This window comes from Xenopus laevis, chromosome 4S, assembly GCF_017654675.1.
Source record: "Xenopus laevis strain J_2021 chromosome 4S, Xenopus_laevis_v10.1, whole genome shotgun sequence".
In the NCBI taxonomy this organism is placed as follows: Eukaryota; Metazoa; Chordata; class Amphibia; order Anura; family Pipidae; genus Xenopus; species Xenopus laevis.
The window spans coordinates 56,173,525-56,226,404 of NC_054378.1; the positions used below are offsets into that span (position 1 = coordinate 56,173,525).

The following is a 52,880-nucleotide window of genomic DNA, read 5'->3' on the forward strand; positions in this document are numbered from 1 at the left end:
TGCGAGGGGACATGATTACACTTTACAAGTACATTAGAGGACATTATAGACAAATAGCGGGGGACCTTTTTACCCATAAAGTGGATCACCGTACCAGAGGCCACCCCTTTAGACTAGAAGAAAAGAACTTTCATTTGAAGCAACGTAGGGGGTTCTTCACAGTCAGGACAGTGAGGTTGTGGAATGCACTGCCGGGTGATGTTGTGATGGCTGATTCAGTTAATGCCTTTAAGAATGGCTTGGGTGATTTTTTGGACAGACATAATATCAAAGGCTATTGTGATACTAAACTCTATAGTTAGTATAGATATGGGTGTATATAATTTATATGAAAGTAGGGCGGGGTGTGTGTATGGATGCTGGGTTTTCATTTGGAGGGGTTGAACTTGATGGACTTTGTCAGTAGAACCCCCATTTTACATCCCCTGATTTTAAGTTTCCCCTCATTTTACATTGATTGTTGTTTTGTGGTCCCACTTATTATGCATAACCCATTTCCCCAATTTTACACCATTTTTTTCTGGTCCCCTGAAAAATGTAAAATGGGGGTTCTACTGTATGTAACTACTATAAAAACTATACCCCCCCCCAAAATGTAGGTCTCTATAAAAAGATATTGCATAAAACAGCTCATATCTAAAACCCTGCTTCATGTAAATAAACCATTTTCATAATAATATACTTTTTTAGTAGTATGTGCCATTGGGTAATCCTAAATAGAAAATTTCCATTTTAAAAAACACAAGGGCCGCCCCCTGGGATCATAAGATTCACCGTGCACACAAACAAATCATACATGTCAGGTCATATGAGCCAATTAACAGACAGAGTTGTGTCTTTTGCTTCCACACTTCTTCCTGTTACAGTTGTAGTATTTCTGGTCAGGTGATCTCCGAGGCAGCACAAAGAGCATCATGAAACGGTGGTTCAAGAAAAGAGATGTAAAAGGGTAATATTTACTTAAATATATATACCACTTTAGTAAGATTCTCTAATATGCCACTTAATCTGCTGCTTAAGTATTCATTTTGAGGGGTACAGTTTTCCTTAAAGGGGGGCCCCATGGGACATAATGGTTCAGTGAGTTTGCAAATGAACCTTAGCATGCAGCTCAGATTCAAAAGCAAACAGTTATGACTAGGGATGCACCGAATCCAGGATACAGTTCAGGATTCAGCCTTTTTCAGCAGGATTCGGCCGAATCCTTGTACCTGGCCGAACCAAATCCTAATTTAGGGGTAGGTAGGGAAATCAAGTGGCTTTTCCTCACAAAAAGATTTTTTTCCACTTTTCCCTTTCCTGACCCTAATTTGCATATGCAAATTAGAATTCGTATTCGGCCGAATCTTTCACCAAGGACTCGGCCGAATCCCAAATAGTGGATTCGGCGCATCCCAAGTTATGACTCATGTGCCCCCCTCAAGTCTCTGATTGGTTAATGCCTGGTAACCAGTGGAAACCAAGAGAGCTGCAAAGCAGGAAGTAGTGTTCTGTTCAACAAAGAAATTAACATTTTATCTTTTTTTTTTTTTTAAAAAAAAAAAAAAGTTTATTGATGCAGTCACAATTTTCAGACAGAATCTTGTTTCATGAAACACTTTTTACAAAACAAAACTGATCATTATACAAAACAGTATTTACAAGTTAAAGAAAGAGTGGCAGAATAAGACATGAGCCCCAAAATCTAACCATATGGGATCCATGTCAGATTGGTGTTCATCTGTCCAAACCGAAAATATAATCTGCCAGTGCACTTTTCTGGCAGGTGCAGCAGCCGATAAGGAAGAGGAGCTGCAACTCCATAACCACCGTCAGATAGAGCCATTCAGCCCGACTGTCCAAACAAACAGAACTACTGCAGTTGTCCTTGCCTGTGTATGGTCAGTTACACAGTATCAGGTCATGGGCTGATAAAGGGTTGGCCAGAATATGGCCATGATAAAATCAAATTCACAGTTCTGCGTACACCAGATAGGGTCTTCAACCAATGACCATTCAGAAGAGCTCCAGAAGCACAGACTTCACTTCTACTACTACTGCAATGACATCCAAAACACTCCTTTGATGCTCTTTTATCAACCTCAAATCTTGGGAGTCTTACTCCCACAAAGCCAATGATGTAAATATATAAAAAGCAATGTGTTGCACAAAAACACAAAAGTCAAATTAAGGGGAGAGCAGTGCAATTGAATTGACACAGACAGTGTATTAAAAGGCATAACGCGTACGAATGTCTTCAAGCTTTTTAGAAACCTCGGGTGGTGTCCGGTCCAGTTCCTCTGCAACACTTTTTTGTTTGACTGGTTCCATTGAATTGAACTGCTCACATAGATCACCATCGATCACATTCTGAAAAAAGGGACAAGTGTCCAATTAAAGTGGGCTAAAAGGTGACACTAGCATGAATTTTCTTCTCAAAATGTTAAAAGTACGAGGAAAGGGATAGAGAGACCCTGTGGCTTCTATTTAGGTAGAACAGGGATCATGGAATAGGCTACACACTGTAGCATCAAAACAGATAACCAATATACAGGAGCACAAAGATGATGGATTCTGCACACTTGCACAAACATCTAGCACTACTTGTAACAGGAATTAAATGCATCAACACAAATTCTTATAGCTTTTGATCATCAATACTAAGTGAAGTTTTGTGTAGGGTTTTTACAAAGGTGAAAAGTTTTTACTTTTCTTAACAGGGACATGTCACCACTTCCCCCCCCCCCCCAAAACTCCAAAGAAGAAGAAAAAATCCCATTAAAGGCAACGAATGGTACATATGGTTATTGCAAGTGTTTTGTTGGCTGTGTATTTTGCACAGGACTTAAGATTTTTGGGCAAATTTTAAAAATGATGAATTCTGTGCATCCTCATTTTGTAGTTCCGTGAACACTCAAAATTGCCCCTATTCTCTTGAATGGCATATTTTCTCGACAGGGGACTATGGCTTGGAAAAGCTACATTTAAATGACATCAACAAGTAAGAAAGTATTTCTAATCTTTCAAACTAGACTGTGATTTGTGTTATATTATTATTAGTGTTGTATTATTATTAGTGCTGATATTTATTAAACCCTTTGTATCTGGCCTATCTTTCCCAGAAACACTCCCAAACTCAGCCCCCCCCCCCCACCATCAAATCCAGTGAATCTCAAATAAGAGTCCAATAAATCTGGTAAAGTACAGAAGCTACTGGTCTGGGACATTAACAGGTCTCTGTAGTGCTGCCGACATCTCTCCATGTTGGAGCTTAAAGGAACAGTAACACCAAAAAATGAAAGTGTCCTAAATTAATGGAAATATAATGCAATGTTATGCTGTACTGGTACAACTGGTGCGTTTGCTTCAGAAACACTACTATATTTTATATAAACAAACTGCTGTGTAGCCATTCAGAGCTGAAAAAGGGGAAAAGGCACAGGATATACAGCAGATAACAGATAATCTCTGTAGTATACAATGGTAGTCTTCAGAACTTATCTGTTATATACAGTGTATCCTGTGCTTGAATGGCTACTCCCATGGCCACACAGCAGCTTGTTATATAAGCCATAGTTTTTCTGAAGCAAATACACAAATACAAAAATGCCAGTGAAAGTAAATTATATTGTGAATTTGTAGTGTTACTGTGCCTTTGATGGCAGAAGGCAGGCAATTCTGGCAGAACATTGTGTATACAGTCTACTGAAAATACTCGTTTCCTCAGAGAATCATGAGTTTTTTGCTAACCCAGTATTCAAACATGTTCAAAGCTTATAAGGCTGCCAAATGACAAAGAAACAATGATTGTAATATAAAAGAGCGGTTTAAATAGTAAACAGCAGAGCAAGCTGTTCCAAAAGGTTTTAAAAACATTAAAATGTAATTCATCCCACGCCTACCTTGATAGGGAAATAGTATGAGCGGAAGCTTAAGTGGTCTCTGCCACAGATTGGAGGATGCTCTGCACGCAGGTGCATTTCCACATGCTGGAAGAAATCGTGATCCTGAGAAGGTAAAAAGTGGAGTAATGTCACAACATCCTCTTTGTCCTGTGTAATTGTTTTCCAGTTTATTAAAAGGATGTAATCTTTCCCTTACGTCCAACAGATTAAGGGGGGGGGGGGGGGTTTGGTTCTACAACATTGAATATCCAAATAAACCTCGTACGGTCAATTTTTTTGGTTGATGCCATAGAATGTGTAGTGCGGGACTACTGCCATTGGAACGTGTGCAAGTAAAAGTTACACAGACACATGGAGAAATGATTTATTATCTTACAGGAAGCAGGCAGACAGTACTGTGATGTTAGTTGTTATGCTTAAAGGGGTGCTTCACCTACAGGTTAACTTTTAGTATGTTATAGAATGGCCAATTCTAAGCAACTTTTCAATTGGTCTTCATTATTTTTTATAGTTTCTGAATTATTTTACTTCTTCTCCTGACTCTTTTCAGCTTTCAAATAGGGGTCACTGACCCTACCTGAAAACAAATGCTCTGTAAAGCTACAAATGAATTGTTAGACACTTTTTTTTTTACTTATCTTTCTGTTCTGACCCTCCCCTTTTAATATTTCATATTCTCATTCAAATAAATGTATGGTTGATAGGGTAATTCAGACCGTAGCAACCAGATGGCTGAAATTACAAACTGGACAGCTGCTGAATAAAAAGCTAAATAAGTAAAAAACCAGAAATAATAAAAACCAATTGCAAATTGTCTCAAAATATCGCTCCCTACACCATACTAAAACTTTACTCAAAGGCAAACAACCCCTTTAATAGAGAACAGGAAAGGCTAGCTCGAGAAAACAGAGCTATAAGTAATTATGAATAGTACAAATACTAAAATGAGAATTAGAAAAAAATTTACCATTTTAGCTAAAACTTCAAATGTAAAATATTTTGCCACTACTACCTCCGATGCGGAGGTTTGGATTTAATTTTTTTATGCATTTTAAGTGATGATGTTGTTTTGCTTTTGATTCTGCTAAGTTTTCATCTCTTCTACTCCACTAGCTAAATAATAAACAACATTTTTCTGTAACATGCAAAAAAATATAGTTACCTCATGTGATGTGAATGGTACAAGAATACCAATGCCTCCTGATAAGGTAGTGTAAACCAGGGATTCTGAGCCTCCTGGGATTAGTGTAGTCTTCTGTACCGAAAGAATAGTCTCTCCCACATGGTAATTTACAATTACTTCAGCCTGAAACAAACAGCAACAATAAATGGGAGTCTAAAGAAAACAAGGGGGGGGGGGGAGAAGACCTTTAGAAACGTACCTTCTGAGATGCTCCATTCAGAAGACCTCTGTCCCATAATGCTTTGTTACCAGTAGGATCCTCATCAACATCATCATTGGTATTAGAAGGTAATCGAACCTATGGAGAGTAATTTTAAAAAACCAAACTTTTTTTGAAAAACAAAATAAGCAAATATACTAAACAAGGCATTTTGGGATTATTGAGCAACTCTAAATATGCATAGGAACTGCAGAAATGATAGACATATAGACACATTGTATAACCCTAAATTACAAAAGTAGGAAAAATTAAGTACATTTACAAAAGCAAGTTATTTATTGATATACTTTTAATTAAAAATAGCCAACAATTCTTTGACTAACAGTCATGTTTATTGTTTTGCTATGGTTTATTAAAAGAAAACATAACCTTTAAAAAAAAACACTAAATTACACAAATATACTCTCTAATACAGTGACATTTTTATTTACAGCTGCAATGTTATATTGTATTAATTTGTCCTTGTGGTCTCCTTTATGCTGCGGAGACCACGCTAACAGATAAAAACTGGATATCCCAGCATAGGTCCACAATTAGAAAAGGCAAAACTAAATTATCAGTCTCAAGACATTTTGTGGAAACAGGTCATTCTGCTATGGATTTGATATATATGGTCTTAGAGTGTGTAGGCGAGGAGGTGATGGGGATAATTATGGAGAAAACAAGGTGTGGTGGATACACCAGTGGAACACATTGGCCCCCAAAGGCTTAATAGAGACTATGAATATGTGTTTTTATGATGATGTACATTTTAGTTTCACAGTTTTTTGTTTTTTCTCTTTTATCTAAATTGGGTGTGCAGCAACAGAATAATGTTGAATGGGGATTAGAGATTCATATCTATGGAGAGGCTAACCATTGGGGATGATGTCATGCCTGTGATGTCATTTCCTGTTCTAAAATGAATAAGCTCATGTGTGTTCTCAGACAAGAGCGCAAGGGGAGACCCATCTATCAAAGGCCGAATTCCGAATTCATGTTTTTATTTTACTCTAATAAATTCGAATGGAAGGTTATTTAAGACAAAATTGGAACGTCTAAAACTTGAACACATTTTACAGACTCAAATCTTGAATCAAATTGATTAGAATTGATTAGAATACATGGAGGACAGTTGCCATTAAAAATGACTCAATGTAATGATTGACATGTTAAAAGGTCCTCTAAGATTCTCAGTTCTGAAAAATAAAATACACATTTAGTGATACAGCATTATGTAAGGGGGGTGGGAAACAAAAACAGCAGGTCATTAATATGTAAGAACATCTGTAATAATGAAACTTACTATGCAGATATTTCCAAACTTGTCTGCTCCAGCCACTGTTTCATAGTCCAGGAGGCAGGAGGTTGTCACCCAGCGTGGGTACGTGTCATCAGCAAATATAATCAGTTGGTTTTCATTGCGCTTGTAACGCACCCATACAAAACTCTCCTGCACATCAGACAGTATGATACGCTGCCCAAGAGTTTGTATGCCCACAATAAAGTTGGGTATGTGCTAAAAAAAATAAATAAAATAAATTACTTTATATAGGATGATAAAAAAAAGAAGAGTATTTCCCTTAAATAGTTACAACAGATGCTTAACTATCTCTATTATTGTGTGGATCAGCATGGCCTCATTCAGTACCAAGGCTCTCATAAAAGATTCTAACTAAAGGACACTGAATAGTTAGCCAAAGTGAAGTACAAAGATAACAACTGGTATCATGTGCACACGATAAGGTGCAGAGGTACACATTTTTTCCCAGTTTCACATTGGCAGAATATTAATACAGATACAAAGATAATCTTTTCCTGAAAATATATTGAGAATATTCTGAATATTTTTGTTGTAACTAAAATATGACAAGTATAAAACTTAAATTCCTCAGAATAAGCAACAAATAATTGTAAAAATGGCTTGTTTTTTTTTCCCAGAGAGCTATTTATACTACAAAGCATTCTCATTTTATACATTCAAAGCATTCAGAGTGGAAAGGAAGAGCGTCTTGTTCAATTTAGAGTAGCAGTATTAAAGGAAAACTATACCCCCAAAATGAATACTTAAGCAACAGATAGTTTATATCAAATTGAATGACATATTAAAGAATCTTACCAAACTGGAATATATATTTACATAAATATTGCCCTTTTACATCTCTTGCCTTTAACCACCATTTCGTGACTCTATCTGTGCTGCCTCAGAGATCACCTGACCAGAAATACTACAACACTAACTGTAACAGGAAGAAGTGAGGAAGCAAAAGGCAGAACTCTGTCTGTTAATTGGCTCATGTGACCTTACATGTGGTTTGTATGTGTACACAGTGAATCTTACGATCTCAGGGGGCGACCCTTATTTTTTAAAATGGCAATTTTCTATTTATGATTACCCAATGGCACATACTACTAAAAAAGTATGTTGTTATGATAATAGTTCATTTACATGAAGCAGGGTTTTACACATGAGCTATTTTACTCAGTATCTTTTATTAGAGACCTACATTGTTTGGGGGGTATAGTTTTCCTTTAAACAAAGCAAAATGCTAGTAATCAGCTGCAACCATACATCATAAGTTTCTAAGGTCAGTTGCTACCCCTTAAAACCGAACAAACCTTATTTTCACATTTTCTCAGAAGCTTCTTTTTTCCAAGGTCATATATCCTCAATAACTTTCCAACTCCAATCAAAACTCGCCCTTGAAATGGTGCAATGGCAGCAGGGACCTCCTCAACAGGTGTCTGTTCATAGAGAAGATTAGACACCATGAAAAAAAAACAAAAAATACACAACAGTAAAAAAGACTTTATACAACCATGCATTTGTTAATGTTGGTATGATAAACCTAAAAGGTTAAATAACAAAATTATACAAAGGCAAACTGCAATCAATATTGTCAAAAACATTCTTATCTTTAGATTTAAGATGACCTTCAGCTTTAAAGTTGAAAATACTCAATTTCAAAGGCAAAGTATTGTGTATTATATGAATACATAGCAAAACAGACATTGTCCATAGGTATATTTGGTACTGTAACTGCACATTAATACAGGATAAAATAAAACCTTTCAGACTTCAATAATACAGTGCTTGGGAGCCATGTGTGAACTTACTTAGCAAAAGCCTTGTGTGACTTACCTTGTGTACAAATTCCAATTTTTCCCCATTGTTCACCAGTTTATAAGTATACACTAATCCAGCAGCAACAGACCGGGGATTCAGAATAAGGTCTTTAGCCACCCCCACCAAGACATACCAGTCATCTCCAGTATTAGTGAAGCGACAAACTGCCACACTGCACAGGGGAAAAAAGCAGACAGAATGTGAAATAACAAACCAGCCTATAAATATGCCCACAAAATGATTTCTACTACTTATTACAAATAGCACCATCGCACGGAGTGATAAAGTGGTCAGTTTGTGGCATTCTAATAGTGCGGATTACAGAATAGACACATTGCAACAGGTGGTAGTAGGTCAGTCATATTTGTCCAAAGGCTCACACTAGTCACACTCCAATGCTACACTATAGACACACCCTGCAGCATTCAATATACTAGTCTGCTCACCAGTCACAGAGGTTCTGAATAAGCAGCCTGCCTCTTAGCTTTTACATTTGAAGTAGAATTTAGCAGAAGGATGCCTATGCTTATCCCAACAGAATAGAGAACAGCTACAGAACATAGGGAAAGCCCAAAGCAAGATGAGAGGACAGGATTGCAGGATGTTCAACCCCCTCAAAATAAGCTATAAAAATAAAACACAAGGATCAGAAGTGCAGTTCTAACTTCTACGTGCCTATTGACTTAACTGGAGGGACTTTATCATGGCCAGGACTGGCAATCTGTGGGTTCTGGCAAATGCCAGATGGGCTGCCATAAGATGCCATAGAAAGTCACTATTTAGTTGGCTGGTGGGGAGCTGATTGGGCCTATTTTGACTCCCAGTTCAGACCTGGACACAAGGTTTACAAACCCCTCTAATGCTAGGGCAAATGTCAAGATCTCTGTTGGAACCCAAGTATTTCTTCAATGCAAACAGTGAATATGCAATGGAATTGCATTTATACAGGATACGTTAAAAAAACATCACACTACTTGCACACCTGAAAGCAGCCTCATTTTGTTCCAGTTGCACCAAATCAAGAGTATTTCCTTGGATAGGGTTCATGACACGAATGACTGATGCCCACTGGCCATTGCCTGCCTTTGGTGCACCAAAGATAGACTCTGGCAGATTCTCATTCAAGAATGCAGCTGCCATCTCTGCTGCCAGTTCTCTTTCATCCTCCCCTGCTGCCTCTACCATTTCCTACCAAAAGAATGAACAGAATAAAAGCATTAGAATAAGTACTAGTAATAGTCATCATCACAATTTCACATAATGATATACAATATTGCTGTTCTTAAATAGCAACATGCAGAAAAGGGGTGTGATAATGGACTGTGATAAATGGACTGTCTGAGTAAAGTTTAACATAAGCAAATAAATTAACAAGCAGAGTTTATTTTGGGCAGTCCAGTGTTCTCTCTTTTTATAATTTTTTCATTAGTACAAAATATCACATCGTCCGGACATGGAATGGATATGTAAAATGCACTATAGATTTGTCATAACTTAAACAGGCAAAAAGTGTGTTTAGTATAAGCCCTATACATTGAACTCTTTGCTAAACAAGGGGATATACTGCCCCTTAAGTGATTATCTTAAAGGAACAGTTGAGTGGAAAAATAAAAAAGATACAGATTTTTATTTTGCCAGTGCAAAATAAAAAAAAATTTTCTAATATAGTTAGCCAAAAATGTAATCTATAAAGGCTGGAGTGAGTGGATGTCTAACATAACAGAACACAACTTCCTGCTTTACAGCTCTCTAAATCCGAAGTCACTTGAAGGGGGACCACATGGGACATAACTGTTTAGTGAGTTTGCAATTGATCATTAGCATTCAGCTCAGATTCAAAAGCAAACAGTTATGACCCATGTGCCCCCCCCCTCAAGTCACCGATTGGTTACTGCCTGGTAACCAATCGGTGGAAATCAAGAGAGCTGCAAAGTTGGAAGTATTGTTCTGTCTATTATGTTAAGACACCCAGTCACTCTAGCTTTTATACATTACATTTTTGGCTAACTAACTATATTAGAAACATTTTTTTATTTTGCACAGCCTATTTATTTACTCAGTTTTTATTTTTATATTGAACAATTCCTTTAAAAGGGACCCGTCACCCAAAAAAATATTCAAAATCCTATTTTATCACATTAGTCAACCAAAATGAACTTTAATTACACTATATAAATTATTTTAATCTTGTTTCCTTTCACCTGGGAATTCATAATTATAGCAAGCAGGAGCCATTTTGGGGACACTTATTAAGGCAAGCCTTGCATCATCTCAGCATCTTGTTTATGCACCAGAATGAGGGACCTGATGTCCATCTCCTTGCACTGGCTACACAATTAAATGGTTAAGAGAACGGGGGAATGGAAGATCAGCGAGATCTAGGGAAGTGCTGAATGGAAAATGAAAGTAATTGTCTACCCAGCCTCTATGCCTAAGGCATAGAGGAGGAGCAGACAATATTTGATTGACAGCTGAAATGTTTAAATGAGCTTACAACAGCTATGAATGCTTTAATTAAAAACAGAAATTGGATTTCATGTGTAATTTGTAAAGGACTTTTATTATACAGATTTTTGTGTCTGGATGACAGGTCCACTTTAAAGGGCACCCAGATCTAAAGAATGAATTGATATTTGCTAATCTCAGGCTTTTGGCTGAACTGAGTTGGGAACCCAAGGATTGACAATGCAGGAAATGCTTAAAAATGCAGTGAGGGTCACTTAAACGTTCTTTGTAGAAATTCTGTATTAAAACATGTACAGTATTTGGCCAACTAGATCCAAGTAAAAGTAGACTCCACTCATTACTAGAAGGCAAAAGAATACAAGCATTCTATAAACAATTAAGGTATCAGTACATCTAGTAACATACCTCAGCCATCTGTTGTTTACGTTGGGCTTTTGTAGCCTCTGTATAAGCATTATGATCAGTTTCAATAATGATAAGATTGTTACTTTCTGGGTGAATGACAAACTTGCGTGGAGTATACTGAAGTGGGAAAGCCACCTGGTTAAACACTGCTCCCAATTTCTCCAGTGCCAAGATCCTTAAAAAAAAACACAAGCCCATGAAATAAAGGACATTTTCCAGTATGCTTCATATTTTTGGAAGATGTTGGACAGATGGCATGTTTAGGCAATTGCTGTCGTTTGGGCCTCAAGTGCTTGAACCTACCTCAGTGTGTTTGTAGAAATAGCAACAATTCCCTCAGGACACTGTTCAGATGCAAAGCCAGAGGCATACTCCAGGGTCTCGTATGAAAGTGGGGTGAGGTGGAAGCGTGACTGATAAGAATAGCTCAACCAGGAGCGACTTGACATGGCCAGGACCTGTAAGCAGCACACCAAAACTGTAAGGCTTGTCAAAGGATACAGCAAACAAGCTGTTTATAATATAATTCGTGGAGAAAAGTTTAAAAAAAACAAAATAAAAATAAACTTACCGCCTCCTGCCCCTGCATTCTAACTCTAAAGAGTTTAACAGGTCGAGACCCAAGATATCGAGTCCGGGTATCAGAAAGGTCACCAGTAACTGGGTCCAATACTGTTCTAAGCAACACACCATTCTATATGACAAGTGGGGAAGAAAAAAAAAAAAATAAGACCGCTTCAGGGCTACTATGTCATACAAAGATTTTGTGTGTTATAAAACCAGAATACATAGAATTTTATATGCACTTTATATATCCTTCACCATAAAAGCTGTGAAGCATTCAGCTAGAACAAAGAATAAAACAAAGATTAAAAAAATAGTAATTGATTGGCATTCAAGAGCAGTTCTACACCTTTGCCACCAAGGAGCAACTAATCGTTTGTGCAACAAACAGTTTGGAACCAGTCCATTTCTTTAAATGGCAATGCATTGACTTGATGGCACACAAGCACTAAATATACTGACTTTTTTAAATTAAAAAACAGCTAGAAATACAAATCTATTGAAGTAGTCTGTGCTAAAAAAATTCTAAAATAAAATACCTACCTGAAGCCCTATGTTAAGGTAAAGGAAACCAATAGAGCCACGTTCTCCCAGTTCGTCCTGTCTCTCTGCACCTCCCATCTCTACAATACATAGTGCCTCTGGCTGTGCGGGCAATGCCTGCATACTGAGTGGCTGCAGACAGTCCTGAAAAATAATTAAAATGGATTTTGTTATGCTATCCCTGTAGTCCACAAAACATAACTACAAGACCAGATATGATGAATCCTGCTTAGCACAGAAAACAAACTTATGACTGGCACCTACCGAAGGGTCAAGGCTAATAATGCGAACTGTGTTATCAACAAGCCCCACAGCCAAAAATCGGGAGCGCTGTTCTCCAGCAGGTACATTAGCCAGGCTCATGCATACCACATCAGCCGACATTTCTTTTCTTTCAGTGTACTCATTTAACTGACCAGACTAAATGAGAAGTAAAACACAGAACACCGCAGGTTAGAAGTGTGTATTAAAAACATCAATCTTAGCACAAATGTTTAGAGATGTTTAATAGGCAGGGTCCCAAATGGTTCCCTGTTAAAGCTCCACTTACAGGATCCATCTCAAAGTACACCAGCTCTCCTCCAGTCAGAGCAATCACTACCTGACGCTGATTTACAGCACATTTCACAATGATTTTTTTGCCTGGTGTTTTCCATTCGTTTACTCTCTTATCTGCACGTATATGTCGGATGCCATCAGGATACACCTGGAAAAAATGTTTTTAATACTTTAATACAGTTGACCAGTGCTCACCCTAATCAAAACAAACTCTGCTGCCTTTGATTTGGATGCAATATGCATTTTAAAGACATAATGTACCTGAACCAAAGCATCATCACCCAGTAGGGAACATGAGAGAGTTGGAGTAGTCCCAAGAAAACCAGAATCAGTCACTTCTTCTACAGTTTCACCAATGGAGAGTACCAAAGTGGCATTCACGAAAGATACAATGATATACGCATCATATTCATCTGTAATAAGAAAGCACGACAGAAACCATTGAATATCTAAATTCAGAGCTCCAGTAAATTAGAAACCTACTACAATCTGCGCAAGTCACAAAACTACATACAACCACTCCATAAACCACTTATCACATATCTTTTAGAACATCAGTCACCGCTTAGGATGCTTTAACAAGTCATATTGCTAAGTAAAAATAAATATCTAAAACCTAATTACAATACATTTGCTCACACAGGGAAAAAAAATACACATAGAAATGCACCAGAGGTCAAACACTATATAAACAAATCAGGAATGCAAAACTATTAAAGTTGCATTTCTTTTCCTAACAAATCAGTTTAGGTATATCCTTAGAAAGAACAGACATGTTGTCTAACCAACATGCAATAGGAAAAGCATAAAAGTTTATGAACTACATCTTTTTATTCCCTGATAGAATATAAAAATGCAAACATAGCTTAAACAGGACATTGTACTTCTCTATAGATTTATGCATTCGATAGTGTGCATAGGACTTGCAAATGAGGACTTCATGAATGAAATTCAATGCATTAGACACCTTATGCCCTTAGGCTATGGACACACAGGCTGTTTTAAGCGGCTGTCGTCAGCCTGCGTATTTGGGCTCATCTCAGCCTGTGTGTGACCGAACACAGGCTGATCGGATTCAAGTCAATGGAGCAGGGGCACTGAGCAGATCTTCTCTCCGCCTGCAAAATTACTCGGGCTGAAAGCAGCCTCTGAAAAACAGCCTGTGTGTCCATAGCCTTATATTTCACTGCGTAAGGCTAAGGGCAGACGGGCAGATTCAGGGAGATTTAGTCGCCTGGCGACTAATAGTCTCTTCTGTGTGGCGACAATCTCCCCGAACTGCCTTTTTCCTGCCTTCCGCCCGCTTGAATGAGAAAATGCCAGCGCAATGCACTCTCGGTGCTTCGATTTACGAAAACGACCGAAGTTTCCTTGTGAGGAAATCGAAGCACTGCAAGTGCATTGCGCTGGCGTTTCTCATTCAAGCAGGCAGGAAGAAGGCAATTCGGGGAGATTGTCGCCACACAGAAGAGGCGATTAGTCGACAGGTGACAAAATCTCCCCGAATCTGCCCCTACCCTTAAGGAACTAAACTATATTGGATTATATAGTCATGCAATGTTGCCTTTAGTATTTGGGGTAGAAATGTTGCTGCTGTACCTATGTGATTACTGCATGATGCAGGTTTACAAAAGGCAGACTTTCAAGTGCCCACTTTGTGTGATCTAATACAGGAAGCTACTAAATGTACCCAGGATTGTTTGTGCCTTTAGGATTAGTTCACACGAGGAGATTTGGGGAGATTTTGTCGCGTGGCAACTAATCGCCTCTTCTTCTGGGTGACAATCTCCCCGAACTGCCTCCTCGCTAAAGCACACGCGGCATATCGTTTTCCCGAAGCCGCCTGAAGTTTCCTTGCGAGAAAATCTCCCAGAATCTCCTTGTGTGAACTAACCCTAAGGCACAGAATGAGTCTCTGCTGATCTAATCTTGAATGAAAGATAAGAAGTGAATAGAAACAGTATTCCTACTCTCAAATCATCCAAACAGACAGAAGATATGCTTTCCTAGAAAACGCCAAGAACATTTTTTCCTCTTTCTGTAGTGTCTTTAGCACACAGCAGTGCAATATTACTAGCTTTAATATTAACCTCCATTTAGTATCATTCCCAGTGTGAACAGGATGAATGACAAAAGGCTCTTCTATTTCAGTCGCTTAAAGTGAATTTTGAGCTCATAGGAGGAGTCCCATTTAAAACAGCAGACAAAAAAATGCAAATGAGGAAATAACCCCTGACCACCTAACAGGTCTGATAAATGTATTTACAATAACTGATGTTAAAGCCGAATGTTGTCTGAAATAGCTCTCCATAACTTGTTTTAGAACACCTGAACAAAAATGTAACTCCTGAAAGACACTTAATATATAGACTAGGTAAGACAGGGGATACTTTAGATTTCTGCAACTGACAGAATAGACGTACCATAATTTAATTTATGAGATGAATAATCAATGACAAAATTATGATATTTCATTTTTAAGAAAAAAAAAAAAAGGTTGTAGAAATACGATATTAGAAGTCGCATCGTTCCATCAACATGCTGGGGTGATAACCAGACACCATGAGTTATTTACAGTTTAGCCAACTAGCCATCTATCATTACCAGATTGTAATTACCACATCCTTTGCAGGTTATTTAAAAAATACATAAATAAATACTCTTGGCAACCACAGTACTAAAAATGAATCCAGCGGTTTATGTACCTATTGATATCAGGCATTCCTTATAGCTGTTTAGAATATACCTTATAGATATTTAGAAAGTTAGAAGAGCCAAATAGCTCTACATTCACATACACTGCTATATAAAATAGTTCCTAAGAAGCTAGTTGGCAATCTGTTTATTCCCCCCAGGAAGGGAAAGCTCTGCAAGCCTGTTCCAAAGCTGTAAACTAACTGATACATTGCAACGGAAGGACGTAGCTTCTGAGTGTGGACAGAACATCCCAAAGTGCAGGCACCATCAGAGAACGGTTCAAATACACACCTGCCTGTGTGGAGGTGGGTTAAATCAGCACCTCCTCCACCACCAGCCACCTGTGGAAGAAAAAGAGAGGCTTGGTATTGGGAGTATATTTCACCAAGTACCAGCCAGAGTTAGTATGAGTTGTCAAAAAGATGACAATGGATGAAATGAGATGTTTGGGGGACTTGCACTAACTTTAGTCAATATCGCCATGACATTCCCCCTAACATTTTTCACCCTCAATACAATACATTTGTTGTTTCCAGAGCACTTTTGAAAAGGAGACTTTGGCCTTCAATACTAAATAATGCAACGTGATCGAGACCCTAGATTGTAAACTGCACTGTGCCAGGGACTGAACAACAGTCTCTATAAAGCCCTGTATAAAACATTCTGGATTCTTTTTTTTTAAAACCAGAGGGCTACATGATATCATAGAGAAGGCTTCAGTCAGCATGGGAGACATGGACAGCTTATGCATGTCTAAAAACACAAACTTGGCAGAATAGATAAATCTGTTTTTTGTTTTTAATGCTTGTTGTCTGCTTTTGGATTACAGAGGAGTCAAATGCAATGCATGTGTAGGATAATTCGCTCTACTACCTGTATTTATTTGGCAAACTTTTAAGGGAAGGCTGTGTGGATAAAAGTGCTTGATCACAACATATTTGTCTGCTGACCCTTGACTATAAAAATATAACAATATAAATAACTATTTGTTACATGCGTAAATTTTGCCCTAGTTGCACCTCTGCTGGGCACTGAAATTACCAAAACTCAGATTTACTGTTGTCGGGACCTGCAGATCCCATAAGAAATGGGAACTTCGGTGCATTTGCCCTAATATTTATATACAAGTAACTTGTTGCAAAGAATAAAGCAAGTTAAAATACATTTTTGAGGGGACACATACTTTGAATTTTCACTTATACAATCTAAGATTCTTAAACTGAAGTCAGTACACTGATACCTTTTAGATTCAGTTAATAAAAAAAAAAAAAAAAAAGTCAAAAATCATCTCCAACACTGCCCAATTCCCTCTCCTGGTTATGCCAGGGAGTAAGAGATAAAACTCTGCAATAGCAGCCCAAGTCCACTAGAATCCTGAATCCAAAAATGATTAAAACTCTTAGTTTGCTGCGGCTCTCTTACTGTCATATAATGACAAGCCCCCTTCAATTTTAGAACAAATTGTGCTTTAATCACAGCAGGTGCCCCATCTCCTTATGTGCCAGGAAGAATTCCAGCTGTGAAACAATACTATAAAAATAGTATGCTTATAGTGTAGTGTGCATGCGGTTATATTGAGCAGATATGTACAAATAAGAGACCTTGGAATTAGATCTAAAAGATGAAAATGGGGCCATTCAGATGTAGATAGTTTGATGAAAACTGCTGCTCCATTAACCACCATTTTGATCTTATCAGCAGAGAGAAAGGCCTTGGGTTGCTATGGCAGAGTATGATCACTTCCTGTGGAAGAATGAAAGAAAATGCCCAGCCTAGAAAGAGCATCTCTCTGCAGCTTTCATATAACGAAGAGAAAAAACGTGATTGAAAGTATTTTTATCTAGGGTAATATAAATTTAAAACAAGGGACAAAAAAAAAAAAAAAAAAATACAAGGAGATGAGGACAACAGGATATGTCCCCTTTAAACTAAATATACGAACAAATCAAATATACGAATCTCTGGGATAATGTTATTTTACTATGCCAAAAATGTTTGTTTAACCATTTATTTAACAATTTTTCTATGGGCTTAATACCTTCGATGTGCCTCCTAACAGTCCATACAGCATTTGGATTACCAGGCAGCTCTGAGACAGCCATTTCAGACACCTAGTGCAGGAAAAAAATAGTTGGTAGTAGTTAAAATCTTAAAATTAAGTTTTGTAAAATGGCCATATCACTTATTTCACTGAATATATGTATAAATCATTCACCTCAAGTCCATGCCTTAAAACCCGGAGCGTTGATCGTGGCCCTCGACCAGAAGCAACATATAGCTGGGGTGTGTCTTCATTGGCCAAGTCCGCAATCTATAGAAAAAACATCCAGTTAGAAAATAAACAGAAAGCATGTTATACAGAATGCTAGAGACTGCTTATGAATCAGTGTCTGTCCCAGTGGAGTTTTCAATCCAAGATCTCTTATATGCACACACTAGGGTCAACTTAATCTGGACACAATTCTACTTGCAAAACAAGTGAAAACTTATTGCAGATGCCTTGGTTAAAATCAAATTCAGAGTCTACAGCGATGCCCAGCAGCAGTGCTAACCAACAAAACACCTAGTATCTCAAGGGCTGCCCTTCACCTAACTGATGTACACTAATTTCACGGTTCAATGGGATGGCAGAATAAAATTGTTGAGTTGTCGTGACTGCCTGCACAAGTAAATATATCATGACATGAGGGAGGTTTTACGAATCCTCCATTCCACCTCACTTAAAAGCCGGTAAGGAGAAACACTGGGAGATGAAGGCTCTCTTTTGTACAGGCTACGTTCCAACACAATAAAGGGCTAGTTCAATTTCCAATTAACTTTTAATAAGAGTCTTTTGTTTTTTTTGTTTTTTTTTATATACTTTGATTTGTTCAGCAGCTTTTCAGTTTGGAATTTCAGCAGTTTTCTGGTTGCTTTTCGGGTTCAATTTAGCCTAGCAGTCAGGCAAGGGTTTTAATGAGGCTGAATAATAAATAGGAGAGGGCCTGAACAGAATGTTTAAACATTAATGTTAAAGCACACAAAGCTAACAAAAGCAGAGAACATGCATTTGTTTATTCCGGCTATTTTTCAGTCAGATGATTAGACTACCTGACAGCACATAATAGGGGAGAGGCTGTCTTGTTCATCTACAAGCACAAGGTTCTTCAAAGGGCGTGGCTGAAAGAAAAAAGTGTCTCCTTCCTCAAGGGGCATAGCAGAGGAGAACTCCGGCTCATCATCATCATCACCCAAGTGAGCAATTTGATAAAGGTAACTGGATAGATAGGATGACAAAAAATAACATTGTCAGTGTGTTTCTCTGTCAGTGTGTTTCTCTGTCAAAGGGCATTAAACATCTTTAGACGAAGGAAAAAAAAAAAAAAAATCCACAAAAGAATATTAAGCTGGACATACATATAAGAAAAAAAAATTGGGGGCCAGGCCAAATGGATCTTTGACCAATTATGTAGTTTTGTGAACTGGGCGGATTCAACTACAAAGCAGTTTGTGTTGAAGTCAGTTGCAGTGGACATATGAACTTAATTAGAAAAACCCAGTAAGACTAAAACAGCCTGTTAAGTTCGATTAACTTTGTTTCGAGGCAAGCCAATGGGCTAGTGATTTACAAGAGATATTCAGCTATATATGCTGGAAGTAGGGCAAGAACTTTACACTGAAGAATTGTACATTCGACTCGACACATGCCTTTGAGCAAATGTGTGCGCCAACTACCATTCTTACTGCATAGAACAGGTGCAAAGCCTGATTTCAGTTAGGAACACAACTGTATTAGACTTAAAAAAAAAAACTTTGGTATTTTATATGTTTATTACATCACTGAGTCTTCACTGCCTTGCTATTAAAGACATCTGAAGCTGTCCAACAGAAGAGAAGCACATATGGGAAGCGGAGGTTCACCCTTTAGCACCGGCAAAAGCAAAGAAAGTACAAAAGAATTTCAAATCCAAGCAGTTTATCAGATGTTTTAACCTCTCCATGTTTTACATCAGAGAAGAGACATGAAAACTCATCATGTTGGGTTGCAAGGATAAGAAATGATTTTATCTTTAGGTTGTCAAACAGCACATCATCTAATATGGGTTTATAACCAAGTTCACCTACTTATTCCAGCTGAAAAGAATATCAGACAGGCCTAGCTTTATTTATATTAAAACCACTTTTTTGTAAGGGCTTAAAAAAAAAAAATCAATGGAATGTCACTTGAAATATGGAGAATTGTATGGCATGGCCAAAAGTCCAGATTTTAATAACCTGTCACGCAGGGGTGTAACTACAGAGGAAGCAGATCCTGGGGATACAGGGGGCCCAAGAGGTATAGGGGCCCCATGAGGCCCTTATTCACATACAATTTAAATAAATATTGGTAAAACAGATCAACCTCTAGACATTTTGGGTGCCTAAAAAATAATTTGCTGTGGCGCCCAGTAATATCTAGTTGAACCACTGCTGTCACATATCGCATTTCACATAATAGTTTGGGAACTTTCCTAGTCATTTGCAAGAAAATTAGAGACAGGACACTTACTGGTTTCCAAATTCTGAGGCCACAAAGAGAAAGCCTGTTTTAAGCACACACATAGCTGCTGCCACTGGAACAGTGTCAAAGTATTTGAGGCGTATTTCTGTAACCTAAGAGCGCACAAAGAAATACAAATTTGTTACTAGCTGTAAGCTATGGTGTGGAAAAAAAACAAACATTTTTTTTTACTACCGATAAGACATCAAATATTCTTAATACCAACTGCATTATAACATTTTGTTTTTAATAGATTCTGTGTTCTGTTACTAGGTAGGGAATGCTATTAAGCCTTATAGCGGAGAAAACACTCACAAAATGTCACTGCTGCAAAGGATAAAGAACAAAATAGAAGCCTCAGTTATTCTCACTCCCTTTTAAAATTACAAGAAGCAAGGTGCCAAAAGTTAGGCACCCCCCAAGTGACTACTTTTACTTACCTGACACACCACTCCTATCCTATTAGCAGAAACCCGCACTGGCCCAGGGTTCTTCCAGCTACCACCATGGAGAGATCCTCTTCATGCTTCTTTGGGTCTTTTCGCAGTTGCGCATGTGCAGTAGAGCGGAAAGCCAGAATTTAATGAAAAAGCAGACTATTTCACTCTACTGCACATGCGTCTGCCCTGGGAAATTTGAAAATCAAGCAGGAAGAGGATCTCTCCATTGTGCTCGCTAGAAAAACCCCGGCGCTGTTTTCTACTGATTGGAGCACCGGTCCAGGGTTTCAGGTAAGTATAAAAAGTCACTTGGGGGTGCCTAACTTTTGGCACCCCAGTTGTAAAATGCTATTCCTTTAAGAGTAAGAAGGTTTTCAAAAGCAAAATTGGCTAAGACTGAACGATATACATCGTTCAGTCTTAGCCAATTTTGCTGTTGGAAAACTTCTTCAAAGCATAGTTCACAGCAATAAGTGCAAAAATGTATAAAACAACACATAGAACGTTTTAGTTGTGATAAACCAAAAAGGTAAATAAGCATTAAACTGAAAAGCTCAGAAACACTACTACCTCTTTGAGGAACTGTAGACAGGTCAGGTTATTAAAAAAGTTCAATCACACAGTCAGTGAAACAAGGGCAAGGTTCCACCACAGCAACAAAAGAGAACGAGAATGTTCCAGTAAATATGCCTAAAATGTCCAGTCTTTATTGAATCACAATATACCGATTACTTATGCACTAAAAACCATATGGCATATCTATTCTTTAGACACTAAGCACATAATTAATAGAATCTAGGGTGAGAGACATCTATAAACCGTTCGTAAACATGAATAAATCAATGTGCAGATGACATTCCAACCAATTACTACTCAACATAAATCCAAGTAGACCCAGGGTCATTATTATTTAAAGTGCAAATAATGAATTCAAACCAAGTTAATTCATTCATAAGAACACCATTTATTATATTTATGTGCAAACAGTGCTTAAATCACTCAGTTTAAAATATCTAAAATGATACAGAGCACAATTCATTAGGGGAACCACATTAGAATAAGCATGATAGCAAATACATAGTAAATGACACAATTTAGAGGCCAGTTCATAAATAGCATGACAGAGAGTACACATCATTAAGCCCTCTAGAGGCAATTGTATCAATAGTCTGTATCCATTTAGCTTCTTGTAATAAAATGTTTGCTCTGTTACCACCCCTAGACAGAGGTGGGATATAATCAATCAGGACTGCATGTAATGTTGGCAAAGGATGCCTGCAAGTGAGAAAATATCTGGCCAGGGGAATATCAGATTTTCGTTTCGGTAATGCACAGAGGAGAGGACCTTTGTGATGTCTTGATAAAGGTCCTCTGTGCAGGACCGAAACATTGACTAATATACATCGATATATCTCTTATCTCTCTATCATTCCTTAAGGCTACTAAAACATTTAAACAATACAAAAATAACAAAGAACCAACACTGATTTATGCTAGCTTTGCTTCTGATAAACAGTAAAACATATGGTTTTATTATTACAGAGAAAGAAAAAAGAAAAAAAAAAGAAATCTGACTTTACTGAAATTTGAGCTTCAAGGGGTTGTTCACCTTCCAAACACTTTTTTCAATTCAGTGGTTTTTAGATTGTCCCCAGAAATAAAGACTTTTTTCAATTACTTTCCATTATTTATTTTTTTACTGTTTTTCCAAAATCTAAGTTTAAAGTTGAATGTTTGTGTCTCTGGTGTTTCAGTCTGGCAGCTCAGTAATTCAGGCGCAGATTCTAAACGGTTACAATTTTGTAACATTTAGTTGATACATTTCTCAGCAGCATCTCTGACAACTATTTATCAACTATTAGCAACTATTGTATCAATTCTAACAGCTATCTGCAATGAAACCCAGAGATTCTACTCAGCAGGGACAAAGATAAATGTATCAACTAAATGTATCCATTTTCAACAGTTTACAGGGTCGGCTCCTTCTGAAGGTAAAAAGTTACACTTTACACTTCAATATTAGAAAAACGGTCACACATAGAAAATAGAAAGTCATTGGAAAAAGTCTATTTCTGGTGATCTATCTGAAACCAACTAGTTGTTTGAAGGTGAACCACCCTTTAATGGCTTTCGAGATAATACGTAGATCCCATACCTGTATACTTAAGGCAATTAAGCAAGTAAATTTTAAAAACTACTTACCATGTCCTCATCAGTTTCTAAGGTAATCTTGAAAATATCTCCTTGCTCAGTTTGAGCCAAGAAAAAAAACATGGATTTGGTTTTGTGTGTAGCGGAGCAGACAAATATCATGCCACGCTCTGGATCATCAAGGTCATTCTGTTTAGTGGACAAAAAAAAAGAAACATTGGGCTTTTTAAAGTTCAAAATCATGCTCAAAACATAGATCTATACTCATAAGCAATGTCTGTCAATTACTGGAATTACAAAACATGGCAAAAAATGTGCACCTGTAGGTATTTGTTTATATTTTGAAAAAATAATAAATAATGCAATTAGAAGTACTCTCATGAATACAATATGTATCTGCACTGGCTCAGTTTAAGAGCCAGGCACATGGGGCAATTTTGGCTGCTAAAAACACCGGCATGATCAATATAAATCATGCAACAAAAAAATGTGCACCTGTAGGTATCTGTTTATATTTTGAAAAAATAATAAATAATGCAATTAGAAGTACTCTCATGAATACAATATGTATCTTGCTAAAACCACCGGCATGATCAATATAAATCATGCAACATTACAAAGCAAGTCTGTTTTATGAAAGGTTCAGTGTGTGAATTGTGTGTGCTGAAAAGAAAGGATCAAACTCACCCGTCTTCTAGGAATAGGACAACGAATATCTGGCTGATCACCAAAATTTTTGTATGTGATGTAGTTTTCTGAACAAATAAGCACTCCACTTGGCCCGTCTGATCCTCCAGGAACTAGTTAAGGAAGAGAAGTTATATTTACAACATTGATTTTAACTGCACTTTAAACAGAATGGTTTTCAAGTCCAAGCAGCTGATCAGATGTATTTTATCCTCTTCACATTTTACTTCAGAGAAGAGACATGAAAACTCATCACTTTATTGCAAGGATAGACAACTCTTGTATGTAAAGTACGCAAAAGTATTGTATGCTTGAAATCATATGAAGCGGTATTATACCAAGGTCAATTAAAAAAAAAAAAAAAACACTAAGGTTGTTCCCCTAAAGACCCCTTTCCACCGCATCAGCATTAACCACATTTGAAATTGTATACTAAAACAGAGGATTTTTATGGCAGTTTATGGCATTAAATTACACTTGCAGTAAGACTTCTGAAAACTTAGAAAAAGGGGCATGATGATAAAAAAGTTTTGCAAAACAGCCAGACTTTGGGAAACAATTTGGGAAGGCCTACATGATATACTAAATACAATGGGTAAAACAGTGGTTCAGGTACAGAGACCACCTACCAAAATAAGCTCACAAAATAGGAAAAACATCTTGGGAATGCGACTTTATCAGAGTTCCAGTCACTATTCTGCAGTTTGTTCATTGCATCTGCAGACACTTAAGTGTTGTTCCAATGTTTTTCCTAGAAATACATTACTTTCCTATGCTATCAGGCTCAGTGTTGTGGAGTGGGATAGAATTTAAATAGAATTCTAAAAAAAAAAAAAAAAAAAAAAAAAAAAAAGTGTACACCAGCAGCTAATCATTTGCTGATCTTGAGTCTCCATTCTGTACCTTAACCACAGTTGCCCATCCATGGATATGTAAGCCAAAGTAGAACACTGCTAGCATGACCTTTTTTTGGTTTGTCTGAAACTGATCTGAATGGCTGTCAGAAATCGCCAACTGTCGAGGCACAAGTCTTATAAACTGTTTTAACAGAGGCCTTCTTTCAAAAGTGAATCAAATATAACATGTTCACCTCTGCAACAAGAAAACATGCTTAGTTTTTTTTTTTTTAAGTAATATTTTCTTAAAAACCAAATACACATTTCCCAAATATTAACCTGTAATTAAGAAGTTTCCATGCTCTTCCAAGGGCTCACTGTACTTTCGCACAACATGGTTCAGTCCCAGATCTAACTCGTAAAATGTCAATGTTTGCTGCGTGTTGGCTGCGGCTTCTCCAGTTGGATCATTATCAGCTTCCTAAGTACCATTTCCAAAAAAAAAAAAAAAAAAAATTATATATATATATATATATATATATATATATATATATAATTTAGCAAGCTGCAAAAACATTTCACTAGCAACAAATATTCTCTCATAAGAAGCAATAATTGGATTTATGGAATACCATAAATGCGCCATACAGCCAAGCGTCAGAGTTATTTATTTTCTCCACGGTCTCTGTCAGAGAAGAGACATGAAAACTCATCATTCTGTGCTGCTTAACAACTGAGAAAAACATTTGTGTACAGCAATGCACACAGTCTAGGACACATCAAATTTGGCCATATTATCTTTGACGAGGATAAGAAGGGTATAGGATTGTCATCCAGGAAAGTGAAGCCAAGTTTGAGTGGAGAACAGAGAATGAGATTCTCATAGAATCTGGCAAATGTGGAAAGGAAAACTCTGCTTCATAGACACGCACATTAACACTTCTATTTGTTAAAAAGAACTTGACTTCATACAGCGTGCTCAGGCACTATGTCTTTTTAACCTTTTTCAAGAGAGTGCCAATGCAGGTGCCTAACTTTGGAAAGCTTCAGGTCTGGTAAGTATTCCTACTATGCAAGATGCCTTATGAAGGTCACACAATCTGTACCTTAATGTATTCCAGTTAAGAACCCTACAGAATTGAACTTATCTGTTTCTGCAGTGCATCGCTGTATTTGGAAAGGCTAAAAAACGTGCCCCACACTAAGATTCCCTCAACCACTAGGCACCTTTTGCCCATCAGAACACACCACACAATCTCCAGCAAAACCATTTGCACTAAATAAGAACAATTGACAGACTAGGATCTGTACATCAGCCATCCAGCTATTTATAAGTATTAAAGGGGTTGTTCACCTTCAAATACTTTTTTTTTTTTTAAGTAGAGAACCACTATTTGCCATACAGCATACACTGTACGAATTCAAAAGTTCTTTAGGGATGGAAAAAAATGTCTAGCAACCTTTATTTGCCCACCAGATTTTGGAATGGGAAATTTTTCTATGCCAAAATTAGTATCGTCATCATCAATGATACTGTCTCTATTACAAAGATATATATCTATGTATAACAATAAACAGACAACTAAAATAATTTTTAATTGTCTTATTGAAGAATAACAAAAAGTCTTAACTTAAGTAGCATCAAGCACCAATGAAAGTTAAAGCCTTACCTCATAATCCATCTCCAGGCAGGCAAACATAGGGTTTTCAAAGCCAACATCGACGCCTACAACATGATACACTAGAGTGTTGGCCTTGTGTGCTTCCAGAGGAGAAGAAATGGTAAGTCGAGCTGCTGCATCTCTGTTTAGAATATAGACTAATTTCTGTTTCTCAATAGCACCTGCGAAAAGTTAAAAATCTGATTTCAGCATGTTACAGATCAATAACACATGGGCATAGGGATGGCTGCATAGTACATTGTGTAGTTCTGGGGAGATCAATTTCCTAGGCAGCAGGCTGCACTGTATAAAAGTAGCACTAGGATAAAGCAGACAGACTATGTACAGTTTACTGTTTCAGTACATTAAACATACAGAGCTTGGAGTTTGCCACAAAAAAAAAAAAAATAAAATCACCCACTTTCTATTTATTCCTATAGGATTTTTAAAAGTTTATTTATCAATGAAGCTCACCATTTGATCAATAGACTTTTAAAAATCCCATCGGAATTAATAGAAAGTGGATGAGTTTTTTGGAAGTAAGCTCCAATCTCACATTTACATAAATCTGGCCATTTTTTTTTTTTTTTTTTTTTTGCGTTGTGAAAGAATATATAATTCTTAACAGCTTTCCAGTGAATACTAACTTACTAAGTACTACTTTAGATAAAGTATTTTGAAATCTGGTACAATAGTACATACTAAGTTTTCACACGAAAGCTTAGAATTTAAACAAAAAAAAAAAAAGAAAAAGGGAATCGGTCTACCCGGTTTAACAATACAGACAAGAGTACACACACTGGGATATTGTTGCATGATCATTGTAGGTGTTAGCAGTCAGAAAGAGCCAAAAAGGGAATTGTACATGAATGGCATTAGCAGATCCAGTACATTAGCAGACAGCACATAAATATGCAATAAAATTCAGAACACAGGTTAAACACAAAGCCATGTGTCAGTTATTCATTTTCTCCACCGTTTCTGTCAGAGAAGAGACATGAAAGCATTCTGTGCTGCATATACAGCTCAATTATTACAATTATTGTATGAATTCAAAACATACAGTTAGATACACAAATAAACGTACTTATCATTACAGCTCTGCCTTTGGGATCCACTGCAATGAACTGGCCAGGTACAATCCTCCGACAACCACTCTTTCCAAAGGTTTCCTGGTGGATCTTTTCGAACATGTTCTTAGAAGGATGGTACTCCAGGATGATAATGCGCCCAGAATCACTCCCTACAACAATATAATCCTTTGTGCCACCAGTCAAGCGGAATGCCATAAGGGAGCGTATAATACCAAACACCTCCACGGTCAGAAGTGTATGCACTTTACCAGTATTAGCATCAGGTCGAAGCAACTCCAAAATTTTCCCACGTGAAACTACAATTTCCTGCATTTTAGTTCCTATTTGGCAAAATAAGAAAAAAAATAAAATTAAAAAATTAAAAAAGTTATTTTCTAATCAACAGCATAATGATGACTATAGTATCTTTCAAAAGAAAAAAACATCCCTAGCTTTAGCATTAGCTCATTTAGTTGGACTTATGTAAAAAAAAAATATTAAAAAAGATGCATATTCACTGTCTGAACTGCCAAAGAGAAATGTAAATATAATACTCCTTTAATTGAGAGAAAATCATGATTATATATGTATGTTTTGGAGTTTTTTGTTTACTGCAACCACTTAACTAATGGGCCACAAATGTGACGTCCACAACAGAGGAGTTTTTTTTTTTTTATACAAGCTTATATGAAACAATGAACAAATGTCTCATGTTAACTTACCTGAAAAGTTGCCATAAATGGCAAAGCTTATGCCTGTGGCCCTCTGTAGGGTAATATTGTAAAGAAACATGATGAAAAGAGGCGTCGAGATCCACACAGTAGAATATCAACCACAAAACTGTAAAAAAATAAAAATAAACAAAATTTGACATTTTGAATTTGTTGTAACACTTCATGTTGTACATTCAGGATGTCATCTATACAAACCATCTCCAAACTGCACTACAGATACACATTACTGTAATCCTAGATTTAGATTTTAATTCTCAGGGGTGCATGGACTGGTCTCAATTTGGACTTTATTCCTATTGCAATTTCAGTTATTTTCACCTATTAAGCTCTCTGAAGCATGTCCTCGATGTTTGTTCTTGAAAGATTTGTTTCTCCAAAACATTTTTAAATAAATATGCAGATATCTTATTTTAGCCCTGATGAAACAGGATATTTAACTGCAAAAGCATCCTGGATCAATAGAGTAGGTATTATTCAGTCCCCAATTTCTTCGCTTTATTGCTGTAAGATTCAGTAGGTGTCTGTGTTACACCCCATGTGCATAATTCAAGGAAAATATTGAATCAATACAGCTCCAGACAGTAATTTTAAACTGCAATGTGTTTTATTCAGCAGTGTAGGCACACTACATGTTTCGGGCAGAGCCCTTTATCAAGTGTTGATAATTACTTGATAAAGGGCTCTGCCCGAAACATGTAGTGTGCCTACACTGCTGAATAAAACACATTGCAGTTTAAAATTACTGTCTGGAGCTGTATTGATTCAATATTTTCCTTGAATTAAAGCATCCTGGATGGCTGCTAGCAGTCTGAATAACTTTTGCCATTGATGAACTTTTATTAATAATAACAATAAGAAGAATAAAAATAACTTTTGCGTTTTCATGCAATTATTTTTTTCCTCCAACTAAACATATTGGATCCCTATTACATTATAGCACAGTGATGCCCAAACATTACCAATGAGAAATTGGTAACTTCAGAGTCTTCCACTTTAGAGTGAAACTTTAAAAATGTCACTGTGATGCACTAAACGCAGGAAAATCTTGCACAAATGAAAACCACAAATTTTCCAATCCACATTATTTTAAACCTGAATAATGAGAACTACCCCAGAATGGTTTACGGACACTGCTATTAGACACCTAAGCCCACAGCTGTTCATCGCTACCCACCCCCTTCATTTGTGCACATCTGCAAATTTTTATCAGGTCTGGTGGGGATTGACACGAAGATTTTTGAAAAATATTGTATATCCTGTGCTTCCAAACCAATGCGACGTGGCTAGGTGGCATGCCGTCCCCTAAAATCCTGCCTCCCTAGGTCCGGGCCGTTGCAGCCTTTCCACAAGTCCGAGCCTGACACTGCCGTGATCTTCTGGTCAACCATGATCTACATTTGGGAAACCTGTTTTAGAATGTTGCTTTGTGAAAAGCCATATGGCAGTTTGTTTTTTTTCCAGCGAAATTATGGGTTATGATATGATTCTCTTAAAGGGGTTGTTCACCTTTAAATTAACTGTTTGTATGATGTAGAGAATGATATTCTGAGACAATTTGCAATTGGTTTTCATTTTTTATTTGTGGTTTTGAGTTATTTAGCTTTTTATTAAGCAGCTCTCCAGTTTGTAATTTCAGCAGTATTGTTGCTAGGGCCCAAAATACCCTAGGAACCATGCATTGATTTTAATAAGAGACACGTATATGAATAATGAATAAGATCATGTAATAAAAAGTAGCAATAAAAATACGTTTGTAGCCTTACATAGAAATTTTTTTTGGATGGGGTCAGTGACCCCCATTTGAAAGCTGGAAAGAGTCAGAAGAAAAAGGCAAATAAATCATAAACTATAAAAAAAAAAAGAAAGAAGAAAATGAAGGCCAATTGAAAAGGTGCTTAGAATTAGCCACTCTTTTACATACTAAACGTTAACTTAAAGGTGAACCACCTCTGAGTTAACTTTTAGCATGCTGTATAAAATTGTATGGTTCTTAAGATCTTTTCAACTGGAATTTGAATTTTTCTTTATTCACCTTCTTCTGTCTCTATACAGCTTTAAGGTGGGGTGACTGACCCAATCAGGCAAAAAATTAAAAAAAAAAAAATACATTGCTCTGAAAGGTGAAAATTGTTGTTATTTTTTAACACCAACTTTTTATCCTTCTATTGAGGCCCTCTCCTATTAATTTCTAATTTCTTATTTTAACCAATGGCTGGTTCGTAGGGTAAATTGGAACCTAGCATCTAAATTGCTGCTGACATGCCAAATTGGAGAGCTGCTGAACAAAAAAACCTAAGTCATTCAAAAGTCACATAAAATAAAACACGACCAAACATCTCAGTCTGCCTCATACAAGCAGGTGATTTAAGAGGGTTGTTCACATTCAAACAGGTTTTCCAGTTCAGTTGGTTTCAGATAGTAAAGACTTTTAATTTACTTTCTATTTGCAACCATTTCCTAATATTGAAGTTTAAAGGTAATTTTTCACCTGCTAATGTCTTTCAGGAACAGCTGGGGGTTGCAGACTGTAAACTGTTCTTATCTGATACATTAAATTGATACATTTATTATCTTTGTCCCTGCTGAGCAGAATCCAAGTTTCACCAAAGACAGCGGTTAGAATTGATACAATAGTTGCCAATATTCCACAGAGGTGGATGAGAAATGTATCAATTATATGTAGAAGTTGTAATACTAGCTACAATTACATGTAACAGTTCAAAATCTGCATGTTTCCACAGAGGTGGATGAGAAATGTATCAATTATATGTAGAAGTTGTAATACTAGCTACAATTACATGTAACAGTTCAAAATCTGCATGTGGATCGCTGAGCTGCTAGACTGAAACAAGTACATGAAGAATAAACTTGGAAAAATTGAAAAATGGAAAGTAATTGAAAAAAAAAATCTATTTGTGGTGAACAATCCGAAAACTGAAAAAAAAATAGTTTGGAAAGTGAACAACCCCCTTTTAATATACCTTAAAAGACCCTAAAATTGGACTTCAGTAGTATCCAAAAGAGCAAAGAGACATTCCCAAAAAACAAAATCTGTCTTAAAGGAAAACTACACCCAAAATGAATACTTGAGCAAAAGATAAGTTTACATCATTAAGTGGCATAGTAAAGAATCTTACCAAACTGGAATATATATTTAAGTAAATATTGCTCTTTTACATCTCTTGCCTTGAACCACCATTTTGTGATGGTCTGTGTGCTGCCTCAGAGATCACCTGACCAGAAATATTACAACTGTAACAGGAAGAAGTGTGGAATGTCTCTCTACCTAACTACACTCTTCTTGGACCAGGTCCTACTCCTTTCCTTGAACCCCTCTCCTTTCTGTCTCACTTTATATTCCAGGGTCTTTCATTTTCTCCTTTTTTATCGTCCTCCTCACCACATGTATTATTCTTTCCTCCTTTTCCCATGCCTCCTCCCTATGAATCCCCACATAACATTTTTATTCATTTCCCTTTTTTTAGCACAGAAAATAGAAGTTAGAGCGAAAAGCCAGTTATTCTCACAGCCTATGTCCTTTACTATAATATTAGTGAATTAAACAAGGATAGTGCACGTGGTCTTATTTGAAATTGGGCAGATTCGAACAACCCCCCCCCCCTCCAGATAGTGGATATCCAGATGTTTCAACCCGACCCCCTTAGATGCCTAGTGAGTAATGTAAAGTGCCCAGTGCTCTGCAGATTTAGTATTAAATCATAGAAGACTCAATGGAAACATGTGCATAGGCTGCCAACAAACCAGCGAGACAGGAGACTGTGAGCACCACACAATGTAATAGTCACATACACGTCCTGCATTCATTTGAAGGTTCCATGGTTGAAACCTCTAGCCAGGCCCACCAACTTACCTCTCCTTCGTGAGCAGATTTCCCGGAAATAAAGCGATACAGTATCCGCACGGTATTCGTGGCTCTTACAGATCGCACAACACAAGGATGGCAGCAGATTTGGCTGGATAGTAAGCCCCAATCATTCGACCGCCATTTCGCGCCGTCCTGTACGACAAATCGACCGTACTCGGGGCCCTACAGAATTCTCACAAAATGCCGTCCAGAGAATTGCCTACTCTGCTAACAATACACGCAAAATGTATCAAAACAAAGCTGCTGGTTTGGGCTCACGTATATGGATATCCAACGCAAGCAACAGATCAAAAATGTTTTACAAGACTAATTTGCAGCAGGCAATATATAGGACAGCCACTGGCGTCTTTTGGAAGCCGCGTTTGGAAAGGGCGGAAATGTTAACTGAGGGGGAAAAAAAATCCCGACCGACTAGACCGGAAGTGACGCGTATTGTCAACATGGCCAGCTCACAAGGTTCCCAGGGTGATAGGGGTTCCGTATTGAGCATGGAAAATTTTCGACCATTGACCGACCTGCAAGATCTGCAGGAGGCGTATAAGAGACTGTGTACTGAAGAGTTGAGGCCAAAAGAAATTAGGGTGTTGTGTGCTAGTATTACTGGTGATGATCATGATCTCAAGAACTATCAAAAAATCGTCATTTATTTTCTGACGTTATATGACGAGATTGTTGCAACTGCAGTGTTGTGATGGCATTGGCAACAGCAGTGCAAGGCCAGACACACCGGCCGGCTACAGTGCGCAATCGAGGACGCGCGTGCGCAACTGTGCGCAATCGAGGACGCACGCGTACGTGGTCTTGCGCAAAACTTTGACTTCTTTTGTACCCAATTTTCACTGAGATGACACTTGTTGGACTAGGGGAAGGCTGAATAGTTCCTGGCCTGGGCAACAATGGTTTATATATCTATAGAAACTACAGTCTGGTAATTTCCCTATGGGACCAGACTGTAAATTATATCCTTATAAACAGCTTGTTCTAACGTCAGAATGCGGCATTTATAACGGGTCCCTGGCCTTATAACGGGTCCCTGGCCGCCAAATTTGACGCCGCGCGTCTGAATTGGATGCCGCCGCATTCAAATTGAAAGCCGGTGCGCCCAAATTGGACACCGGGGACCAGAATTGGACGACGATCCCCCCACTCCCCTCCTGACATTTCACACAAAATGTAGATTATAATGCATAATGTACCCCCTACTGAAATTTATAAAGATATTAGAAGTCACCTCTGAGTTATGAGGCCTTCGGCCTCGTGCATTTATATGGTCACATAACTCCTCTGTGACATAATATCTTTATAAATGACAGTAGGGGGTACATTATATATATATATATACTTGCTACAATGAAGTACCAGGTGAGATATTGTATAAGACTTTTACTCTGCACCTGTAGCAGGTCATCTTAATCATACCAGATGTGTTCAGTAATACAATCTACCTACACGTCTTCATCAGTCACACACCCACAGAAAAGCCTAAAAGATTTTATATGAAAAAAACGAATTATGAGAGTCTTATTTATTGTGGCCCGGATCATTCATTACTATTTATACATAAAAGTGACAGTTGCTGTGTTTCTTGACTGTACTTTAGTAACCATGACATATTCCATAGAAATTGAACATACGTTTTCACTTTGGAAGGCTTCTAATACACGGTAGTGTTGACAAGTATAGTGTAGAGAATATTTTTTAGATTCACCTCAACTGAGGCAAGAATTGTAAACGCTCATGTGTAATCATTGCAAATGTATAGGGTTTATCTGGCAAAGGTCTTTTTAACGCTTAAACCAGAAGTGGAAGAAAATATTCAAAATTATAGCAGAAATGGAAGAGTGAAATGCAGTAGAAGCTGAAAGAACATAAAAAGTAGCCAAACAAATTAAATAAGGTTAAAATGGAAGCTGCAAAAGAAAGTACAAGAGAGAAAATATTAGTATATGACAGAATGATAAAATCAAAACATTGAGCAGAAATATCATGTCAGGCAAATATGAGGAATACAAATGTTATTATTAAAGGAGAATGAAAGCTACCGAATCAGCTTATTGCCAATAGATTAGCCACAATAGTGCAAATAGAGTAAACGGCTCTAGAAGCTCTCTCTGTTTGGTAAGGATAGCAGCTGCCATATTAGCTTGGGGATACATCACTTCCTGCCCGAGTCTCTCTCTGCTCACTTTTAGCTCTGGATCTCAAGACACTGTCAACAAACAGCTTGACTAAATCACCCTCATATTTAATTATTTTCATTCAGATATTTATTATGTTAAGGTTACATAAAACATTGTTGTTTGTTAAATATTAATTTTCTCATAAATCATTGATATCAACGGTATAATTCAATATTCAAGTAATATTTTCCATGGAACAGCTAACAAAGCTTTTATGGATGTATAGCAAAATGGGAAATCATGACTAAAAGTAGACTCCAGATTCTTCTTAAGTGGGTTCAAGAATATAAATACCTTGGACTCCACATACAGGTAAATCTATAATACAATAAGTACAAGATAACCTTGATCCCATAATCTTAAAACTTGAATCTGATTTACTAACTTGGGCAAATCTCCCCATATCGTTGTGGGGGAGAATAAACCTAATTAAAATGATCTGCTTACCAAAATTTCTATACTACCTATATAATGCCCCAATCCACATCCCCAAATCAGTTTTCAAAAAAATCAACCACTTGATACTTCCCTTTATATGGAACCGCAAAGCACCGACAATTGCCTGGGAGAAAATGACAGTGGAAGGATGGTGGACTCTCCTTATCCGACTTCCAGCTGTACCACGTGGGTGGCCCTAGTGTATTACCTACATTGGTGGTACCACCCGGACCCACATAACCCCAATATGGCGCTACATATTATATGTAGCGAATATAATAGGGTCACTGGAAGGACTAAAAAACCTACCCCATTGAAAACTTTTGGATGTGGGCAGTCTGCCATCCACCATCTCCCCACCCTATAGAGCCTGGACCCAAGCGTTGAAACTATTTAAGGGCCTATTCGCCTTAACACCCTATTACCACTATGGGGCAACTCCAACCTACCCCACTTCCGAAACCTGGAGGACTTCCTCTATTGGCAGAGAATTAAATACCTGGGGGATTTATTGCAAAACCATACCTTCCCCTTGCATGCCGGACTTCAAGCCAAATGTACCTCTCAGAACCTCCCACCATTTAGATATTTTCAAATTCTAAAGAAACCTTCTAGCCAGTGTCCCCCCTCCATTCCATACAGCTCATGCATGATGGAAAACAAACTAGGGATGCACCGAATCCACTATTTTGGATTCTGCCGAACCCCCGAATCCTTCGTGAAAGATTCGGCCGAACCGAATCTGACTCCTAATTTGCATATGCAAATTAGGGGGGATTAGTGGTGCGAAGGGAAAAACATCTTAGACGTCCTTGTTTTGCGACAAAAAGTCACGTGATTTCCCTCCCCGCCCCTAATTTGCATTTTCAAATTAGGATTCGGTTCGGCCGGGAAGAAGGATTTGGCCTTAATCCTGCTGAAAAAGACCGAATCCTGGATTCGGTGCATCCCTAAAACAAACATTCCAGTGCTAACCCAGGATGACTGGGATGAGGCCATAGAAGCTATGTACAAAAGTCTAATAGCAATGAGGGATAAACTGATACCATTCAAAGTATTCCTCCAGCTCTACACAACCCCACTTAAACTAAAGGCAATGGGTAAGAAGGACAATGACACCTGCCACAAATGTGGGACCCCAGAAGCCAACTTTCTACACATGATATGGATTTGCCCAGTAATAAACACCTACTGCTTGCAAGTAGTGGCTTCCTTAGCAAACACCCTGGAATTCCCACAAATACTCTCTCCCACAGTATGTCTCCTGGGAGCACCTAGTGCCCAGTGCCTGTGCAAGATTGAGGTTTAGGGCACTGCTAATCTACAAATCCAGTCCTCGGGTGGTTGTTTTGCTGGTTTGCTGACAAATGTATTTTACACCTCATAGGCAACATAATCGATGCCAACTTACACCACTTGCAAGAAGCAGAAAAACATCTAAAAGTTGTAGGGAGTGAAAAGTTTGATGCAGAAACAAAATCTGGGGATCTTCCTCAGGTTGAGAGGTTCTTTAAGATCTTCTCTCTGCTGGGACTTCATGAGGAAATAATCAGCAAATTTTTGGCAAAAAGAGGGCAGAGGGTTATGAACATGAGCATGGAAGCAGTGGTGTAACTATAGAGGTTGCAGACCCTGCAACCCTGTCATTTTTTGATATGCAAATTAGGCAACTTCGGGCGACTATGGAAAATGCATTGCGGCGTGTGCGTTAGCGCAGGCAACTTTGCATTATAGCCTAGGGGAAAACACGCTGAGGCAGTTCGGGGAGATAGTCGCTCAGAAGACCAGGCCATTAGTCGCCAGGTGACAAAATCTCCCCGAATCTCCTTGTGTGAACTAACCCTAAAGGGGAACTCCACAAAAACATAACTTAAGCTTTTTGAAAAGCACACACAATTTCAAGCAACTTTGCAATATACATCAGTTAAAAAATATGCAGACTTTTCATGATTTGTAATGGTTTGGAACAGTTCCCTAAGCCTAGCCCCCTGCTCTCCTGCTGATCTGTCTGACTACTTTGCTGAGCTGGCTGACTACTGTTACTTTGTATCAACAGCCATCTGTCCTTTGTTTGCATCCTCCAAACCCCACAATTCCCTGCATACGTGTACGGAAAGCATTTTAGGACATCCTCAGGGGAAAACGCTCTCCGGCATGCAATCTCCTAAGGTAGTGGAATGCAGCATTGCCTGCTTTTTCTCTCTGAAAGGCTGCAGTCGCACCTCTCTCCTGGGTCCTCGGTCCTCCTTACTCAGCCTTCAGCCGTCAACTCTTCCTCCTCAGCCCTCCCTCTCAGGCATCAGCCTTCAACCCTCACTACAAACACTTTCCATCCCCAGCCCTTCCCTTCTCAGCCATCAGCCTTGCTTAGGAGCTGAGGTCTGATGTGGAAGAGCTGAGGAGGGAGGGCTGAGGACGGAGAGCGTTTGTACTGAGGGTTGAGGAGGGAGGACTGAGGAGGGAGGGCTGAGGAATGAGCCACGAGGGGGGAGATTGCAACAGAATATGTAGGCAGCACGGATGTGTGACTGCAGCCTCTTTGGATCAGTGAGTAAAATAAGAGGCAAGTCTGCATACTTCTTCGTTAGGAGAGCGCACGCAGGAGCTTGTGTTCTCCTGATTTTGTCCTAAAATGTGTTCCATACACGTGATTTCAATAAGGAACAGAACATCGCAATGCATTGTGGGTTATGTAGTTCCTGCATGCTGTAAGCTGTGGAGAAGTTGTTACAATTTGTAACATCAGTGTTTTAGTCCCTCCTTCCCTGCCAGGATTTCAAATGATGCAGAAAGAAAAGAACTGTTAAACAGCTGGATTTCAGCATAGAAAATGGCATTTATTCATACTTTTTGAGGAAATGTTAATGGTGATAAGTTTATTAGGGGTTTCTGTGTTATGTGGGCCTATTTATCAAATTTTGGTTTGGAAGTCGGAGTTCCCCTTTAAAGGAGAACTAAAGCTTAACTAGAGAAGTAGTGCAGAAATGTTGTATATGTTTTGGGCTTCTATACAATCCCAAAGTAACCATATCCCTTAAGCAGTAAAGGTTGGTGCCTCTAAAGATGCCCCAGTAGCTCCCCATCTTATTTCTGCTGATTCACTGCACATGCTCTGTGCTGCTGTCACTTACTGAGCTTAGGGACTATAATGGCTACATCTGTATCAGGCACATTTCACTTGCAGCATCATGCCCCCCTTAAATTGTCAGTACTGTCTCAAGACATTCATGGTAACGTTTTACTATACCCTCGAGTTCAGAACTACAAGGTAACATTCAAGGAGCAGTTTCTTACAAGCTTGTCTTTGTGTGCTGTGAGCATGAATAATCTATATACACCCTGTGATTCCCTTGTTCGGTATTCTGACTCTTGGTGAGTTCAGAATCCGCTGAGCTTGTATCAAATACAGTAAATGTTATCTTTTTATCTCAAGTGGTCTCTGGTAAGTGAATTTCCTCTACAGTTCCGACATTTGCATATATATATATACTAAAATGTCACAATATGAGGCTGATTAGTGAATAATTCAGATTATGAAACATGTCAGCTTAGTTACAAACCTCATTTTCTGCTTGATGATTTGCGATCGCCAAAGCTTCACAATGGCTGCGCAAAGCTCAAAGTAACTTCAGAGAAATGTCTTTATGATTGTGAATTTTGCTTCCCACTTGATCTAGTATTTAGTATTTCCAATCTAGTGATGAAGTATTTACTGCAGGCTACATGTTAAGAGGTGAAATAAATCCAGAACTATAGTAAGGGGTTAGACTCCTTGGAGTTCTGGGTGAAAATTGGCTAGGAAAAGTTGTGCTCAATCTTGAATTTTAAACCTCCAAACTTTTTCAGGTCTAACAAGTACACTGTACCACCTAAGTAAGGAAATCTGGGATGTGTGACCTAAAAGGTTATTAAGTTCGGTCATCATAAATAATATTGGCAGTTGGGTTAAAGTTTTAAGTAAACACAAATAATAAGTAACATTTCGCTATTTTGAATTGTTTGACTGATTGAGGTCAAGTTACTAATGCCCGTGATCTGGTTGTTTATTTCATAGGTGGCTGAGAAAGCTGAAGAAAACCTCCAACTTGCATTGGGAACAGAGGGTAGTGAACGACGAGCAGCACTTATTTTTGCAGATACTTTGACTCTCCTGTTTGAAGGTATCCTATTTTTATTACACGTTCATATCTGTATGTTGTGTATACACCTATTTATGTGCAGTGTTGCAGAATATGTTGGAGCTTTATAAATTATATGATAGTACAAATATTGAAAAGCGCAACATACAGCGGTGTTAAACATGATAATGGAGTTTGTACTGGAATGTTTTTCCTATTTCATTAAAAAAGTAGCTGTCGTTTTTGTCTGTTTCTTTAAATGGCACAGAACAGAGCAAAGATGACTCTTAAAGGGGTGGTTCACCTTTAAGTTAACTTTTAGTATGTTATAGAATGACTAATTCTAAGCAACTTTTCAATTGGTCTTCATTATTTATTTTGTGTAATTTTTTTTTTCAATTCAGTTTTGCTTTTATTGAAAAATATATGCAAAAAGTATACACATAAAATCATAAACAACAATAAGAATAGGTAAAAGAATAAAAAATAAGATAAATAATAAGGTACAAGGTTACTGCGGAATCCCCAAAATTTGCCGGCTAGAACCAGAGATATTCAAATTACAATATTCATTACTTTTAAGCTTAGCTACATAACTGGTCCCCATCATTCTGCATTCTAAGAGGCACAGATGGGCTACATGGTGTGGGTGGACATGGAGATTTGGTAGACATTCCAAGATTCCCAAATTTTGCTAATTTTTGTTTTTTTTACAGGATCCACTTCCGACATTAACTCCATGTTTCGTCTCATATTCAACTGGGCATGAAGTTGTTGCTGCGTAGGAGTTGAAGGTTGTTTCCATGATCTGGCTATTAAAGTTATTGCCGTGTTGAAGATTTGAAATAGCATCCGTTTTTTTTCCTTTGTGATTCTCATTGGGTATATTTGTAATAAAGCTATTTGTGGAAGCTGTGGAACGTCCTGTTGAATTATGTCCTTGACATCTTCAAAAACCGTATTCCAAAATGGAACCACTTTTGCACATTGCCACCACATGTGGAGAACAGTACCCTGATGCCCACACCCCCTCCAGCAAGTAGTGGGATAGGTCCCCGAAAATTTAGCAATTCTAGTCGGTGTTAAGTACCATCTCGTTATTATTTTCGTGTGAGCTTCAATGTGGTTTGTGCAATGCGTCGCTCCTTTTGGGCTATTTATACTCTCATTCCATTGTGCTGGAGTAAATTGTGCTTGCAGGTCTTCCTCCCATTTCTCCATGTAAGACAATTTGCGTGTTTCATCTCTCTGGGTTAACATTTTATAGCAATCAGATAGAATCGCTTTACCTCCCCAATATTTCCCGCAGAGATTCTCCATTGGGGTATGACTACGGATTGACTTGTAGTCTCGGTTGCACGATTTAAGAAAATGGGTTATTTGGTGATAGGCATAGAGTTGGTTCTGTTGCAGTCCAAATTTATCCCTTAAGTCCTCAAAGCTCTGCAGCGTTTTTCCAAAAAATAAGTCTCCCAACTTATAAAGACCTACTTGTGACCAATTAGTCAGGGAGATATGTGGAATAAAATACTTGAATGCATATATTGGAAGCAATGGTGAGGGGAAAGAACCAAAGTTATATCTTGAAGATGTTAAGTCCCATATTTTCAAAGAGAGTAAGGTTGTTGGTAAAAATTCGTCGAGTGACGGTCTGTTTTTTTTAGGTAGCCAAAAATAATGGGCAAGAGACTTGTCACCTCCCCTATCTGTCTCCATGTCCACCCATTTTTTGTAATATTTCCCCGCATGCAGTCTAACAACAGATTCTAGTATCGTAGCCATGTAATATAGTTTAACATTGGGTATACCTAACCCTCCTGAGGATTTGGAATATTGTGAAATTGCAAATGATAATCTCGGAGGCTTGTATTGCCAGACAAATCTATTTATCTCTTTCTGTAAGGTTGCTAGAAAATGTGAGGGGAGAGCAATTTGTAGCATTCTGAATACATATAATATCCGTGGAAGCAGATTCATTTTAATTGATGTTATGCGCCCATACCAAGAGATTGTCTCCTTCCGCCATCTATTACATTCTGACTCCACCAGTCTAATAAGTGGCACATAGTTTAATTTATAGATCAATTCCGGGTTTTTGGGTAGTTTTATGCCCAAGTAAACTAAATGAGAGTCTCTCCATTCAAAAGAATGATGTTGCATAACCCCTGCTAAAGCCTGTTTTGAGATGTTGATGGGAAGGGCTTGTGTTTTTTTAGTATTTATTTTGTACCACGAAATGGATTGAAATTTCTTTAATTCCTTTAAGACATTGGGTAGGGAGATTATAGGCTCTGTAATAGATAACAAAATGTCGTCTGCAAATAATCCTATCTTTTCTTGTCCCGTGGATGTGGTTATTCCCTTGATATCTTGATTCTCTCTAATAGTCTGGGCTAGTGGTTCCACCATTAAGACGAAAATTAGGGGAGATAGAGGACATCCCTGTCTGGTCCCATTTGAAAGCTTGAAGGCGCTCGACAGGGCGCCCGCTGTACAAACTTTAGCAGTCGGGTTAGAGTAAAGTGGTTGTATAGCTTTGAGGAATGACTCTCCCAGCTGAAACTTAGTTAACGTAGCTTTCATATAATCCCAGTTTACCCTGTCGAACGCCTTCTCAGCATCCAAGGACAACAGCAAGGCGGGCATGTTCGACTTCTTGAGTATGTATAATATGTTTTGAAATCTCCTGGTAGCATCTGCGCCTTGGCGGTTTAACACAAATCCCACCTGATCGTTATTAATCAGGGAAGGTAGGATTAGGTTCAATCTTTGGGCTAGAAGTTTTGAGTATATTTTAAGATCAGTGTTGAGCAGTGTTATAGGTCTGTAATTTTGACATTGTTCTTGGGGCTTTCCCGGCTTGGGGATTGTAACCACATGGGCTTGTAAAAATTCCGGGTGTATCTAACCCGTATCCATTATGTTTTGAAAGAGCTTAAGTAGGAATGGAGAAAGAAGTGTGGCATACGTTTTAAAATATTGGTTAGAGTACCCGTCCGGGCCCGGGGCTTTTCCTATTTTTAGGTCTTTAATTATTAGTAGAATCTCTTCTTGGGTGATTGTCGGCTAAGTGCCTCAAGTTGTTGTGCTGAAGGGGTTGGGAGATTTAATTTGTTCAAATATTCTGTGATATGCTCTAATTGGGGCTTTTGGTTACCTAAACTAGAACCTAAATTATACAATGATTCGTAATATTGCGCGAACTTATTTGCTATCTGCTTGGGGTCCGTTATTTTTGTCTGGGCGTCCATTAAATACTGGATTCTGTTTTGTGCTTGTTTCTGTCTCAATAAACTTGCTAATAATCTATCTGCCTTGTTCCCTTTAGTATAATAAATGAGATTCAAGCGTTGTAGTCTATATGCTGTTTTGGCTGCCAGTATTGCATTCAATTTATCCCGTTGTTCCTTGATTTGTTTGACAATATTCCCGCTATATTTTTGAATACGTTTTTTTTCCAATTCTGCCAATCGGGTCTCTAATTGTGATTGCTCTACTTCCCTTTGTTTTCTTATTTGTTTGGCTTGAGCTATTAATTCTCCTCTAATTACTGCTTTATGTGCCAACCAGGTATTTTGCCAATTGGTATCTTCCGGTTTGTTTTCCCTGAAATATTGGGTAATTTTTTGTTCTATGTACTGTTTACATTCCTCCTTTTGCAGTAAGATACTATTAAGTCTCCAGGGAAGCTTCTCTAAGTTGTTCCCCCGTGGTATTGTCATGCCAATAGGTGCATGATCCGACCATGTTCGGATACCTATCCATGGGTTGGAAATTTGTGACGTGGTCTGAGCATCCGATAAAAACATATCAATTCTTGTATGAGTATGGAATCTCGGGGGAAAATACGTATATTCCTTTTCAGAAGGGTATTTCGCTCTCCACACATCTATCAAGGCAAAGTTATGTATCAGAGCTCTTAGTTTTTTGGCCTGAGCCAATTGATTTTTGCTGGGTGCCCCTTTAATCCCTCTATAAATATCTATATGTGGTTGCAGGGTCATATTGAAGTCCCCAGCAACTATACACTTCCCTTGTCTGTCACTGAGTAGCCTATTAAGCGTTTGTGTCAAGAATTTATATTGATGCTCATTTGGGGCATAAATGTTTACCAAGGTATATTTTACATTATCTAACATGCAAATTAACATTAAGTAACGACCAGCGGGGTCAGCAACGGACTGCAATACTTGGCATGACACTTTAGCCGAGATCAATATGGATACCCCTTTCGTCTTATTCTGAGAATAAGAATGAAATGAGTGGGGGTAATATCTATTAGAGAATCTAGGCGGGTTTTTAACAGTGAAATGTGTTTCTTGATAAAATAGTACATCAGCCTTTGCTCAATGCGCATCCCTGAGAGCCTGATTCCTCTTATGAGGGGAGTTTAACCCCCTAGCATTCAATGAATAAAAACGTGTCATGTCTCCTTTGCAGTGCACTGCTTATCCCTTCATAATAATGTACAGTGCTACAACAATCAATGAAAAAACTCCCAACCCTGATACAGCTGTACCCTGACCCATCGAAGATTATACCCGAGGCAGTAGCTACAGCAGAAACCTTGTACCTAGAAAAACATGGACATAAGACCAAAACAGAAAATATTAATACTTGTATAACAAACATTTGCAAACTCGGCAACTTTGAGTGTTGCATGTGGTAGCAAACAGCTAATACCACCAGATTGTATCTCACCAAAACTTGAGTCAGTGGGGGCTCCGGAGATTAAGTTTCACTCTCTCTGAGCAGGGGAGTTTAAGAACAAAAACATCTCAATCTCGTAATTTATGGATCCTTAGGGGGAATATCAGGATTTACTTCTGACACTATAACCAACCGACCAACCCTATGCCTTGAGCCATTCCTTCCTAATCCGTCTCGGAGATGGTGGGGATTTTTGTGGAGATGATGCCGCTTTATCATTCTCTGGAGTGATGATATTCCATCTGATAAGGGCTTTTTTCGCTTCTGCTGGCGAGGATAGCGTAATGGGTACTCCATTCCTCTGTAGAAGAAGCTTGACTGGATAACCCCATCTGTACGGAATATTATGCTGGCGCAGCAGTGCAGTTGTTTCCATGAATGCTTTCCTTTTTAGGAGAGTGGCGGGCGATAAATCTGCGTACACCTCTAGGCCTTTGTATTCCTCTGGCCATCCCTCCTTTTTCCTGGCAAGCGACAAAAGACTTTCTTTGGTTTTGTAAAAGACAAACCGCATTAACACATCTCTCGGTGCTGCTTCTGGGGCTGCTTTTGGTTTGGGCACCCTATGGATACGATCTATCGCCCTTTCCAGTTGGTGAGAGTCGGGCATTATCAAGCCTGTAAGCTGCATCATATACTGTTCCAACTCCTGCGGGCCTATCGCTTCGGGTATGCCCCTAAGCCGTAGGTTATTGCGGCGAGATCGGTCTTCTAGATCTGTTACCTTTTCCCGAAGCTTGTCTGCTTCCGCTTGCAATTTGCCATGCGAGTCTGCCAGCTCGTTATGGGCATCTGCGAAATCACTCACTTGCTCCTCCAGATGAGCGGTTCTCTCTCCGACATCTTGTATGTCTTTGCGCATCTCTTTCGCCATTTGTTTGATGTCTTTCTGCAGGGCTCCTTTCACCTCCTGCAACATCTCGCGGATCTGAGCTGCCGTGGCCGGGGAGCCCTCTGCCTGTGGGTCCGGCATTGGAGCTTGCTGTTCTTTATGTGCGCCACGTGGCGTTTCCAAGATGGCGCCTGAGGCCCTTGTAGCGCGTCGCGGAGCCGGAGTGAAATAAGTAGAGACCGATTTCTGATCCTTTTTCAGGTTTCTCTTTTGTCCCATAATAGTCCAAAAGCGGTCCGCTAACTTTTTAGGTTGGTCGGAGCTGTGTAAATGTGTCCCTTAAGGAAGCTGGCTCCCCTGTATCACGGAGCTTAATTCTTAAGCGTCCATCTTGTTTGCTTGGTTAGCTCCGCCCCATTTTGTGTAATTTTTAAATGATTCTCCTGACTCTTTGCGGCTTTCAAATGGGAGTCACTAACCCTCATCTAAAAACAAATGCTCTGTAAGGCTGCACATTTATTGTTTCTGTATCCAAAAAGCAGAATTGTAATTGATTTCCTTTCTGTACAGGTGACTGAAATCCTAGAGTATTGGGGAGCTAATTCTGGGCCTCTGACCTGGCGCCTCACACCTGCAGAAGTCCGTCAGTTTCTTGCATTACGCATAGATTTCCGCATTGAGGATATTAAGCACCTTAGACTGTAGCTGGACTGATGAAGAAGCACTGAAACTTAACTTACACAGTAAAACTGAATGACTTTCTTTAGGCACTTTAGCCTTGTGTCTTGCGTGTGATGGACACAGGTACACACAGTCCAGTTGTCAAATTAATCAGCGGACAATAGGTTTCTGAAAGAATTCACTGTTATCATATGTGAATTATAATTTGCTATATTAATGTTTGCATTGTCAAACAGAATTCTAGCACAGTTTGAATGCCCAATAAAACTGGGCCATGCTGGGCCATGTTTTTAGTGAGGATCAGGTGAGTTTTGTTTACTGTAAGATATAATCATTTCATAGAACCCTTGAAGTTACAGTTATCCGCATATGATGAGGATGTGTTTACCCTCTAAAAGGTTACAGCACCTTGGGCTTATATGTTTTATTTGGTCCAAACTTGACAGCAGGCAGCAAACCTATAGACTGTATACAAAAAATGATACAGTTAAAATGATTTCCTAATACACAGCTAACATTTTTGTACTGTTATGCTGCAGTGCATTTTTTGGCAGAAATATTCTGCTGTGATAAAATGTGAGGGGGGAACTTTGCACTGCCAATATTCCTGTATGCGTATAAAATACTCACTGACCAGAAGACAAGGGCAAGTTCTAATTTTGCTGCTTCAAGGCTGTAACAGAGTATGGCACTGGTACTATAAATCAGATGTTTCTGATACAAGCTGTTCTAGCTTGGGATGTAGGAAATAAAAGACTGTAACCAGGTAGGAACAAAAATAATTTTACATTGGGGGGCGTGTGTGTGTGTGTGTGTGTGTGTGCACTCGCAGGTCTTAGAAACGATAAGTGTCTATTTATTAGTGGACAATCGCTCACGTTTCGGCTGATACAACAGCCTTTCTCAAAGTGAAAAAATGGTTCAAACAAACTGAATAAATACCAAGTGTGGCGGGAAAACAAAAGTAGCAACCGAAAGCAGGGGGAAGTGACGTGAGAGAAACATTATCAGTGACAACATAACAGTACATAATGTGAAAACATTTTGTTGCATAAACAATACTGAAAAAAAAAATTATAAATAAACAATAATAGTGAAATAGTAATCATTAAGAATAATTAAAACACATGAAATAGGGTATGTTAAGTATAGCCGCAGTTGCCACGGTCTGGGCCCTCTACGTGAAGTAGTATATCATTCTCAACGATCTAACTATTCTCCCTTGGGTCAAAACAATGTATCGAAACAAATGAGTAACAATTAAAGGACCAGTAACATCAAAAAAAAAAATTCGTTAGTATACAACGAAAAAATAACACCAAGACAAATTAAAGTTTAAAACAGCAAAGCCTTTATTAAGAAATAACTTACATAAACTCCACTTCCTGTCCTCTTCAGAAACGGCGAAAAGGCGACCATCCATTCTGCGGCGCTTGACTTCTCCTCCCTGGCTATTCACTGACAGCGTGTCCTCTGCAGCCATCTCATTCTCCAGCTTTTCTTCATCCTCGCAGGAGCAGCAGTAGGAATGCAATGTTGGCGGGCTCCCCATTGGATTCACGAGGGGTGCAGGAAAGTAGAGGAGGGCAGTGCGTCCATTCCTGCCTTGAAGAACCGGTGCCGATACCTCCTCCTCCTGCGCTGTGGACATCTGTGAGCTGGCGGCCGGTTACTGTTCAGCGCTCTGGACATCTGCGAGCTGCCAGCCGGTTACTGTTCAGTGCTGTGGGCCAGGAACATCCCTTTCTTCCCGGATCTGCACATAACCGACCAGGTGGCTCTGTTGCGACGAACCCGGAGTTAGCTCCGCTCAGTGCTCCATGCCCCTTCATGTGGCCCCTCTCCTGGCTGCTTCTGAACTCCATGCTAATATACCACGCTGAATACACACCCTGAGGCAGCAGAAGCGCAGGAGGAGGAATAGGTATCGGCACTGGTTCTTCAAGGCAGGAATGGACGCACTGCCCTCCTCTACTTTCCAGCACCCCTCGTGAATCCAATGGGGAGCCCGCCGAAATTGCATTCCTACTGCTGCTCCTGCGAGGATGAAGAAAAGCTGGAGAATGAGATGGCTGCAGAGGACATGCTGTCAGTGAATAGCAGGGGAGGAGAAGTCAAGCGCAGCAGAATGGATGGTCGCCTTTTCGCCGTTTCTGAAGAGGACAGGAAGTGGAGTTTATGTAAGTTATTTCTTAATAAAGGCTTTGCTATTTTAAACTTTAATTTGTCTTGGTGTTATTTTTTCGTTGTATACTAACGAATTTTTGAAAAAAAATTTATGTTACTGGTCCTTTAAGGAGAAGGAACTAAGAGGCGCTGTGTCACACAATGTATCTATGCGATAGTGGATGCGTCTCATTAAGGCTGTAAAGTAGGAGTCAGGAGCGGAAATAGAAGGAAGGACCGTGGAGAAAAGGAAAACAAATGAGAGCGAAAAATAGAGAAAAGAACTGAAGGTTTCAGAGGGACTGTAGATGCAGCTGAGAGTGCACCTATAAGGATAGAAGATGTAGCGGAAAGATGAAAATAAAAATTAAAATAAAGAATAAAAAAAAAAAGATAAATGGTGGAGAAATCAATGTCTATGTTTCTACACGATCGCAATCGCTCGAAAGCAGATGTATGTGCGCTAAGATGGTAAGCCACTGCGAACAATAAGTCATATACTCAAATGTGGTAGAAAGAGTAGAATATAGGGAGGCATTAGATTTTTACAAAATCATCGGGTCAGTGTCTCCTCCTGTAGAGTTGTCCCACTTTTCCTCGCCTCAGGTACAGTATCATCAGATGCTGTCTATCTTGGAGTTCTCAGTCGCTACGAACGGAGGGCATTCCGTGGTTTGTAGCCTCAGTAGTCGATGTCACTGGCGATCGGTCAGAGCAGAAAATGCAGCTCCGGTTAGCACTAAAGCTCGTGTCACAGGTAACGAACTTGGCGGTACTGGGGACGTTCCATATCCACGCTCAACTCCCAACCTTGTTGACACTGCCTGCAGAGGTTCAATGAGAGTGTTAAAGGAAAACTATACCCCCAAAATGAACACTTAAGCAACAGATAGTTCATATCATATTAAGTGGCATATTAAAGAATCTTGCCAAACTGGAATATATATTTAAGTAAATATTGCCCTTTTACATCTCTTGCCTTGAGCCACCATTTCGTGATGGACTCTGTGCTGTCTCAGAGATCACCTGACCAGAAATACTTCAACTCTAACTGTAACAGGAAGAAGTGTGGAAGCAAAAGACACAACTCTGTCTGTTAATTGGCTCATGTGACCTAACAAGTATGGTTTGTTGGTATGTTTGTGAGTACAGTGAATCCTACGATCCCAGGGGGCGGTCCTTATTTTTTAAAATGGCAATTTTCTATTTATGATTACCCAATGGCACATACTACTAGAAAAGTATATTATTATGAAAATGGTTTATTTACATGAAGCAGGATTTTACATATGAGCTGTTTTATGCAATATAATATAAATATTATCACCAGCTAAGAGGGACCGCGATGGGAAGTACAGGTGCCCCGTCATATGCAAATCTTTACCTAGGGTGGTGGGAACGTAATTTCGTCTTTAGCGACATACTGCTGGAATATACACAGGCAATTACACTTTGGTTGCGGTACATCGATGATGTCATACTAATCTGGTCCGGTACCAAGAATGACTTCTTTGCATTTGTTAATAAACTTAACGTCAATGACATCAATCTCAAGGTCACAGCAGAAATTCAAAAAGATAGCATTAACTTCCTTGACATCCGCATTTACAGAAGTGAAAATCACAACTTACACACTACAGTCTATCGTAAAGAGACGGCCACTAATAGCCTATTACAGGCAAATAGTCAACATCCTGTGAGTACCATCAGAGGGATCCCTACAGGACAATATCTCCGGATAAGGAGGATATGCAGCACCATGGATGACTTCAAAATTGAAGCAAAGAAGCTGTATGATAGGTTTAGAGCCAGAGGCTATAGTCACAATTGTTTAAAAAGGGCCTACCATAAAGCATTAACATCCAACAGGACAACTCTCCTGTTGCCCAAAAATCAACAGAAACGGCACAAACAAAAATCTAACAACTCAATGAGGATCATTGGTGACTATAGCACCGAACACAATCAGATCTCCAATATTCTTAACAAACATTGGCACATTCTGGAACAGGATAAGGTCCTTAAGGAAGTAATAGGTGAACGTCCTGTAGTCACATTCAGGAGAAGTAAAAATCTTAGGGACCGCCTCATGCATAGTCATTTTACTACTACCACCAAACCCACGTGGCTCTCTGAGTTGACCAAGGGGTGCTACAAATGTGGCAACTGTCTAGCCTGTCCATTTATTGAAAAAACTACCAGTATTAGAGGTCGCTCTGACATAGAAGAATTCAAATTAAGGCACTTCATGAATTGCAAGACCCCTGGAGTAGTATATATTATGAGGTGTATTTGCAACAAACTTTACGTGGGCAAAACTCGACGACAATTTAGGAGACGTATTTTAGAACATGTGGGGGACGTTAGAAACAAACGTAACACGTCTGTAGCCATTCACGTCAATGAACTTCATGGTGGAAATGTCAACACTATGAAGTTTTTTGCTGTTGAACATTTTCAACCCACTACGAGAGTGGGTGATATTGACACCAAATTATTACAATGTGAAGCCAAGTGGATCTACTGGCTCAACAGTCAGTCCCCTGCGGGTCTCAATGAGGGTTTCACCTTTAAACCCTTTCTTTAAGTATTTCAAGTAATATTTGCCTGGTAGCTTTCCCCTTTTTCCCGCAATTGAGTGACAGTTTTCTAATTTTTTGATTTTTGTTGTTATTTTACCTTTAATTAACTTTGCACCTTGGTACCCTTTGTTGGTTTTATAGGGGGTTAAATATATACCTCCTATCAAAAAACGCCCACATATTTGTCAGGCGCGCAGGCGCCATATGATTGTGCGAAAATACGCCAGAATATCTGTTAGGCACGCAGGCGCAATACAATTATGCGAAAATACGCCAGCGAAAAGACGCACTAACGTCGCTACGACCTTCTTTGATGATGTCATGCGCAATACCCGGAAATCGCGCCCAGCATAATCTCGCGCAAACACGCGGCGCGAATGCCTATTTAAATTTTGAAAAGATGAGCGCCCACCACTTATGCCCCTAAGGAAGCTGCTGTAGTCAGCGAAATGCGTTTGGCGGCATAGGTGGACGGTGGCAGCCTAGCTCCCACTTTGTCCCTACGTAGACAGGCAGGTTCTAGCTGACTAACTTGGGGCACAAATGGAAGGGTGGGAGCGGGTAGTGCTTGCACTGTAACCAATGGTTTATACTACTACCGTCGAAGTAATTTTGTTGGCTGATTAAGATACCACCGTTTCCACCATTTGCTGGTTTTTAATTGAATGTTTTTTAAGGATATTGTTCCTGCACTGCGGCCCTATGGGCTTTTAGCAGTGGGTTTGGCTTTTTTGCGGGCGCTCCTCTCTTTTTAGCCTAATTTATTAAAAGTTAAGTTTTTCTTAAGGCAGTTTTGCCAATCATACTACATAGGCGCCACACTGAACTAGTTTGCTTTGAAGTGAGTGTTTATGGACTAATAGTGTTTTGATTTCACTTCTTCTTTTTCTTCTTTTATCTTTTTATAGAGACCTACATTGTTTGGAGTGTATAGTTTTCCTTTAATCTTAATCTCCATAACCTCGTGTATAAATTGCCGTGTCTTGACAGTTTAATCTTTAAAGGGTGGATCGCCGTGTTATTGCTGTTCATTGTTTCAAGTATGGACCGCTCATAGAGGGGACACCACTCGTGACATCATTTGCTGGCTTGGATCGATGTCATTTGATACCTCGGCCTCCTAAGGCATTACAAAGGTAACTACACCGACGGTAGTCGAGCCAGGATAGTGTCCATTCTCATTAGTCATATGGTGCTGTCAGGCAATGGTATATATATATATATCGTATCTATATCTCAACCCTCCACTGGTATGCAGATAAAAGGAAAACTGCAAGCATTGTAAAAAATGTCCGAGTAAGAATTTAAAGGGGAAATGTAATAATAGTTGCAAAATTTAAAGGGTAAATGTAATAAATTAGCTCCAGTTCTAGTAACCCATAGCAACAAATTAGAAACATGTTTTGCTTTACTGTTAGAAAGCAAACGTCATATTTATTGCTATGTTAAGAGCAAACTTGGTCACTTATATGTTGTTGGATGACAAATCCCAGCACTTAGCCCTTGCATGTACAGGTATGGCATCCTTTATCCAGAAACCCGTTATTCAGAAAGTTTAGAATTACAGGAAGGCCATCTCCCATCTAGACCACTTTAAACAAATAAGTGTAATTTTTACAAATTTTTTTTTCCTGTAATAATAAAACAAGACCTTGTACTTGACCTTGTACAATCCTATTGAGTCTGACTCATGTTTAAATGATTTTGAGTAGACTTATGCTACAGAGATCCAAATGATCCGCATCCCAAGCATTCTGGATAACAGATTTCTGTACCTGTATAGTGCAGAATTTGGGAGTTGTTGTCCAATAACAGCTGGGGACTCAAGGTTAAGAAACAAGGCATTAGAGTTTTTTCACCACAGACAGAAACAGCGCAGTGTAGAAAATCAAAAATACAGTATTATAGGAAAAAGCTGAAGAGCATCAATGTATAGAGTAAGCAGAATTCGTAGTGACTGTAGTCTGTACGCACCAACTGCTCTGAAAGTTAAAATGAAGATAAGTGTAGACAGGACAAGAGCAGTGTCCCACATCCATTTGGAAGTATCTACTGCAGATATCCCAAGGAAGATAAAGACAATGGTCTCTGAACTGCTTGTTAATGTTTTCATTGTGTATTTCACAGTGGTCCTTGACTTGTTTGAGATGTTCGCTTCAACATACTTCTTATTTTGATTTCTGCCAGAAATTCCCGATATCCCAAAAAAAGTAGAACGGTCTTTAAAATGTGCATCAACAACTGAGTGAGATCTGTATGTATGTGATGGTGCTTGATGTTCTTGTAGGCAGACATTTCTCTTAAGGGCTTTCCACCTCATCCAAATGCACAGTGACATTCTCTGTATCTAGTTATACTGTGTGTACACTGCATCTCTCCAGGCCCTGTAATAAAACAGATTGCAATAAAGTATCCCAAGTTAGTACTGAAACTATAAGTTCTCTGAATGAAAAAATGGAAACAGTACAGAGTGTGTCTTACACTATTAAAACATGTGGCCCTCCAGCTATGAACTATGTCTCCAAGTAGCTCCAGTATCTCAAACCTATTAATACAGTAATTTTAAATAGGTGGTTCACATTATTTTAACTTTTAGTATGTTATAGAATGGCCAATTCTAAGCAACTTTTCAATTGGTCTTCATTACTATTTATAGTTTTATAATTGTTTGCCTTTTTCTTTTGATTCTTTCCAGCTCTCAAACGGGGGTCACTGACCCCATATAAAAACAAATGCTCTGCAAGGCTTCAAATGTATTTTTATTGCTACTTTTTATTACTCATCTTTCTATTCAGTCCCTTTCCTATTCATATTTCAATATCTCATTCAAATCAGTGCACGATTGCTAGGGTAATTTGGACTGATTGGAAAACTGATGAAAAAAAGCAAGAAAACTCAACTAATAAAAAAAAAGGAAAAACAATTGCAAATTGTCTCAAAATATCACTCTGATATACTCATGATATTAATACATGAGGACAAGACAACATGGTTGCTCTTCACACATCACAACAAATTTCATGCACAAATGCGTAGCAAAACCTTTAGGCGCATTGACGTCACGAATGTACGCCTACACGGAGCGTTGAGAACAATGCGCTAATTTCTTACAGCAGCTGCGTGAACAGAAGGGAAGAGGTCATTGCTACCCTCATTCCCATGGACCCTGAGTCTCCTGCAGGAGGTGAGCAGGCTCACATCCTGACCCAGGAGTTATTTGTAAGTGTTAAATGCCTACATGAGCACATTTTGGTATACATTACAGGGCAGACTTTAACCACCCCTTACTTATATTGTATCCCAACACCATCACATACTATTTAGCATGGATAACACTGACTCACTCAAAGAGATGAGAGGGGAATTACAACCAGCCAAAAAAAAAAATCAAAGAAACCAGAGAAGTTACCTAGATGCAGAACATGCAAACATTAACTAAGAAAGTCAGAAAGGACTTATTGTTCAGGTTGTACCTAAGGCACATGTACTATCACCACAGCCTCATCAGTCTCAGTCGCTAGAAATGCCTGGCACAACGGACGGCAATATTGAAGTCATTC

The 52,880-nt window shown here is 38.7% G+C and overlaps 1 protein-coding gene across 2 annotated transcripts; it reads right to left on the reverse strand.

Annotated features, from left to right (window-relative positions):
* Positions 1-1,536: 1,536 nt before the first annotated feature.
* On the reverse strand, positions 1,537-32,005 carry sf3b3.S (splicing factor 3b subunit 3 S homeolog). 2 transcript variants are annotated; one of them, XM_041561265.1, is made up of 27 exons: positions 31,599-32,005; positions 28,998-29,118; positions 27,716-27,833; positions 27,008-27,334; positions 25,930-26,102; positions 24,599-24,740; positions 23,424-23,536; positions 22,788-22,925; positions 20,155-20,258; positions 18,717-18,882; positions 17,842-17,937; positions 17,665-17,737; positions 13,191-13,342; positions 12,922-13,077; positions 12,636-12,791; positions 12,372-12,515; positions 11,836-11,958; positions 11,568-11,722; positions 11,265-11,439; positions 9,376-9,581; positions 8,409-8,565; positions 7,886-8,011; positions 6,573-6,785; positions 5,267-5,365; positions 5,047-5,190; positions 3,882-3,986; positions 1,537-2,349 (listed from the first exon to the last, which is right to left on the reverse strand). In XM_041561265.1, the coding sequence occupies exons 3-27, from the start codon at positions 27,783-27,785 to the stop codon at positions 2,209-2,211; spliced, it is 3,654 nt and encodes a 1,217-aa protein (XP_041417199.1). In that variant the 5' UTR covers positions 27,786-27,833; positions 28,998-29,118; positions 31,599-32,005; the 3' UTR covers positions 1,537-2,208. The 2 variants fall into 2 exon arrangements, with proteins under 2 accessions (XP_041417199.1, XP_018116130.1); XM_018260641.2 differs by lacking the exon at positions 28,998-29,118.
* Positions 32,006-52,880: the final 20,875 nt, after the last annotated feature.

Excerpts from the sequence above, each read along its gene's own strand:
- sf3b3.S (XM_018260641.2), bottom strand. The coding sequence starts at position 27,785 with ATGTTTCTTTACAATATTACCCTACAGAGGGCCACAGGCATAAGCTTT. Across the intron at positions 20,259-22,787 it reads TAGAAACTGATGAGGACATG|GTTACAGAAATACGCCTCAA; the intron begins GTAAGTAGTTTT and ends GTGCGCTCTTAG. Across the intron at positions 12,792-12,921 it reads TGTACTTTGAGATGGATCCT|TCTGGTCAGTTAAATGAGTA; the intron begins GTAAGTGGAGCT and ends CTTCTCATTTAG.